This window comes from Arachis hypogaea, chromosome 7 (assembly GCF_003086295.3).
Source record: "Arachis hypogaea cultivar Tifrunner chromosome 7, arahy.Tifrunner.gnm2.J5K5, whole genome shotgun sequence".
Classification (NCBI taxonomy): domain Eukaryota; kingdom Viridiplantae; phylum Streptophyta; class Magnoliopsida; order Fabales; family Fabaceae; genus Arachis; species Arachis hypogaea.
This window is the reverse complement of record NC_092042.1, coordinates 5002304-5074392: the sequence shown is the minus strand read 5'-3', so window position 1 is coordinate 5074392 and position 72089 is coordinate 5002304. Positions and strand designations below refer to the sequence as shown.

General features: G+C 34.9%; 7 protein-coding genes and 1 pseudogene across 8 annotated transcripts in view; 4 read left to right on the top strand and 4 right to left on the bottom strand.

Annotated features, from left to right (window-relative positions):
- LOC112702143 (probable complex I intermediate-associated protein 30) overlaps window positions 1–589 on the top strand; it is a 2883-nt gene extending 2294 nt beyond the window's left edge. Inside the window, exon 6 of the mRNA XM_025753059.3 lies at window positions 262–589. Coding sequence (XP_025608844.1) covers window positions 262–456 — 195 coding nt within the window. The 3' untranslated portion in view covers window positions 457–589. The remainder of the gene's footprint in view (window positions 1–261) is intronic.
- A 653-nt stretch (window positions 590–1242) lies between these two features.
- Window positions 1243–4466, bottom strand: LOC114924204 (uncharacterized). The gene is made up of 5 exons (XM_072199926.1): window positions 4278–4466; window positions 3920–4062; window positions 2744–2841; window positions 2023–2216; window positions 1243–1758 (listed from the first exon to the last, which is right to left on the bottom strand). The coding sequence occupies exons 1-5, from the start codon at window positions 4420–4422 to the stop codon at window positions 1469–1471; spliced, it is 870 nt and encodes a 289-aa protein (XP_072056027.1). The 5' UTR covers window positions 4423–4466; the 3' UTR covers window positions 1243–1468.
- A 12477-nt stretch (window positions 4467–16943) lies between these two features.
- LOC112702142 (elongation factor 1-beta) lies at window positions 16944–18987 on the top strand. Its single transcript, XM_025753058.2, has 6 exons — window positions 16944–17231; window positions 17334–17450; window positions 17580–17652; window positions 18121–18238; window positions 18442–18555; window positions 18654–18987. The coding sequence occupies exons 1-6, from the start codon at window positions 17146–17148 to the stop codon at window positions 18815–18817; spliced, it is 672 nt and encodes a 223-aa protein (XP_025608843.1). The 5' UTR covers window positions 16944–17145; the 3' UTR covers window positions 18818–18987.
- Window positions 18988–24447: 5460 nt separating this feature from the next.
- Window positions 24448–27143, top strand: LOC112702141 (probable E3 ubiquitin-protein ligase RHC1A). Of its 2 annotated transcripts, none has more exons than XM_025753057.2 (2): window positions 24448–24827; window positions 25971–27143. In XM_025753057.2, exon 2 carries the CDS (start codon window positions 26022–26024, stop codon window positions 26925–26927), a length of 906 nt encoding a protein of 301 aa, XP_025608842.1. In that variant the 5' UTR covers window positions 24448–24827; window positions 25971–26021; the 3' UTR covers window positions 26928–27143. The 2 variants fall into 2 exon arrangements, with proteins under 2 accessions (XP_025608842.1, XP_072056026.1); XM_072199925.1 differs by having other exon boundaries at window positions 24672–24827; window positions 25974–27143.
- A 17999-nt stretch (window positions 27144–45142) lies between these two features.
- On the bottom strand, window positions 45143–50086 carry LOC112702140 (uncharacterized; annotated as a pseudogene).
- Window positions 50087–50900: 814 nt separating this feature from the next.
- On the bottom strand, window positions 50901–53817 carry LOC112702139 (uncharacterized). Its single transcript, XM_025753056.3, has 2 exons — window positions 53559–53817; window positions 50901–52980 (listed from the first exon to the last, which is right to left on the bottom strand). Exon 2 carries the CDS (start codon window positions 52957–52959, stop codon window positions 51016–51018), a length of 1944 nt encoding a protein of 647 aa, XP_025608841.1. The 5' UTR covers window positions 52960–52980; window positions 53559–53817; the 3' UTR covers window positions 50901–51015.
- Window positions 53818–56120: 2303 nt separating this feature from the next.
- Window positions 56121–59580, bottom strand: LOC112702138 (uncharacterized). Its single transcript, XM_025753055.3, has 2 exons — window positions 59369–59580; window positions 56121–58201 (listed from the first exon to the last, which is right to left on the bottom strand). Exon 2 carries the CDS (start codon window positions 58178–58180, stop codon window positions 56228–56230), a length of 1953 nt encoding a protein of 650 aa, XP_025608840.1. The 5' UTR covers window positions 58181–58201; window positions 59369–59580; the 3' UTR covers window positions 56121–56227.
- A 4599-nt stretch (window positions 59581–64179) lies between these two features.
- On the top strand, window positions 64180–66966 carry LOC112702137 (uncharacterized). The gene is made up of 6 exons (XM_025753054.2): window positions 64180–64449; window positions 64743–64815; window positions 64908–65001; window positions 65572–65688; window positions 65775–65832; window positions 65952–66966. Exons 1-6 carry the CDS (start codon window positions 64417–64419, stop codon window positions 66495–66497), a joined length of 921 nt encoding a protein of 306 aa, XP_025608839.1. The 5' UTR covers window positions 64180–64416; the 3' UTR covers window positions 66498–66966.
- Window positions 66967–72089: the final 5123 nt, after the last annotated feature.

Below are 72089 nucleotides of genomic sequence, written 5' to 3'. Positions count from 1 at the left end.
GCCAGCTCGTGAGCTCGAGCCAACTCATGAGCTTTCGTTGAACCGAGTTTGAACTTACGAAATAGGCTCAATTGTTAATGAGTCGAGTCATGAGCCAAGCTTAATTTTCATGAGCCAAGCTTGAGCTTGGTCTAGTTTGGCTCACTTCCAGCCCTAGTGACTTGTAACAATATAAATACTTGCACATTTGGTTGTATTTGTTTTCTATTGTGAATTTCAACACCTCAGGTATATGCTTAGGAATTTCATTTGATTGCACAGATTCCTCTAGCTCGGTATTTACCGACTTGGAGAGGCAATGTTATAGATGCGGAAATTGAGATGAATCCGTCTCGTGTTCTTGGCATGTCTTTGTCTGTCAATGCTGAGGGTGGTGCTGGTATAGAAGGCACTATATCTGGACCAGGTGATTTCAGAGTTGAACTTGAATGGATTAAGGCCTTGAGAACACAATGAGGTATATGGGTTATTGTCTTCCAGATAAAGATAGAAAAATTCTGATCTATTAGGATGATGAATTCTGACCTTGTTTCATAATACCAGTGTATCTTTTATGTTTGATAAAGGAAAAAGTTTATTCCGCTGTCAATGCTCTTCTAATATTACAGTTTGTCCAATAATGGTTTCATATTCACTTGAAAGCATCTTTAGGGAACAGAATTTGTTGTTTTTATCATATTCATCATATTCTCATTATTTTACCTTGTTAAATATTATTTCATTATTCTGCCAAACCTGAGATTCTTGGTTCAGTTTCTAGTTGAGTTGCAGCTCAATATATCCCTTGCAAAAATCCTCCATATAAACAAACTAGTTAATTTAGAAAGTCAAACTAAAGATAGGGGAAAAAAGGGGAAGGTTTCATTATGTGGATTTCATGAAAATAATAAAATAATGCAATACTTCTTATTCTTAGTGCACGAAGGATACCGTATGGAAGAGGGTTGATATGTAAAAGAGAAAAATGGTGTAAGAGAGTGGTTATTAAGGAGGCATATGGTGAGAATATTTTAACGGGTACTTAGAAGATTGAAATTTTCAAAACCAAAGAGATTTTCTGTTGTCAATTGATTAGAAGGCTAGTTTTGGTGATTGTTTGAAAATTGAAATATAGAAATACTGAGAAACATAAATTTATTTGGAAATTAAGAGTATGCACAATGTATGTTTAGGGACAAAAATATATCCAATTTTTTGTTCACCCAAAAACTAAGAACAATGTAGGCAGAAATGTAAGCATAATTTTTCTGTCTAATCTCTCTATAAAAATACAAATATTTAGTAAACAATCTAATTTTATGTTTACTGATTGAAGCAGCATTTCTACAACTGCATATCCTTTTTATGTTGAAATGAAACAATGGCCAGATTTAAATTACATCTTTTCATATCATTTGATATATAGTTTTGCTCCAAATCCACATGATACCGAGGATAGATTGTGACAATACCTGTGCTAAAGTGCTAATTACAAAAAATGGAAAACTTGTTCACATACTTGATATTCTTCAGCCCTTCCATGATAAAAGCTCTTAGCTCCACAATATGATAGGAACTCTGAACTCTCCTGATCCTCCATAGTACTTTTGCTACCACCAAGAGTGGATATCATTTTTAGGTCACCGTCTCTTCTCAATTTGCCTTTCAATGGCTTCTTGGTGATTATGCTAGCAAAGTCCAGTGGAGCACAACTTGTCTCTTCACTATCTTCACCTCGGTTTGAGCACTCTGCTTCGTCAGGATTGATCTTTGGACGATCTTTTATATGAACCACAAATTAGATTGATACTAGTTGCAGGAATTCATATGCTCAGGAAGGTGAAAATGCAATAAAACAAAATCTTGGAAGAAAGTAGCAAGTGTGATGTTAACTATAGTTAAACAACTCAAATAGGGTTGACTCACTGTTAGGATTTTTTATTTACAAGACTTGAATCAAAACTTCACTTAAAAAGCGAACTCAGTGTTATTAAGAACTAGTATCACGATTCACGAAAGATATAGAACTATCCTAGTACTTACAAAATGGTTCATCTGGTGTACTTTCTGGTACACTGTCTGGCATGCTGACTGGTATGCTATCATGGGTGTGATCTTGATTATTTTGATGGAGAGCAGGTCGTCCTCTTAAATGCATAATCCTATTGTGACGCCTTATTCTTGATATACCACAAGAAAGTTTATTGAGGAAATAATCTCCATCATTTTTCATCTTCCTGTGATCCATGTGCATGTGGTAAATTAAGAGCTTGTAATTAGATAGTGGTAAGTTACACTAACCTCTACTATGGTTAGGCTATATTATGCATGAACTCCTCTATTTGTAAGAGCACTTCACTAATCTTCTCTAACAATTAAGTTAAATAATACCTGGTACCTAATATTTTATAAAATTTGACATTAACCTCCATTATAAACATGACACCAACCTTTCTAGAGGTAAGATTAGTGTAGGCATCACCTAATCTGATTACACTTGCATGATTTCATCTGACCTATATTCTAAAGTCATTTTATGCTGCTACAGCATAAGAATGCAGCCAATTGTAAGAGTACAATTTAGTAGAAAGATATGCTTGAACATAAGGGCACCTGAGTTAGAGGTTTCTAATATTTATTTAGAGATGTTGCAACAATATTCAGATGAAATGATTCAGAAGAAATATATCATTGTTGCACATGAATGTCTTGCCAGGAGAAGGAAGAGAATTCTGATTACAAATCAAATTTAATTTCATCTAACCTGTCTAATATCAACCATGTTGCGTTCATCTTCTTGGAAATTTTCAGAGCAACATCCCTAGGTGAAGTTCCTATAGCTACTTCTATGTTAAACTCAACCTGAAACATTATAACGTGATGTGTAATAAGCAGTAGAAATTGTATTAAAAAAATGTGACATTACAGATTTATATTTTTCTTATCTACTTCTCTGATGAGATTATCTGTTGCTTTCTGCAATCACTAAATGATTTTCATCCTTCGTTGCTAGTCATGAAATGGTAATTATTGTGGTTGATGTATAATGTTGACGACTTTATTATGCCTTAAATAGAAGCAACAGAGTGACCTAAATCCTCTGCTTCTTACTATTAAAGATTGTACCTTCTTTTGATTCGATCTGTAAGATTTTGCATGAGCACTCTATTTTTCTGCCGGCAAGCAGTACAAGTGTGCTGTCTAATTTCTATTAGTGCCCAGAACCACAAGTCATAACCATTAAATTGTGAACACTAATGAGTTTGTGCTAATGTCAGAGGTAGAGGAAATCTTTATTACTCCAATCTGTTTCGAAATAACTGTCAATTTGGACAAAAGTGGTACATTAGAAAACGAATGCATTTAGACAACAAAAGATTGTCTAGATACATCAATTGTTGGAATAGTAACATAAATTAGATGCATAGTGCTAATATTATTTGCCATCTTCTGCTTTGAATTTGAATATTGTTCACTACACATGTTAGGAGGATGAACTTTACTACTGCAAAGAAATTTCTCTATCTCTTGGTTGCACACACTAAGGAATTGAGCTTGCTAGAAATTGCAACTTCTGTTTTGTAAAGTCATGCCATAGAAAAACCAGAGGAACATGAAAATTTTGAGGCTAAAGTTCTCAAAAATCACTTTCATTGATCATCTCTTTTAGACACTGTACGATATTAGTGGGTAATAATACCATTTGTCATACAAACACTTTGTTGATTCAAACAATGTTACTTATTTAGTTTAAGTAAGGTCTCAAGTTCATATTATGAGGATGACAAATAAACTAGTGTTAGGAGAGTTCTAATGATTCCACCTGACTTGAGTCAAATTAGTTGCAATCTAGTTACTCCAAAATATAGGTGTTGGTGGTTTATACCAAAAGGGAAACCAATATATTTGGGTGGGGACTTTTGATAAGTATTGAAGTTACCTTTTTTGATTGATAAAGGTTGAAAATCTTAATAAGTCCCTCATCTTTTAAATACTTTTTCTTCTTGTTATTAACTTCTTCTTCAATCACCCTTTGATTTGCTCCAATCATATTATTACTGTCCACCCTGCTTTTGTAACCCACTGCCAAAATAACAAGAAAAAGTATGAAAATTCTAACACAATTAACATAACTGATTGATGAAATTAATATGCCGTAAACAAGGTTTACAGTGGTTATTATATACATTTGTTTTCTTTATCTGTTTGAATACATTGATCTAAAGATGTGTAAAGCAGGTGAAATTGATAAAAGTGAATTTCTAAGAAGTTTCTACAATTCATGGAAGATCACTTACTTGGAGTGATAACTTCATGCAAGACTATAGCTAAGGTGAGCTTATCTCTTGCCCTGAGTAAGAAACTATTTAGAGCCCATTCAAAAATTCTCAAATTCACTTCTCTAGTTGAATCTTGGATAACTACTATACTCTGAGGTTCCATGGCAGAAAAAAACTTAGTATACTAAGGAGCACAAACATGAAAAAAAAAAGAACCCTACTAAGAATATATATGTCAATAATATGGCAATTATGTGAATCAAGTTTTTGTTTTCTAACATGTTCCAAAAAAGGACATTGACCCTAACGGGTATCCTATGTAGGGAACTTGGTATATCTTCTTCACGTTGCCACTTAATATTTATGATGGGTTTTTCAAGTGTCTTTGTTAAAAAACTCTTGTGTTGACAAATTCTAAGCACCTTTCCCTCTATATCATAGTCATGGTCCCTATTGATTGTCATACAAATTAGACAAGAAATTTTGGTTGAGCCATCGATGCAAACGAATCATTTCTTGGTTAACTAACAAAACTACTAAGCTTTCTTAGTATTTGATGTGTTGCTAAAAAGTTCAGCATCCAATAACGTTTGATTTGGTCCTAAGAAGTAAGACAGAAAGGACAAAGACACTGAAATAGTAAAAATGTCTCTCTAGCAATTTTATTAACTTCAACTCGTAGTAATTATTCTTATTTATTATTGTTATCCAACAGAAAAAGTGGTGGTTATAAGATTCTTATTAGCTCAATGAATGTTTGGAGTTGAAAACGCATAATGAATGTATGATTACGATAGGAAGCAGCTAAAGGAAGAATTTTCCTAAGCCTTGTTGAGTGTTATCTAGAAACTAAAATGAAAGAAGAGACACTTGGTATATCATTAAAAATTTTTTGAAAGAGAAATCTGGCTACAGTGGAGACATATGTTTGAATGAAATTAATAAATTATACTATAATTAATTAAATAATTGTTTATAAAAGTATCGCTGCCTAAGGCTGAAATACAATTAGAAAAGAACAACTCGAAGTGATGTTTATCTTCTCTAAGAATTTCGCAGGAAATTGAAATGAGATGTAAACAAGTAGGGCTGGCAAAAGGAGGATAACTAGTCACAAAATTATTTTTATTAGTTCTGAATTTAAAATTATGAACAATTTTATTTTTGCTTTTAATTACACTTTGTGATTCAATTTTTTTTAAATGTCCAATATGAACTAGACGGGAACCGAGATATGTAATTTCGAAAACTAATGGAAATGTTTTTAAAAGTTTAAAACAAATTTGAATTATAATTATAATTTTAATGTCGAAATTAAACTTTTTGTTTTTAGGTGAACCGAAATTAAAGCCTTTTTTTGGGTATTAAACCAAAATTAAAGCTTTACTAGATCAGTATTCAATATATTTATTTTCTTTTCTTTATCAACAAAGTCCATTTTTTATTCCACAAGAAAGCATGCGGGTACTGTGTACCATCTTTGGTTACAAACTTACAATAATGGCCCATTGTATAAGCTAGCATATCAAAGTCAAAGGTGATCCAAATTAAATTGGGTTGGTCTAGTAGTTAGCTTATTAGTCCATATAAGTAAGTGTCGGGGTATTCTGTCGTGTACATGCACTAATTCATTGGCCAACGACAAATTCTTAAATGGAGTTCAGTACTCCAGTGGATTAGTCTTTGACTTGCCGGATCGAGGGATATCGTAGAAACAAAAAAAATATCAAAGGTGATCCAAGCTGGAAAACTGAGTTTAAGACTCATATGGAGCCCATCACTCTCCATTCCCGGTCTATTAAGTAATGACCTAAGTAAAATATTGATATTGGGCCATTATACTCTCTCACTGGCCCAAAAGGCATTGACCTTTAGGGATGGTACTGGAAAATTATAAGAATGGGTCGCTCTAAGAAAGTAAGAATATTCCCTTATCAAAACGGGTCTACAAAATAGAAGTATCACACCGTTTTACTTAGGCCCAACATTTTTGTTGACACATCGATCCAGATACAAAATTATCAAAAGTGTCGGGGGTTCGAATCCCGCCTTGTGCATGCAGCAACCCATTGGCCAGCGGCAAACCCTTAAATGGAGCTCAGTACCGCGGCGGATTAGTCCTTGACCTGTCGGGTTGGAGGATACCGTGGGAAACCAAAAAAAAAATCTAAAAAATTTCATATTCACACATCAAAATACATCTATAAAAAAAAATATCCATATTCTTGTAAAACATGTTTTATTTCCTCTTTTTTTTTTGGTTCCCACGGTATCCCCCAACCCGACAAGTCAAGGACTAATCCGTCGCGGTACTGAGCTCTATTTAAGGGTTTGCCGCTGGCCAATGGGTTGCTGCATGCACAAGGCGGGATTCGAACTCCCGACACTTGCTTAAGCGGACTAGTGAGCTAACCACTAGACCAACCCAACTTGGTTTTTATTTCCTCTTTTTATTTGATGTAAAAGTAAGAATATTCCCTTCTCAAAATCCGCGTCCACAAAATAGAAGTATCTACATCGTCTTAGTTAGGCCCAACATTTTTGTTGGCACATCCATCTAGATACATGTTCATACCCTGACCCAACGATAAGGCCCAGGTCCCAACAAAAGGCCCAACCCAAAAAGGTTGAGCTTCGCCTTGTACCGACCTCTTCCCTATGAAGTCGGTCCCTATTACGACTAACCCTAAAGAAGTCGGGGACGAAGATTAGCTGGCAGATAATCACTCATTCAAATGAGTAACTGTCCCTAAAATCTCTCTACCCACTTCTAGGAGCCATATCTCAACCTCCCTAAGATAAAGGAACAGTTATCCACCTTAAAAGGCGGAACTACTTCAGCGGTGGTTATTGGTTCACCATTATAAATACACTGACATTCCTCAGGTATCACTAAGTCCCAATACTCTCTAAAACTGCTTAACCCCATGCTAACTTAGGCATCGGAGTGTCTTTACAGGTACCACCCCCCATTCTCTCTCACACACAAGTCGGAAGGAGGCTCCCAGACGTAAACCAAGTCGGAGACCACCCTCCTCTAGCGCTTGGGCCTCACAAACAAGCCCAACCACCGTCCGGTTCTAGGTAAGCCCCAGAACATTGGCGCCGTTGCCGGGGAACCGAGAGGTCAACCAGTGATGGCGGACAGATCCCCCGAAGAGGGTCATGTGGAATCAGATTCTGAACAAGAGAATCTGGACACCGGAAACAATGACACAGACTTGACCCTTCACCAGGAAACCAACGATCAGCACAGAGAAGGTACCTCCGGAGTCAAAAATCCAAAGGCGAATTCTTCAGAAGGGCGCGACTCGGAGAAAGATGGACCATCCCACGCAACTGAACTCATGGGATTAGTCCACGTCCACCAAAGTCGCTTGGAACAGTTAGAACAGGAACGGGAGCGACAAAGGAAAACTGAGAAGAACCTAAAAGAGGAGATGGAACGATGAAAAGAGTCAGAAAGAAAACTCTTGAAGTTGGAATCCTCCCTCAAAGGCCGGAACTCCCGCGACGAACGAGAAGAGCCGCCCATAGGAGGGGAGGACCCTTTCAGCGAGGACATCATGAGGGCAAAAGTTCCAAGGAACTTCAAAAGCCCCGATATGGACCTCTATGACGGAACCACGGATCCAAAGCATCACGTAAGCAATTTCAAAAGTCGGATGTACCTGACTGATGCTTCCGACGCTACGCGATGCAAAGCTTTCCCGACTACCCTATCGAAAGCAGCGATGAAGTGGTTCGACAGCCTCCCTCCGAGGTCGGTCACCAGTTTTGAAGACCTCTCAAGGAAGTTTTTGATGAGGTTCTCTATCCAGAAAGACAAAGTGAAACATGCGCCAAGCCTCCTGGGAATAAAACAGGAGGTCAGAGAATCCTTACGAGCCTATATGGAAAGGTTCAACAAAGCATGTTTAGAGATCCAAGACCTGCCCACCGAGGCAGTCATAATGGGGTTAGTCAATGGGGTTAGAGAAGGTCCCTTCTCACAGTCCATATCCAAAAGACACCCCATCTCTTTAAGTGATGTACAGGAAAGAGCTGAAAGGTACATCAACATGGAGGAGAATGCTAAGCTGAGAGATCCGAGTTGGCGACCCGGACACCTTCCCTCAACAAAAGAGAGGGAGGGGGAGCCCAGGAAAAAGGAAGAACTCGGCCTCGATAGACCAAGGAAATATCACTCTTATACTCCTCTAAAGGTTTCTATAGTGGATGTATATAGAGAAATTTGCAATACCGAAAGGCTGCCACCTCCCAGACCCATTAAAAATAAAAAAGGGGGGAGTCACAGCGACTACTACGAGTACCATAAAATATATGGTCACTCCACAAATGACTGTTACGACCTTAAAAATGTGATAGAAAAACTGGCTAGAGAAGGTCGGCTTGACAGATATCTCATAGAAAGGTCGGACAGTCATGGGAAGAGAAAGCGAGACGATATGGATAGAAGAGACCCACCACCACAGACTCCGGAGAGACATATCCATATGATCTTAGGAGGGTTTGCGGGAGGGGGACTCACCAAATCCTCTCGTAAAAGGCATCTCAAGAGAGTCTACCAGGTCGGAGGAGAATCATCCGACCTCCCTACCATTTCATTCACAAAAGAAGATGGGTAAGGAATAATTCCTGGACACGATGATCCAGTGGTAATAACTATGATCCTAGCAAATGCCCATCTCCACAGAACCCTAGTAGACCAAGGAAGCTCAGCGGACATCCTTTTTAAGCCCGCTTTTGACAAACTAGGGTTGGAGGAGAAAGAATTAAGAGCTTACCCCGACACCTTATACGGATTAGGCGACACGCCAATAAAGCCACTGGGATTTTTGCCCCTCCACACCACTTTTGGAGAAGGGGAAAAATCAAAAACTCTGAGTATAGACTTCATAGTCATCGATGTAGGGTCAGCATATAATGCTTTAATCGGCAGAGCTACCCTTAATCGACTCGGAGCGATGGTATCCACTCCCCACCTTTGTATGAAATTCCCGACCCCAGCGGGGATAGCAACGGTAAGGGGAGATCATAAATTGGCAAGGAAATGCTACAATGAAAGCCTAAACCTGAGAGAAAAAGGCAGAGAGATTCACACAATAGAACTCAGTGGCGCAAGGGCTAGAGAAGAGCTGCGACCACAGCCGGGAGGAAAAACCGAGGAGATACAGGTAGGCGAAGAGGAAGGAAAAAATACTCACATAGGAGCCAACCTAGGAGAAACCCTAAAACAAGGGTTGACTAAGCTTCTAAGAGATAACTCCGATCTCTTTGCTTGGAAGGCCTTCGACATGCCCAGGATAGACCCCAAGCTCATGTCCCACAAACTCTTGGTCTACCCGGTGTCCCGACCCATGCAACAAAGAAGGCGCAAGCTCGGCCCAGAACGAGCCTTAGTAGTAGAAGAGCAAGTACAGACGCTCCTAGAAGCCGGCCTCATCAGAGAAGTCAAGTACCCAACATGGTTAGCCAATGTGGTGCTAGTCAAAAAACAAAATGACAAATGGAGAATGTGTGTCGACTATACCGACTTAAATAAGGCCTGTCCTAAGGACCCTTATCCACTACCAAGTACTGATACCCTAGTAGACTCCAGCTCGGGGTATCAATACTTGTCATTCATGGACGCTTACTCGGGGTATAACCAAATCCCGATGTATGAGCCAGACCAGGAAAAGACATCCTTCATCACGCCCAGAGCAAATTTTTGCTATGTGGTCATGCCATTTGGATTAAAAAATACAGGGGCCACATACCAAAGGCTGATGAACAAAGTGTTTGCTCCCCACCTTGGGAGCCTAATGGAAGTATACGTCGACGACATGCTGGTGAAAACCAAGAAAGAAGTCGACCTCTTATTAGACCTCTCGCGAGTCTTTGACACCATAAGGTTACGGGATGAGACTGAATCCCGCAAAGTATGCCTTCGCGGTAGAGGCGGGAAAATTTCTAGGGTTCATGCTGACACAAAAAGGGATTGAAGCCAATCCCAATAAATGTAGAGCTATCCTGGAAATGAAAAGCCCGACCTGTTTAAGAGAGGTCCAGCAGCTAAATGGCTGACTCGCAGTCCTCTCTAGATTCTTGGCAGGATCAGCACTAAAATCCCTTCCATTATTCTCCTTATTGAGAAAGGAATGTCAATTTGAATGGACTCCTGAATGCGAGGAGGCATTTCAAGAGTTCAAAAGATTCTTGAGCCAACCTCCGATTCTGACCCGACCTATAGCTGGAGAAGACCTCGTCCTATATTTATCTGTAGCAGACAAGGCTGTCGCGTCAGCCCTGATAAGAGAAGACGAGGTCGGCCAGCATCCAGTGTATTTCATCAGCAAAGTTCTACAAGGACCCGAGCTAAGATACCACAAACTAGAGAAGTTTGCCTACTCCTTAGTAGTAGCCTCACGAAGGCTACGACCTTACTTTCAAGCTCATACAGTAAGAGTCCGCACGAACCAACCCATGAAGCAAATCCTCTAAAAAACGGATGTCGCAGGGAGAATGGTTCAATGGGCAATAGAGCTCTCCGAGTTCGACTTGAGGTATGAAACTCGGACGGCGATTAAAGCCCAGTGCCTCACCGACTTCATCGCAGAATACACAGGAGATCAAGAGGAAAAGCCAACTACATTGGAACTCTATGTAGATGGATCCTCAAATAAAACAGGAAGCGGTGCAGGCATAATATTGCTGGATGAAAGAGGAACCCAAATAGAGGTTTCCCTCAAATTTGAATTCCCAGCTTCAAATAATCAGGCCGAGTATGAAGCCCTGATTGCTGGATTGAAGCTGGCAGAGAAAGTCGGTGCTGTAAAGGTGATGATATACAACGACTCACAAGTGGTGACCTCCCAGATAAGTGGAGAGTATCAGGCAAAGGACCCGAATATGAAGAGGTACTTGGAAAAAACTCTGGAACACCTTGGACGCTTTGCGGAAACCGAGGTCAAACACATAACTCGGGATCTGAATAGCAGAGCAGACGCCCTATCCAAGCTAGCAAGTACCAAGCCAGGAGAGAATAATAGAAACCTGGTCCAGGAAACCCACCAGGAACCCTCCGTGGTAAAAGAAGACAAACAAGAGGTCCTTGAGGTAGCCGGTTCAAACCTCGGATGGATGAACCCCTTGGTCGAATACATGAAATTCGACATCCTTCCCAAAGAGGAAAAAGAGGCCAACAAAATCCGGAGGGAAGCACAACATTACACTTTGGTGAGAAATATTCTCTACAGAAGGGGGATATCAACACCATTGTTAAAGTGCGTACCGACCTCAAGAACTACCGAGGTGTTAGAGGAAGTTCACAGTGGGATTTGCGGAAATCATCTCGGAGCAAGATCACTAGCCAGGAAAGTGATCCGAGCTGGATTCTACTAGCCGACCTTGCAGAAAGATGCCACAGAATTTGTGAAAAAGTGTCAACCATGTCAGATGCATGCAAATTTCCATGTGGCTCCCCCGGAAGAGCTCATCAGTATCACTTCTCCATGGCCCTTTGCAAAATGGGGAATGGATTTGTTAGGTCCTTTTCCATAAGCGCCAGGACAAGTCAAATACCTGATCGTGGGAATAGATTACTTCACAATGTGGATAGAAGCAGAACCATTAGCCACCATCACTGCTCAAAGAAGTCGGAGGTTCCTCTACAAAAATATCATCACAAGATATGGGATACCTTATTCCACTACTATAGATAATGGAACCCAGTTCACCGACTCTACCTTTAGAAGCCTAGTAGCCAGTATGAAAATCAAACACCAGTTCACCTCGGTAGAACATCCGCAAGCCAATGGACAAGCCGAGGCAGCCAACAAAATCATATTGGCAGGACTGAAGAAAAGATTACAAGATGCAAAAGGAGCCTGGGCTGAAGAGCTCCCGCAAGTGCTATGGGCTTACAGGACAACCCCCCAATCCGCCACGGGAGAAACGCCCTTCCGACTAGTCTATGGCGTAGAAGCCATGATACCAATAGAAATCAATAAACAAAGTCCAAGGGTGACTCTCCATGACGAGATCGGGAACATACAGGGGCACAAAGAGGAGCTCGACCTGCTCCCCGAAGTTCGAGAGCAAGCCCAGATAAGAGAAGCAGCGTTGAAGCAAAGGATGACTAGAAGATACAACAAAAAAGTCATTCGAAGAACATTCACCCCAAATGACTTAATATTGATTAGAAACGACATTGGAATCAACAAATCGGGGGAAGGAAAGCTCGCTGCTGATTAGAAGGGACCATACAAAGTCAATGAGGCCTTAGGAAAAGATTATTATAAAGTGACCGACTTGAACGACACCGAGTTACCGAGGTCGTAGCATGCTTGTAATATGAAAAGGTATTACAGTTAAAAGTGAACTCTACTCCCTGGTGTACTCTTTTCCCAACTTCATGATTTTTTTCCAAAATCAAAGGGTTTTTTCTGAAGAAAGGTTTTTAACGAGGCATCATAGTAGGGGCTAAGGGAAATAGGTTGGCAAAAACCCTTAGTAGCAATAAAGTACCTCCCCAATAAATAAAGATCTTTTCATTTTACAAATATCTCTAATAAATTCCTTTCTCTTTTCTCTTTCTTTTCTACGAAACGCGCCGACTTAAGCTCGACAAAACGTGAAAATCCCATGAACCGACCTAGATGGTCGTCAGGATAAAACGACGAGGTACAAGTCGATGTAAAGAGGTTATATAAGTTGATCGTAAGAAACTTGGAAACACTCCGACTCATAAGTCGAAATGAAAATCCGAGTAGAGAAGCTCGGAAACACTTCGACCCGTAAATCGAAATGAAAAACCGAGTAGAAGAAAAACGCATCACAAAAATAACCTAAGACATAAAAGCTCAATAAACCACAAAGTTGAGTATAAAGGAATAGTGAGATCGAAAAAACCTAAGGCCAAAAGACTGTCAAGCTCATAAAGACAGACAAGCCAAAGAAAATGTTTTTCAAGAAAAAGGTCGGAGAAATTTTCTAAAGTATCAAACAAAAACAGAAAAGCATGCACACAAAAGGTAACTTAAACCCTTATCCAAAAAAGGGTATTTTTTTGCTAAACATAAAACCCTTATCCAAAAAATGGTATTTATAAATATTTTGTTTACGGCCTTAAAAGGCCAGAGAAAAAGTCAAGTCACCACCACCATAAACAACAAAGAGTTTAAAAAAAGGGGGACCCACAGGCCGGGCCCCCATATAGCCAACAAACTTTTAACTATCACCATCGGGAGTAATAGGATCACCACCAGAATCAGGAAGAGGAGTCGGAGCGCCATCAGGACCAGGGAGAGAGGCACCTACAGGAGTTGGAAGAGAAGTCTCGGGAGTCTCGAAAGAACTCGGAGCATTGTCTGGACGGGGAGGAGACTCTATGATTCTCTGACCCCGAGTCTTCAACTCAGACTCAGATACAGGTCGGGGAGGAGACACAATGGCCCCATTAATGACAATTTTGTCAGGGTCCAAAGGAGAGAGATCCAAGTCGGGAGCAAGGACGCCGACCTGCTCGTTAAAAATCCTCCAAGCCTCCTCGGCTCCCTCAGCAATAGAGTCCTCCAACTCGGCGTAAGCAGTCCGAGAATTCAACAAGTCCTTCCTCACCTCCACGAGATCCTTGAACAAGCTTGAATAACTCTCCTGCACCTTCTTCCTCAAGCCCTCCTCCATATTGCATTGGGCTTGTAATTTGTTCCCCTTCTCCCGAAGATCATCCCTCTCCTCCCTCAATTTAGCGACCTCCTCCTTCAACTCCTTCTCATGTTTCTGATATATGAGAAGCCTTTCCTCCAACTCTTCAACCCTCGAAGTTGAACCCAGAGAGCTAAGAGGAGTATTCTCAAAAACATCAAGAAACTTGGTGCACACCGCCGCCGCCCTGACACTCTTCTGAGCCAAAATAGTGAGGTGGTTCCGGACAGAAACATCATCCATACCTATACGGGTATGGGGATAGATGTGTTTCCGGACAAATGCAGGAGCGTCCACCTTAGCCTCACCTTCAAAAGAAGAGGAAGACTCTAAAGTCTTACGCTTCTTCTTCTCGGGTTCAGGAGAAGGTCGGGGGGGAGGGGGCGGCTAAGAAGAAGCCAAGAAGGAAATAACAATAGGCCGAGAAGGGGTCCCCAAAGTTTGAGGAGGAGGAGGAAGAGAGGAGCTAGCTACCCTGGCACCGCCAGCCCTGGCGCGAGATCTTGCCCTGGCCTCCTGGATTCTCTGGTAAGATTCGCTGGAATTCTTCTTCGCCATCTTTGTAAAAGCAATTATTAGCCAAAAAATTCAGACAAGTCGGAAAAACAAGATACAAGTCGGAAACAAAGTATAAAAGACAAAGGCTACCTAATTGTGCCTGGACAAAGGACGGCGACCCCTGGAGAAATTTTTTGGTATCCAGATATGGGGCCCTCCCCCACACTTCTCGGAGGAACCCCACAATGGCTGCCTCCACCTCATCCATGTCATCCAAACCATATTTCTCGCAGGGGGAGGCCTCCAACCAATACAGAGGAAATCGAGGAACAGAATTTTCATCCAGAAAAAAGGGGTGGTGACCCTCTACACCTTGAACTTTGAAAAAATAATTTTTAAAGTCATAGAAGGATTCATCAAAAAGGGTGAAAACTCTCCGACCTTGTATGGCTCGAAAAGACACCCATTGCTGCTTGTTATTTAGCCCACTGAAGGGCTTGGTCATATGGAAAAGATAGAAGAAAACCCTCAAAGAGGTCGAAAAATCTAAGGCGTGGCTGATAAACTGGTAAATTTTCAGAAAACCCCAAGAATTGGGGTGAAGTTGGGTAGGAGCAACTTGGCAGTGACGCAAAACAGCTATTTCAAAATCAGAAAATGGAAGAAAAACACCCAAACGGGTAATCATGCTTTCATACATGTAGAAAAAATGAGGGACCTCCTCAGTATCCCTCTCAAAACAAACCCGGTCTTCCAGACCCGGGACCACCAATTCATACTTCGACTCATCCTCCTCAGAAGTACAAATATGGTGGTGAGTGCCAATGTTGGTGATGAACTCGGCATCGACCAAGGGTTCCTCCCCCAAGACCGTAACATCAACCCACTGAGCAAGAACTTCTACAGATGACATTTTACCCTTGGGTATGATGAAAACCTACAAAGGGAAAAGAAAAAAGAATCAAAACGAGAGTTCCTAAGGGGCATGAAATCTAACAACCTACGACGTCACCTTCTCCCTCTCCAAAGAAAATAAAAGGCATGCAGAAGCACTTAATAAAAGGGAAGAAAGAACCAACCTTTGCCTGAAAAGGAGTAGAGGAAAGATGAAAGCCTTCAACGAAAGTATCCCACGAACAGATACGAAAGTGTTCCACGAACAGATGAAAGGAAAAAAATTTTGAAAAATCAAAGAAACGAAACAACGAAGGAAGAGGGAAGCATTTATAAGCACGTTAAGGGCATAATGGTAAAAATGGAAGCGGTCATTAATGAATGCACCGTTACCAAGGTAATTAATACCTACGCACACCCCTAACGGACGCGACGTTTGATTAGATGTAACTGTGAAAATCAAAAGTCACGAAAATTCACGTCGGTTGCAAACGAATCACGTCGGTTCCCTCACAAGTCGGTTACGACCCCGAGTAGAATACTCGAACCCAAATCTTAAAGGAAATTGGGCTCGAGTAGGGGCACTGTTCATACCCTGACCCAACGATAAGGCACAGGTCCCAACAAAAGGCCCAACCCAAAAAGGTTGAGCTTCGCCTTGTACCGACCTCCTCCCTATGAAGTCGGTCCCTATTACGACTAACCCTAAAGAAGTCGGGGACGAAGATTAGTTGGCAGATAATCACTCATTCAAATGAGTATCTGCCCCTAAAATCTCTCTACCCACTTCTAGGAGCCATATCTCAACCTCCCTAAGATAAAGGAACAGTTATCCACCTTAAAAGGCAGAACTACTTCAGCGGTGATTATTGGTTCACCATTATAAATACACTGACATTCCTCAGGTATCACTAAGTCCCAATACTTTCTAAAACTGCTTAACCCCATGCTAACTTAGGCATCAGAGTGTCTTTGCAGGTACCACCCCCCATTCTCTCTCTCACACAAGTCGGAAGGAGGCTCCCAGACGTAAACCAAGTCGGAGACCACCCTCCTCTAGCGCTTGGGCCTCACAAACAAGCCCAACCACCGTCCGGTTCTAGGTAAGCCCCAGAACAATACCAAATCTCAAAAATTTCATATCACTAGTCAAATGCGTCCACACAGGTGAGTGTGTAGTATGGGTGTGTTGTGATATCTAAAATTAGGGATTGTCCAATCCACTTTACCAAAAAAAAAATGCATCCACACACAAAAAATATCTATATTCTTGTAAAACATGTTTAATTTCCTTCTTTAATTGATGTGAAACTTCATATGTCCTTAATTGAACTTATTCAAATATTGTTCATAACATTATATATTAAAATTAGATGCATGTGTTATAGGATTATATCTATTGTTGTATTTATTATGAAGTATTATTATTTTACATTCTAAAATAAATATAAAATTAAGCAATTAATTAGTGGTTAAAGTAAAATTCTTTGAAAATTTTTCCTTTAGTAATATTAATTATAAATTATAAATGTAAATAGATTTTGAAATTAAAAATTTTTATTTTTATTTTTTATTTTTATTTCCTTTGAAGTGAGCACTAGTATGTAATTTTGAGAGCATAATAGCATATTGAAAGCATATATTTTGAGAAATTGAGCTCACAAGTGGGGACTGATTTAGGGTTTTCTGCGTTCATAATATAAATATCAGCCATTGAATTGATCTACGCCTCTTTTACTCTCACACACCAAGTGATACTCTTTCACTCTTTGCACTTCAATTCGAAGCCTCCCAAATCTTACCAATGGCTGTTACCTTCTCAGATCTGCACACAGAGTCTGGTCTCAAAACCCTAGAGGAGTTCCTCTCTGGGAAGACCTATGTTTCTGGGTACCAATTAATACTTCCTTCAATTACTTAAAAGAGTAATCTTTTTCATCGATTTTGAAAATTGGGTGATTCAATTTTATTTGGGCCTTTCTCTATTTGCAGGGATCAATTGACAAAAGATGATATCAAAGTGTATGGTTTTGTTTCGGAGAAGCCAGGTAGCTCTTTTCCCAGTGCTGCCAAGTGGTACGATATTGTCTCTTCCCATCTTGCCGCAAGGTTTGTTCCCTGTTCCCAATTTATTTATTTTTTTGTTGCTGCAAATTTGGATTTGTTTATTGTTGTTTATGCTAATTTAGAATTTATAGATAAGTAATATGAAAAGTTGATTCCCTTTTTAATGAACAGTTTTCCTGGCAAAGCTCAAGGTGTGAAATTTGCTGGCCAAGGTGCTCCAGCTGAAGCTGCACCTGCCAAAGCGGTATGCATGATGCATCTACCTTAATCCCTGTTTTTTTAATTGTTCTATGTATGCAATTTTACATTATACTTACTTGGTTGATGCCTTTTACTTGTTTGAATGTTTGATGCATTTTTCTTGTTGTATAATGTAGTGTTTTAGTGATTACTTCTGAGTTTGAAATCAAATGATTTGTTTTATGTTTATGCCCATTTGAGTAAGTTTGGAAATTTTAGAAAGAATGAAGCCTAATTTTGTAGCTATATTTGTATCTTTAGTTCTTTACTTACCTAGTTTCCCTGAGTGGGATTGTTAGTTGAGCTATTCGAGTTATGCTTCCTGCAAATCTGCAATGAGTTGTTGGTTTGTACTTTGTATAGATGCTCAACCTTATGTGAACTGTAAACTACAGTTACCATAATTCTACAGAAGCCAATAGGTGAACTAATTAAGCTGATTGGGTCTTTGTGGTTCATTTGGTTTTTGTAGGCGGCGGCTGCTGCTGCTGATGACGACGATCTTGATCTCTTCGGTGATGAGACAGAGGAGGATAAGAAGGCAGCTGAGGAAAGGGAGGCTGCAAAGAAGACCACAAAGAAGAAAGAAAGTAAGCTTTTTTCTACTATTGATCGAATTGTGCATTTAAATCATTGTGTTAATCGTTCATATAAATCTAAGATCAATGAATATACTTATTCAATACACTTCCCTTTCTAGTTGTTGTAATTAGGAATGTGTTTGTTTATATGGTAGAATTATAGGTTGAAAAAATTTCTTGATGGTCTTTTCGTCAATTTGACATTTTTGTAGGTGGAAAGTCATCCGTTTTGCTTGATGTTAAGCCTTGGGATGACGAAACAGACATGAAGAAGCTGGAAGAGGCTGTTCGAAGCATTCAGATGGAGGGTCTACTCTGGGGAGCATGTATGTGAATATTTTCATAAACTCATTCTTGTTCACAATTGCTGAATTTATAGTCTATATATTGTTATATTGACAAAATTTTGTTGATATTATTGCAGCCAAACTGGTTCCCGTTGGATACGGCATCAAGAAGCTACAGATCATGATGACGATTGTTGATGACCTTGTGTCTGTCGACTCCCTCATCGAGGAGCATCTCACTGTCGAGCCATGCAACGAGTATATCCAGAGCTGCGACATTGTTGCATTCAACAAAATTTAAGTCATCTTGCCATTTTCAAGCGGCCGATTAGTTTGTTTTTCGTTGATACCCCTTCCCCCCTCACTTTTTCATCTTTTAGTATGTTTGATCTATTTCAGTGATGGTTTTGTTACTAGAATTGTTGGAATTGAAAGAGAGATATATATTTAAGTATCTGCTATTTGGTGCAACTTCTAATTATTAGCTTTCAAAATTTGTGGGAATGAGCATTGAAAAAATTGGTGACAATCATCATGAAAGGAACTCTGGTCCAAGTTTTTGTCTGTTCATGAATAATTGAATAGAGTGCTTTCTTTCTAAGAGTTCTATATATGTTTGGATTTTCATTTGCAAAATACTAAATTATGGTTTGAATTAAAGTTAGCCTGTAATTTTTGTTTAAACCATGATTTCAGAGTTGAATGAAAATTCATACAATGCATTTTGGAAAGTAAAGGAAATAGTTTTGTATTTTTTAATTAATTTATTTTTTAAATGATCTACTATGTTTGGGTATATAATAAAAAAGATTATAGTGGAGAATTAATAATTTTAAGTTGAAAATAACTTGGTGGATATTGTATTATTGTCAAACATACCATTAAAATTAGAAAAATATTATATCTTTAAAGTTACTAGTGTATGTATCCATGTATAATGTACAGGAAATGTTTATTTTTCCGTAATTATGTCTAAAATATGTTTTTAAAATAAGTTATCCATAATATGATTACTTTATATTAAATAACTTCATATATTTTTTTTGTTATTTATACTAATACCAAACAATCTATAAAATAAAGAAATTCACAAAGTATTTATATTTAATAAAGAAAAGGTGTAGCATGCAATAAACAAATAACTCAATGTTTATAAGAAAAAATGAACTAAAATATTTTAAAGCAGATTCATATGTATTTATTAAATGTTATCAAATTAATAATAATAATAATAATAATAACTTGAGTAGTAGAAAATATTAATTTAAATAGTCGAAAATAATAATATATCAATAAAAAATATTAACAATTAGTTCCTAAATATTTAGATAAATTTAATAGACAGAAATAAAAAATATACTATATATTCAAAACATTGTAAAGAAAAAAAATTAAAAGTGATTTAAAAGATATATATAATATTTATAGAGATATAAAAAAAAAGATAATTATTAAAAAGATATGATATAGAATAATATAATTATTGACAAATTTTATTGTAATTAATCAATAAATATTAACAAATTTAATTATCTAATACATAATATTTTTTAAAAATAGAATCAACATGTAGACCAGCACTAAAACGTACTATGTTCAGCATATTTGGCTCTAAAACTTAAGTTCATAAATGATAAAATAAAATAGTATAATAACATTTACAAAATATAAGAGAATCGTGATAAACTTTAGAAGAATATAAGATAAAAATAAAATAAAATTATTGATCCACGAAAATATAAAAAAGAATAATGATAATTATTAAAAAGATATGAAATAGAATATTAAAATTATTAACGAATCTCAACATGATTAAATATTAAATATTAATTTGTGTACTATTAATTACATAATACGTTCTTAAAAAATGATTGAGAAAAAAAATATATACAAATTGTCACAATAATGTATTATGTCAGTATGTTTGGCACTGTAATACAATTTATTATAGAATAATATAATGATAATTGACAAATTTTACCATAATTTGTTGTAGAATAATATAATATAATAATAATTGATAAATCTCACCATAATTAATCTTTTTTGGTGTCTCTCATTATCATTAATCATTAATCATTAATAAATTTAATTATTTAATACATAATATTTTTTAAAAATAGCATCAATACGTAGATTGGGACTAGAGTACACCACATGAGCATACTTGACTCTAAAATTTATGTTCATGAATCATAAAACGAAATACTATATAACACCTACAAAAATATAAAAAATAATCGTGATAATTTTTAATAGGATATAGAATAATTTTAGAATTATTAATTCACAAAAATATAAAAAAAATCATAATAATTATTAAAAAATTATGAAATAAAATATTATAAATACTAACAAATATCAACCTAATTAATTATTAAATATTAATATTGTATGACTGATTACATAATAATTGACCAATGAATTTGGATTTAACAGTTTCTATAAATTGGGGTTGGGTCAGGAGAATCACCAAAATTTGCTTTCAATTGTTCGTGCTCTAAATATACAAAAAATAAATAAATTGTTTATGCTCTTCACACCAACAAATAAAATAGTTCATGCTCTCAATTATTGCATCATTGCATGCCAAGTATCAAAGTTGATCATTTAATTCCTTTAATCAAGCTTGATTTCATCGCTAATTTTGTTGGCCTTTTTTAACCTTTATATCCCCTTCAGAAAAATAAAATAAAAAATTTCGAAATATAAATTTTAATAATAATTTTCCCTAACTTTCGTATTTCTCATGTAAAGTCCATCTTTTCGTTTGAAACTTTATTATTTTAAAATATTTTGTTGAAATTTTGATATTTGAAAGGGTCAAGGGTGAGAGAAATGATGCTGACTCTAAAACTCTACTATTTAACAAAAATCAAGAGCTTCACTTTTATAAAATTACTCATTTTTTAAAACTAAACCATTACTCTGATTCGTTTAGTAAAAGAAGCAAAACCTAAATTATTGACCCACCAAAAAAAAAAAAAAAAGAAAGTGATGTTTCTTTCATGCAAAACACTTTTTGATAGATCCAAAACCAATAATTACATAAACATATATACATACATCATAAATTCTAGCATAATTATCTTACGATAATTATAAAAATTATATAAATGCTATTAAAATTAAAATGATCTTTTTTATATTTTAATAATATTTTTTAAATAATATTCTTTTAAAAATATTATTTTAATTTTAATAATATATTTTAAAATATCATAATCATCATAATTATTATAGTATGGTCAAACTAAAATGACTCGCATACAGATATAATATAATTACATATATATAGCTAGTTTAAACACATTGACACATATATAATTTATTTAACTCTTAAATCTTGAATAAGTCCGTTTCATATCTTAATATATAATGCAAACCTAGTAGCACAGGTTACATGTTAGTGTATAATTTTAATTTAAAAAAGAGAATAGGTGGCATAATAATAAAATATAATAATGTTACTTACAACTTAGGAGGCATAAACTCATTTGTGAATTGTGAAAGATAGGACAAACAATTCAATTACAGGACATCATCATTCATCAAACTTGTCGTTGCTTTTTAGGGTTTTCCCTTTTCAATTTCGGTACAAGTTGGCTTCATACCTCAATGTTCCACCCCCCCCCCCCCCTATGGTGGGGTAGATTCATTCATACAATTTCTGATAAATTTACAATTTCTGATAAATTCATGAATTAAAAGGATCACAATTTTTGTAAACTAAATAATTATTGTTAAATATTTCTTTTTAATTCAATGTCAGTTTTCTTTTTAAAATTAACTAATTATTGTTAAATATAATATTTATCAATACATACAAATTTAAAAATATTTACGCTTGAGAAATATTAAATTTATTTTATTTATTTAAAAAATCTAAATTTTTGTTATGAATGTTTAGGATAAAATATACCGTTTATTTCTGAAGTTTAGAAAAAAATTTAAAAATACCATTAAATTTTAATTTATTTTAATTTTATTTCAGAAGTTTTTAATTTATATCAAATATACTCTTTTAATTTCTTAAAAAATTTAGAACCAATTCAACAATAATTTTATAAGAATAACTTTTAACAGAAACAAATCAAACATAATTATTATATATTATTGTTAAATTGATCTTAAATTTTTTAAAAATGAATCTTTTAAAAATATATTTAATACAAATAAAATTTTTTTAGAACATAACTAAAACAAAATAAAATTTAAAATTATTTTTAAAATTTTTACCAAATTTCAATAACAAAATATACTTTCCCTTATTTTTTATTCTTGTTACCAGTTTTTAGTTAACTAGGATGCTACTTTATTGTCTTACATAAAATGTTGGGTAAAAAACCCAAATAAACCAAGTTGAGAAGTTTATTATCCAAATCAGCCAAAACAAAAATTATTTCAGTAATCCACCGATGGCTATTTATATATAATTCGAATCAATATGATTCGAACTACAAATGCATGTAATTCGAAACAACTTGCTTCGAATTACGTTTGAATGGATATGCATGTAATTCGAATTGACTCGATTCGAATTAGTAGGCTCACATGACTCTATAGAGTTCGAATCATATTGATTCGAATTATTCAATGTTGGTGACACTCGAATTAAGTTGATTCGAATTACTAGTGAGTTGCCTATATAATGCTACGTTAGTTAGATATATATCAAATTTTTTTTTTCACATTCTTACTTAGATAGTTGGATATATATCTTATAATTGATACAAAAGATATTTACTGTATAATTTTATTTTTCTAAAAATATTATATATATATATATATATATATTATGATTACACAATTTTAGAAATATTTAAAAAGTATTATTAAAATTAAAATTATATTTTTTATTATTTGACAATAAAATTAACAATTAAAAATTAGAGATTAATATTGCTAGGTAGCCAGTAGTTGTGGTGGCAAATTTGTACCCTAACAAAAATATTAGGGATTAACATTGTTAGGTAGACAAAAAAACAGTCAGAACTTGCCTTATTTAGCATTAATTATATAAATTTGGTTGCAGAATATTTTATTAACAAAATTTATATAATTAATTGTTAATTTATATAAATTAACTATTTAATTTTGTTAATGAAATATTCTTAAACCAAATTTATATAATTAATATTAAATAAGACAAGTTCTAGTTTTTTTTTTCTACCTAACAATATTAATCCCTAATATTTTTGTTAGGGTACAAATTTGCCACCATAACTACTGGCTACCTAGTAATATTAATCCCTAATTTTTAATTTTTAATTTTATTGTCAAATAATAAAAAATATAATTTTAATTTTAATAATATTTTTTAAATATTTATAAAATTGTGTAATCATCAAAATATATATATATATATATATTATTTTTAGAAAAATAAAATTATACAGTAAATGGTATCAACTATAAGATATATATCCAACTATCCAAGTAAGAATGTGAAAAATAAAAGTTGATATATATCCAACTAACGTAGCATTATATAGGCAACTCACTAGTAATTCGAATCAACTTAATTCGAATTACCCAGTGTCACCAACATTGAATAATTCGAATCAATATGATTCGAACTCTATAGAGTCATGTGAGCCTACTAATTCGAATTGAGTCAATTCGAATTACATGCATATCCATTCAAACGTAATTCGAAGCAAGTTGTTTCGAATTACATGCATTTGTAATTCGAATCATATTGATTCGAATTATATATAAATGGCCATTGGTGAATTACTGAAATAATTTTTGTTTTGGTTGATTTGGATAATAAATTTCTCAACTTGGTTTATTTGGGTTTTTTACCCTAAAATGTTCGTACAATATTTAAGATTAAAAAGTCGTTAGATGTTTTTTTCCACCTTAATGTAATAATCACAACAAAATTTACATTAAATTTATTAGAAAATTCATTTTCGTTTTCATTTCATTGCAAGCAGCCATATGTAATAGAAAAAGTTAGGAAGATTATAATTTCTATTGCATTTGGGAAGTAGTTACTAGGAAAATCCCATCATCAATTTATTTTTTATTTGTTCTTATTTATTATGTACTTAAATAGTATTTTATTGTACGAAAGAATCAAAGTTCTTCTTCAAGCGGTGAAAAAAAAAGTTCAGATTACTAATAAATAAATAAATAAATGAATGAATAAATAAATAAAAGTAAAAAATGAAGACTTTTCCCCTCTCAGTGGATGACCCCAGAAACCATAAAAAAGGGTCTTCTTCTTCGTCTTCTTATTTTCTCTCTCTACTTTCTCTCTCCGAAGCTCAGAAATTTGGCCTTCTAAGCTTCAATTTCCTTTGGTAAGTTATCTCTGACGAATCCTGAAGCTTTGATTCTGCCTTATCTTCCAAAAGTTTCCTACTTTTTGCTTTTTGGGAACCCTTTTTTTTCCCCTTCAGTCAGTGATTTGGTTCCGTGGAATTGAAGTGTATTGATTGCTTGGAAACCCAATTGAATTGAAAATTAGTGCTTTGATTATAACAACAGTTTGATTTGAGCTGGGATTTTCTGCTTACTCTTCAATTTTCAGTTTTGGATTTTGGGTCTCTGTATGTGTGTGATGCTTTCTCTCTACTGTGACTGAATTTGATGTTATTATTGAATCGTAATTGCTGTTTATGTGAGAGTAAACTGTGATTTGTGAAAGAATTTTGTTACTCCCTTGTTTGTCTTTGGTGATGGATTAAAAAAAAAATAATTTTATTAGAAATGACCTATTTTTCAATATGCAGATATTTTACTTTTTTTTTTGCCCCTTTTGTGTGACTTGTGTACCTGATTCCCGAAGTGAATTTTGTTGTGATGATGGATTGAAGCAAGTTTTTGTCTTACTGCACATGAAATTTTTTATTGGAATTGTTGAATTGGACAATTGTTAGAGGAATACATTCAATATTACAGAGTGGTTTGCATTTAGTTACTTGCATTTTTTTTTTCAACTTGTTTTTGTGCCTCAGAAATCATGATATGATCCAAAAGAGATACTCAAGTGATTTCTGCACTAGCAGCTCTCTGTTCTTAGTCCTGAGTTACCCTTTACTGGGAATTAGTGTTCTTATGTGCTTTTATATGCTGAATAAAGCCTTAATTGTCTTCTAGAACAACAAAAACAACAACAACAAACTGTATTTGATTTGTATTTTCATTTCCAATCCTAGGTTATTTTTGCAACAGAATTATGCTGCTGTCATCTGCGTGCAAGTCAATCATGCATTTTTTAGAATTATTTTTTAAAGGAAAAATGTTACATTTTCATTCATTTCTTGCATAGTTTTCTGTTTTCTTTTCAATCCCATTGCTGTCTGAAGAAAGCTTCCATTGATGAGGATGTACATATCAACACTATAATAAGCCAATTGAATCCTCAAGGTTGTATTGCTTATTGATTCATTTCGATTTTATAATTAGTTTTGATCTATTAGTTGTTTCTGTATTTTGTACAGAAGGGAAGTGAAATCCGGTGCAGAATTGGAGGCTTTAGTCAAAGAGAAAGAATGTCAAGTGGAGCAACGCACTGGTGTTACGAATGCAGGCAGCCAATCGTGCTCGGAGGGAGGGATGTTGTTTGTCCCTACTGTGATGGAGGGTTCGTTCAAGAACTTAATGAATTGCAAGGATTTGCGCCTCAACATGCCTTTCCATCATCACAGATGGGGGAGTTTCATCAGATGCCTGATTTTTTCGATGCTTTGCATGCTTTTATGGGGCGGAGGGGTCCTGATCCAAGGTTTGGTTTTATAGATGCTGTGGATAATTTCATGAGGCAGAGAATGGCTGGAAGGCACCCCAATTTTGATGTTAGAGGGAGGTCTGGTCCTGCCCCGGGTCCTGAACAGAGTTGGGGTGTTGTTAGTTCTGGTCCTTATTTGATCTTTCACGGTCAAGTTCCTGGATTCACCTTGGCTAATGGTGGCAGTCCAAGAGGTGGTCCGAGGGGTGTTGATTTCGGTGATTACTTTATGGGCCCTGGACTTGAAGAACTTATTGAGCAACTCACCATGAATGAACGGCGTGGTCCACCCCCAGCTGCACGTTCTTCAATTGACGCAATGCCTACTATTAAGATCACGAGTGCGCATCTTCGCCAAGATTCACACTGTCCCGTGTGTAAAGAGAAATTTGAACTGGGATCTGAAGCCAGAGAGATGCCATGTAACCATATTTACCACACTGATTGTATTGTTCCTTGGTTGGTTCAGCATAACTCGTGTCCTGTTTGCCGTGTTGAACTTCCACCTCAAGGACATGTTAGTTCTCGTGGTAGTCGAAGTGGGGGTGGAAGGAACGCCAATAGTAGTGGTGACAGCGACAGCAGCTCCAGGAGCAGGGAGAGCAGCCATCAGAGCCAAGGAAGGAGACATCCTCTATCATTTCTGTGGCCGTTCCGTTCTTCCAGTTAAAACAATAATCATGGAAGCTTCTTCTAGTTCAAATGATAATCATGGATAATAGACTGTCCAATAATGCTTGTATCTTAAACTTCGGAGGAGAAAGAGCTTTTTTAAAAATGTTGCATTTTAAACTTTATCTCATGTATGGAAGATGGTAGATAGAAGTTTGTTACAATCTTTGTACATGCAATTTGCTTGCTTAGTTGAATCTCTTTGAAACTTTTACCTGTCATTGTACAATTTTTATTTCTTCCTGCTGCTTAGTTCCTGAGATAGCTGCATTATCAGAGTATTTGGTTTATTGTGCTGGTTCATTGAAAATATGAAAGCTTCTTGATTATACTTTCTGTATATTTGAACCTAGTTTTATTCCATGTTTTGTAGCATAAACCTTTAAAGGGTGAAAAAAAAAAGATACTAAAGATAGTGCTGAAAATTTATCACTCATCTTGTCCATATAATTGTGATAAGGTTTCATGTGTCTAATTTGATAAGTATGTGTCTTGTCTTGTATCTTGTTTTGGTTAAGTGTATAATTAGAGAAGTAAAATATAATCCTTTTTCTAGACTCATCTTCTAAATATTGTGGTAAGAACCTGACTTACATAGTTTCATCTAAAATAAAATGGTAATTATTATCTATAGCAGGAAGATTGAGTCAAAGTAGCTTAGTTCTCTGTACAGTACTTTATGCCTGTTTTTGCATGAATAATCTTAGGATAAGTGCCAATGAAAAAGACAAATCATAATAAAGAAATGGGAAAGTGTCATGTAGTGGGGGCCAACTTTTGATGATAGACAAGCCTTTGTAATTTTGTCATGTCCAAAAAGCAAGAAGAGATGGACCCTTTTGCATTAATTATCATGACAATGTGTCACTCACAAGCAGCATCATTCTCTAGCACTTGTGGTTGTATCACTTGAATGAGATGTGCTATATGCATGTATATGCTTTCAAACATGTTTTAGTACTTTTCTTATTAAAGATTTAAAGTAAGGTTAACATCTTATTTTCATATCTCATTCAATAATAAATAGATTGCAAGTTAACATGAGTGAGTATTGCTAAATCCTACTGCATTTATTGTGTAGACATTGAATTGTGTTAGAATGTTCAAAGGAATATCCTAATCAAGATGAGATTCAGCCACTTAAAAAAACTTTGCTATCAAAGGCAATAAAAAAGCAGCTTAAATATAACTATCTATAATTCTTTCTAACAAGTCATTATTTACAAATATAACTCTATCTCTATACCTTCTTCATTTGGTTAGGTGGCTGGCCATTTATATATAGCTACCTGCCATATTTAAATAACAATGAGATTCAATAATATGTCTATTACTCAATTAGATTCTTATATTAAATGTTCAACTAACCCGGTTGTTTGCATACTAAAATTAAGTTTATAATAAGGTACCTACCACTCATGGGAAATGGTGTCCAAAAAAAAAATTGCAATAGTGATGGTGACAGTAATGGCGATGGTATATTGAAACCTGTATGTTGGGACTGTCTGAAAATCCACACTATTTGCGACATAACATTCATAATTCAGTTAATAATTTAACATAATAAAAAGATTAATGTTTATAATAAGGCACTTACCAATCATGATCGGGAATGGTGTCCAAGAAAAAATATAAATATTGATGGATTGTAATGATTTTATGAATTTCTTGCGAAGTTAATGCACTTTTCTTGTTGCTTGGATTAAGATGATTGGTCCATCTTATGCGACAACTCTTGTCATTGCGATTAAGTTCTGAAATCTTCGGAATCCTATTTTAATTTTTGCCTCCATGATTCTTTATGGATTCTGTAATAATCTCGTCTTTTTCTGTTGTCTTTTATCGTGTTTGAAAGAGGGATAGAAATTAAAAGATGTAAAAATTAAAATAAATTCTAATAGAAAAAGTATGAGTAGTCAATGTAATTAATATACAATGAAAATATTTTTTAAATTAACATTAAATAATAATTAAATTAATTAATTATAAAATTGTTTTTAATTTTAAATACAAAATAAATAAAGATTTCAAATAGTTACGAACACCGGTCTCCTTCATTCTCTTTCTCTCTCTCTATTCTCTCTCATTGTCAAACCGATGCACGGTCGCTACTCAACATCCACCGCCGTGGCGCCGCGTGACCTGAAACCTTCATCAACGCCGATTAGAACTGCAGCACCGAACCTTCTTCGCTGGCTTGTCTCTGCACAGTAATCTGCACGTTGTGCGCATCTGCCTGGCTCTGCCTCCTTCATCAGCCAATTGAAGACGGAATCATTGGACGGCCCCTCACATCTACCGTGTCGTCTTCTCCTCATCTGTTGAAGCTTTTTTTTCTTTTTTTATTTTTTTATTTTATAGTTACATCAAATTATAAGATTCACGTGATAAATTATACATTTTTTTCTTATTTTTTAATAAAAATTAAATTGTTGGATGATCATAGTTACTTCTTCTATTTATTCATCTTCTTTTTCTTCTATTTTAATGGTCAATTTAGGATGGTCATTTTAGTAGGTATGCGGATGATTATTTTAATTTTTACGCAGATTATTGTTTTGACTGGATTGAGTTTAATTATATATAATTAAAATATGTTGGATGTTCAATTCATTAGGTAAATAGATGATTATTTTTATTCTTATGTGGATGATTATTTTTACTAAGGGCGAGTGGCGCACTGGCGTGTGACAAGTCAAGTAGCGAAGGTGAAGTGAGATGATTATTGATGAAGGTGGGGTGGCCGTCGGTTGAAAAAGAAGAGGATATTGGAGTGAAATGGTTTGGTAAATTAGAATTTTGAATGGTTATTTTTTTGAAATAATTAATTAGATTTTTTTGAAAATTTGAAATTTAAAATTGGGGAATTTGAAATTTGAAATTTGATGTGAAATAATTGAATAAAAATTTTTGAATTTAGGATATTCTGTGAAGAAATTTTTATTATTTATTCCTATTGAGTTAAATAATTAGCCTATTGTATACATTGTTAAAATTTCTCATTGTCTCCCTACCGAGATTCTAATACATAATGTTTATAGATAAATTTCATGTATTATATAAAAGAAGAAAAAAATATTACATAATCAATAAAATTTTATTTTTGTTTCACATTTCAATCAACTCTTTTTTTCGTTTACATAAAAAAATGTTAGTTCTTTAGCATATTTTATGAGTGTGCAAGTGGTTGAAGTCGGTATTATAACACCTTTATTATCATAATATCATGCTTAAGTTATAATATTGCTAATAACAAAAGTACTACGTGTATTCATTATTGTTCATACCCTGATCCAATAATAAAGGCCCAGGTCCAAACAAAAGGCTTAAACCGAAGAATTAAGCCTAGCTAAGCACCGACCTTCACGTAAGAAGTCGGTGTTGACTACACTTACTCTAAAGAAGTCGGACATGAGATTAGCTGGCAGATAAACACTCATTCAAATGAGTAACCGCCCCTAAAATCTCTCTAACCGCTTCATCAAGCCATATCTTAACCTCCCTAAGATAATGGGACGGTTAACACCCAAAAGATACGGCACTACTCCAACGGTGGTTATTAGCTCACCACTATAAATACACTGACACCCCTCAGGTATCTCTAAGCCCAATACTCTCTAGACCTGTTCACACCCTTGCTAACTTAGGCATCGGAGTGTCTTTGCAGGTACCACCCCCATCTCTTCTCACAAACAAGTCGGACGGAGCCTCCCGAGTTGCAGATCCGTTCGGAGCCCTCCTCCTTCATACGTTTGGGCCAACCAATTCCATCCATCCCATCAATCTCAGGTTACCCACCATAACATTGGCGCCGTTGCTGGGGAACCGAGAGATCATCCATAGATGGCGGACAGATCCCACGAAGAAGGCCATGTGGAGACAGATTCTGAACAAGAGAATCTGGATACAGGCAATAACGATGTGGATTTCACCCTCTACCAGGAAATCGAGAATCAACACAGGGAAGGCACCTCCGGAGTAAAAAACCCAAAGGTAAACTCCTCAGAAGGGCGCGAGTCAGAAAAAGAAGGACCACCCCATGTAACTGAGTTCATGGGATTAGTCCACAGCCGCCTGGAGCAGTTAGAGCAGGAGCGAGAGCGGCAAAAGGAAACTGAAAAGCGCCTAAAAGAGGAGATGGAACGACGAAAAGAGTTAGAAAGAAAACTCTTAAAATTGGAATCCTCCCTCAAAAGTCGCAACTCCCGTGACGAATAAGAAGAGCCACCCTTAGGAGGGGAGGATCCCTTTAGTGAGGACATAATGAGGGCTAAAGTTCCGAGGAGCTTCAAAAGCCCTGATATGGACCTCTACGATGGAACCACGGATCCAAAGCATCACCTGAGCAACTTCAAAAGTCGGATGTACATAGCTGATGCCTCCGACGCTACGCGATGCAAAGCCTTCCCGACCACTCTATCGAAAGCAGCGATGAAGTGGTTCGATAGCCTCCCCCCAAGGTCGGTTACCAGTTTTGAAGACCTCTCAAGGAAGTTTTTGATGAGGTTCTCAATCCAGAAAGATAAGGTGAAACATGCACCGAGCCTCCTGGGAATAAAACAGGAGGTCGGAGAATCTTTACGAGCCTATATGGAAAGGTTCAACAAAGCATGGTTGGAGATCCAAGACCTGCCCACAGAGGCAGTCATAATGGGATTAGTTAATGGACTTAGAGAAAGTCCCTTCTCGCAGTCCATATCTAAAAGACATCCCGTTTCTCTAAGTGATGTACAGGAAAGAGCCGAAAAGTACATCAACATGGAAGAAAACGCCAAATTAAGAGACCTGAGTTGGCGACCTGGGCCCCTCCCTCAACAAAAGAGAGGGAAAGGGAAACCAAGAAAAAGGAAGAACTCGGTCTCGAAAGGCCAAGAAAATATCACTCTTATACTCCTCTGAAAGTTTCTATAGTGGATGTATATAGAGAGATTTGCAATACTGAGAGACTGCCACCCCCTAGACCCATTAAAAATAAAAAAGGGGGGAGCCGCAGCGATTACTGCGAGTACCATAAAATATATGGTCACTCCACAAACGACTGCTACGACCTTAAAAATGTGATAGAAAAGCTGGCTAGAGAAGGTCGGCTTGATAGATATCTCATAGAAAGGTCGGACAGTCATGGAAAGAGAAAACGAGATGATATGGATAGAAGAGACCCACCACCGCAGACCCCAGAGAGACATATCCATATGATCTCAGGAGGGTTTGCGGGAGGGGGACTTACCAAATCCTCTCGCAAAAGACATCTCAAAAGAGTTTACCAGGTCGGGGAGGAGTCACCCGACCTTCCTACCATTTCATTTACAAAAGAAGATGGGCAAGGAATAATCCCTGGACACGATGATCCAGTAGTAATAACTATGATCCTGGCAAATGCCCATCTCCACAGAACCCTAGTAGACCAAGGAAGCTCGGCAGACATTCTCTTCAAGCCTGCTTTCGACAAGCTAGGGTTAGATGAGAAAGAGTTAAGGGCCTATCCCGACACCCTATACGGATTAGGGGACACGCCAATAAAACCACTAAGATTTTTACCCCTTCATACCACTTTTGGAAAAGGGGAAAAATCAAAGACTCTGAGCATAGACTTCATAGTCGTTGACGTGGGGTCAGCATATAATGCTTTAATCGGCAGAGCTACCCTTGATCGGCTCGGAGCTGTGGTATCCACTCCCCACCTCTGCATGAAATTCCCGACCTCAGCGGGGATAGCAACGGTACGGGGAGACCAAAAATTGGCAAGGAAATGCTACAATGAAAGCCTAAATCTGAGAGGAAAGAACAGAGAAGTTCACACAATAGAGCACGGCGGTACAAGAGCCAGAGAAGAACTGCGACCACAACCGGGAGGAAAAACCGAGGAGATACAGGTCGGTAAAGAGGAAGGGAAAAACACTTATATAGGAGCCAACCTAGGGGAAACTCTAAAACAAGAGTTGGCTAAGCTCCTAAGAGATAATTCCGACCTCTTTGCCTGGAAGGCCTCTGACATGCCTGGGATTGACCCCGAGCTCATGTCCCATAAGCTCTCGGTTTATCTAGGATCCCGACCCGTACAACAAAGAAGACGCAAGCTCGGCCCAGAACGAGCCCTAATAGTAGAAGAGCAAGTACAGGCACTCCTGGAAGCCGGCTTTATTAGAGAGGTTAAGTACCCAACATGGCTAGCCAATGTAGTGCTAGTCAAAAAATAGAATGGAAAATGGAGAATGTGTATCGACTATACCGACCTAAATAAGGCATGTCCCAAGGACCCTTATCCCCTACCAAGTATTGATACCCTAGTGGATTCCAGCTCGGGGTACCAATACTTATCATTCATGGACGCCTACTCGGGATACAATCAAATCCCGATGTATGAGCCAGACCAGGAGAAAACATCATTCATCACACCCAGAGCTAACTTTTGCTACGTGGTCATGCCATTCGGATTGAAGAATGCAGGAGCCACATATCAAAGGCTGATGAATAAAGTGTTTTCCCCTCACCTGGGGAGCCTAATGGAAGTATACGTCGACGACATGCTAGTAAAAACCAAGAAGGAAGTCGACCTCTTGTCCGACCTCTCACAAGTCTTTGACACCATAAGGCTGCATGGGATGTGACTAAATCCCGCAAAGTGCGCCTTCGCGGTGGAGGCAGGAAAATTTCTAGGGTTTATACTAACACAAAGAGGGATTGAAGCCAATCACGATAAGTGTAGAGCCATCCTAGAAATGAAAAGTCCGACTTGTTTGAGAGAAGTCCAGCAGCTCAATGGCCGACTTGCAGCCCTCTCTAGATTTCTGGCGGGATCGGCGCTAAAATCCCTTCCACTATTTTCCTTATTAAGAAAGGGATGCCAGTTCAAATGGACTCCTGAATGTGAGGAGGCGTTCCAGGAGTTCAAAAAGTTTTTAAGCCAACCTCCTATCCTAACCCGACCAGTACCAGGGAAAGACCTCGTCCTGTACTTATCCGTAGCAAACAGGGCTGTCTCGTCAGCCCTGATAAAAGAAGACGAGGTCGGACAACATCCAGTCTACTTTATCAGTAAAGTTCTACAAGGCCCTGAACCAAGGTACCACAAACTAGAAAAGTTTGCCTACTCCTTAGTAATAGCCTCACGAAGGCTACGACCTTACTTTCAAGCTCACACAATAAGAGTCCGTACGAACCAGCCCATGAAGCAAATCCTCCAAAAGACGGATGTTGCAGGGAGAATGGTTCAGTGGGCAATAGAGCTCTCCGAGTTCGATTTGAGATATGAAACTTGGACAGCAATTAAAGCCCAGTGCCTCGCCGACTTCGTGGCGGAATACGCAGGGGATCAAGAGGAAAAACCGACTACATGGGAACTCTATGTAGACGGATCCTCCAACAAAACGGGAAGCGGCGCAGGCATAATATTGGCAGATGAAAGAGGAACCCAGATAGAGGTTTCCTTAAAATTTGGATTTCCGGCTTCAAATAATCAGGCAGAATATGAAGCCTTGATCGCCGGACTAAAGTTGGCAGAAGAAGTCGGTGCTACAAAGGTGATGATATACAGCGACTCACAGGTGGTGACCTCCCAGATAAGTGGAGAATATCAGGCAAAGGACCCAAACATGAAGAGGTACTTGGACAAAACTCTGGAACACCTCGGGCATTTTGCAGAAACCGAGGTTAAACACATAACTCGGGACTTAAACAGCAGAGCAGATGCCCTATCCAAGTTAGCAAGTACCAAACTAGGAGGGAACAACAGAAGCCTGATTCAAGAAACCCTCTAGGAACCCTCAGTAGCAAAAATAGAAGACAAACAAGAGGTACTTGAGGTAGTCGGTCTAGACCTCGGATGGATGAACCCCCTAGTCGAATACATGAAATTCGACGTCCTTCCTAAAGAGGAAAAAGAAGCTAAAAAGATCCGAAGGGAAGCACAACACTACACCTTGGTGAAGAATATCCTCTACAGAAGGGGGATATCGACACCGTTGTTAAAATGCGTACCGACCTCAAGAACCGCCGAGGTATTGGAGGAAGTACATAGTGGGATCTGCAGAAACCATCTCGGAGCAAGGTCACTAGCCAGGAAAGTAATCCGAGCTGGATTCTACTGGCCGACCTTGCAGAAAGATGCCACAGAATTTGTGAAAAAGTGTCAACCATGTCAGATGCATGCGAATTTCCACGTAGCTCCACCAGAAGAGCTCATCAGTATCACGTCTCCATGGCCTTTTGCAAAATGGGGAATGGATTTGTTAGGTCTTTTTCCCCAAGCGCCAGGACAAGTCAAATACCTGATCGTGGGGATAGATTACTTCACAAAGTGGATAGAAGCAGAACCATTGGCCACCATTACCGCTCAAAGAAGTCGCAGGTTCCTCTACAAAAATATCATCACAAGATATGGGATACCTTATTCCATTACTACAGATAATGGAACCCAATTCACCGACGCTACCTTCAGAAGCTTAGTAGCTAGTATGAAAATCAATCATCAGTTCACCTCGGTGGAGCACCCACAAGCCAATGGGCAAGCCGAGGCAGCCAACAAAGTCATACTGGCAGGGCTAAAAAAGAGATTGCAGGAAGCAAAAGGAGCTTGGGCTGAAGAGCTCCCTCAGGTGCTATGGGCTTATAGGAGAACCCCCCAGTCCGCCACAGGAGAAACACCTTTTCGACTAGTTTATGGCGTAGAAGCCATGATACCAATAGAAATCAATGAGCAATGCCCAAGGGTAATTCTCCATGATGAGGTCGGAAACATACGGGGACACAAAGAGGAGCTCGACTTGCTCCCCGAAGTCCGAGAAGATGCCCGAATAAGAGAAGCAGCATTAAAACAAAGGATGGCTACAAGGTACAACAAAAAAGTCATTCGAAGAACATTTGCCCCGGATGACTTGGTCTTAATCAGAAACGACATTGGAGTCAACAAATCAGGAGAAGGAAAGCTCGCCGCAAAATGGAAGGGACCATACAAAGTCAATGAAGTTTTAGGAAAAGGTTATTATAAAGTAACCGACCTGAACGGCACTGAATTACCGAGGTCGTGGCATGCTTGTAATATGAAAAGGTACTACAGTTAAAAGCGAACTCTACTCCCTGATGTACTCTTTTCCCAACTTCATGATTTTTTCCCAAAATTAAAGGGTTTTTTCTGGAGAAGGGTTTTTAACGAGGCATCATAGTAGAGGCTAAGGGAAAATAGGTTGATAAAACCCTTAGTAGCAAGAAGGTACCTCCCCAATTAATAAAGATCTTTTTTATCTATAATATCTCTTACAAATTCCTTTCTATTTTCTAAGTCTTTCTACGAAACGCGCCGACTTAAGCTCGACAAAACGTGAAAATCCCATGAACCGACCTAAACGGTCGCCAGGATAAAACGACGAGGTACAAGTCGGCGTAAAGAGGTTATATAAGCCGATCGTAAATCAAAACTCGGGAACAATCCGACTCATAAGTCGAAATGAGAACCCAAGTAGAAAAACTCGGAAGTACTTCAACCCGTAAATCGGAATGAAGGACCGAGTAAAAGAAAAACGCATCGCAAAAATAACCTAAGTCACAGGAACTCACTAAAACAAAGTCGAATATAGGAGATAACAAAAAGAGATTGGAAAACCTAGGAAAAAGTTTAAAGGCTGTCCCAAAAGTCCTTAAACAAAAAGCTCAGAAAAACAAACAAGCCGAAAGGAAAGGTTTTCAAGAAAAGATCAAGGAGACATCAAAAAACCAAAAAGCATACACGCATAAGGTAATCTAAACCCTTATCCAAAAAAGGTATCCATTTTGTTAACTTAAAAAACCCTTATCAAAAAGGGTATCTTTTAAATATTTTGTTTACGGCCTGGGAAGGCCAGAAGAAATTGTTCAACCAACACCACCAAAAATAAATAAATAAATAAAGAGTTTAAAAACGGGGGACCCGAAGGCCGGACCCCCAAATAGCCACAGATCATTTTTTAGGAAGAAGAGTAGACGGATCACCACCACCGGAGTCAGGAGGAGCGCCATCAGAAGCATCCATGGGAGATGAAGAGATCGGAGGAACTACTGAAGAACTCGGAGCGTCTTTAGAACGAGGAGGAGACTCAATAATCCTCTGCCCCCGAGTCTTCAACTCTGACTTAGAAACGATTACGGGGGCAGGAGGATCTACAATGGCACCATCAATAACAACTTTGTCAGGATGTAAAGGAGAAAGATCCAAGTCGGGAGCAATAACTCTGACCTGCTCCAGAAAGATCCTCCAAGACTCCTCGGCGCCATCAGCAATAGAGTCCTCCAACTCATCATATGCTTTCCGAGAATTCAAAAGCTCAGTCTTCACAGACACAAGATCTTTGAATAAGCTTTGATAGCTGGCCTGTGCTGTTTTCCTCAGATCCATCTCCATGTTGCATTGGGCCTGCAAAACCTTCCCTTTCTCTCGAAGGGTATCTCTTTCCTCCCTCAGCTTGGCAATTTCCTTCCTCAACTCTCCCTCATGCTCTTGATATGCACGAAGCCTTCCTTCCAACTCCTCGACCCTCGAGGTCATCCCTAAAGAGCTGAGAGGAGCCTTCTCAAAAATATCCAAGAGCTTGCCGCAGACCCCCGCCGCTTTGAGACTCTCCTCGATCATAGTGGTAAGGTGGCTCCGAACAGACATATCATCCATGCCTATACGAGCATGAGGATAGATATTCTTTCGGACGAACGCAAGAGCATCCGCCTTAACCTCACCAGAAAAACCAGACTCTAAGGTCTTGCGCTTCTTGGGATCAGGGGAAGGTCGGACGACGGGGGGCGGCTGAGAGGGAGCTGAAGAAGAAATCATCATGGGATTAGAAAGAGTTCCAACGTTCCGAGGAGGAGGAGGAGGAGAGATAACCTTGGCACCACCAGCCCGAGCGTGAGACTTAGCTTTAGCCTCCTGGACCCTCTGGAAAGATTCTTGAGCATTTGTCTTTGCCATTTCTGAAAAAGAAAACAATAGCTAAAGAATCAAACAAGTCGGAATGATCAGGGAATCTAACAGACAAGAGAAAACTACCTAGCTGTGATTGGATAAAGGCCGGAGACCCTTGGAGAAACTTTTTAGTATCCAAATATGGGGCCCTCCCCCACACTTCTCGGAGGAACCCCACAACGGCAGCCTCCACTTCATCCAGGTCATCCAGACCATATTTCTCACAAGGGGAGGCCTCCAGCCAGTATAAGGGAAAGCGAGGAGAAGAATTATCATCCAGAAAAAAGGGGTGATGGCCCTCTACAGCTTGCACTTTGAAAAAGAAATTTTTAAAGTCATGAAAAGATTCATCAAAAAGGGTAAAAATCCTCCGACCTTGTATGGCTCGGAAGGAAACCCATTGCTGTTTATTGTTCAGCCCACTAAAAGGCTTGGTCATATGAAAAAGATGGAAAAAGATTTTCAGAGAGGTCGGAAAATCCAGAGCATGGCTAATAAATTGATAAATTTTCAAGAAACCCCAGGAGTTGGGGTGAAGTTGGGTAGGGGCAACCCGACAATACTGCAAAACAGACACCTCAAAATCTGAAAAGGGTAGAAAGACGCCCAGACGGGTGATCATGCACTCATACATAAAGAAGAAATGGGGAGCCGTTCCGTTGACCCTCCCATGACAAACTCGGTCCTCTGAACCAGGGACAAGCAATTCATACTTAGGCTCATCCTCATCCGAAGTACAGAGCCGGTGGTGGGTGCGAAGATGAGTAATAAACTCCGCATCAACCAATGGCTCCTCCCCTAGAACAGTAACATCAACCCAATCTACGGAGGCCATTTTCTTTCTCTAAGGAAAAATGAGGAAACCTACAAAGGGAAAAAGAAAAGAAAAAATAAAAAACAAAGGTCTCTAGAGAGGAGAAAAGGAACCAAGCAAAAGTCCACAAACCTATTTTTCTACAAAGTGAAGTCATACGAAAAGTGCGAAAAAGAAAAAAGAAACTAACCTCTTTCTGAAAATGAAGGTTGGAAGAAGCAGAAGTCTCCGGAGCACGAGAACGCAGTACGAATGAATGAAGAATAAAGAAAGAAGAAATTTGAAAGATTGCAGAAACGGAAAAATGAAAGAGATGGAAAGTATTTATAAACATGCTAAGGGGCATAATGGTAAAAACGGAGCAGTCATTAATGAGAGTGCACCGTTATCAAAGCCATCAATCCCTAAATGCATCCCTAACGGACACGACGCTTGAATAGACGTAACTGTCAGAAACAAAAGGTCGCGAAAATCACGTCGGTTTAAAAACCCGTGTTTCCTCCAAGAAAGTCGGCTACGAACCCGAGTTAAATACTCGAACCCAAGCCCTAAAGAGATCTTGGGCTCAAGTAGGGGCACTGTTCATACCCTGGCCCAATAATAAAGGCCCAGGTCCAAATAAAAGGCCTAAACCGAAGAATTAAGCCTAGCTAAGCACCGACCTTCACGTAAGAAGTCGGTGTTGACTACACTTACTCTAAAGAAGTCGGACATGAGATTAGCTGGCAGATAAACACTCATTCAAATGAGTAACCGCCCCTAAAATCTCTCTAACCGCTTCATCAAGCCATATCTTAACCTCCCTAAGATAATGGGACGGTTAACACCCAAAAGATACGGCACTACTCCAACGGTGGTTATTGGCTCACCACTATAAATACACTGACACCCCTCAGGTATCTCTAAGCCCAATACTCTCTAGATCTGTTCACACCCTTGCTAACTTAGGCATCGGAGTGTCTTTGCAGGTACCACCCCTATCTCTTCTCACAAACAAGTCGGATGGAGCCTCCCGAGTTGCAGATCCGTTTAGAGCCCTCCTCCTTCATACGTTTGGGCCAACCAATTCCATCCAGCCCATCAATCTCAGGTTACCCACCGTAACAACTATATTACTTATTTACATATTATAAGAGCCTTTATAAATGGGAATGAATCATCTTAATTTTTTTTTCAATTGAAAAAGTAAAATATAATCTCTTACTCTTTAATATTTTTTTCTTACGTTTTCTCTTAGTCTCACATATAAAATATATAATAAGAGATCATATTTTATCCTCTCAAATAATAAAAAATTGAGAAGATCCAATCTCTTTAAAAACAAAGCTTAAAATGAAAGGCTATATATATATTCTAATTATAACAAGATAATCAACAATTATTACAACTCAAACAGTTACATTCATTTACTGTCATGAATTTAAATATATCTCATATACTTTTATATACTTATTCATATACATACAGTATAAAATACATTTTTTTGCCACTTTTAAAAGAATGAATTCTAAAATAATAGCGAGAGAAAAAATAATTAAATTCAAATTGACTCTTAAAAATAAAATAATACACGTTCAATGCAATGCTCAGTAAATTCTTTAAGGATTTTTTATTTGTTTTCTAAAAAATATTAAAATATGGAGAATGAAAACCAAACCACACGATCTCAACAGAAAATTTTAAAATTGTCATAAAAAAATATAAAATAAAAATTGTCTTACAGTAATTAATTAATGCTTGTCTTATGAATTTTTATCTTCCAAACTTTTAGAATTTAACTATTATTCTCTCGACTCATATCCCTCAATACTCTTTTCTTATCTAAATTATCCCTTTTTCATAATTAACTAATTTAATTTTACTATTGTTTATTTTTTTATGTCCAATAATAGAAAATATTACTCACTTTTTATCTCTTTTTAAATTTACCGTATAATCAATCCCTTTTTTTAAAACCTACTATCATTTTATTAGGATTTCAAACTAACAATCTCAATCACAAACAAGTAAACAATTACATATATTTCAGTTACATAAGTATAAACAAATAAATAATTTCAAGCAATATACAAACAAATGCAGTATAATGCATGTATGTTCTACTAGTTGTGAGTTCAAGTGTCGGTTACACTGCCAGATTCGATATATCCGATAGCTAACTCGGATGTAATCTTTCTGTCGTACATCTCCAAAAGAAACATCTCGTACATATCATAAATTGGTCTCGTAGGGAGAGTGTTCTGTCACCTTCTCCTGGAGGCTAGTTAATCCGAAAATTGCGTGTCCGGCCACTCTTACAATCAGAAAGAATGTGGACAATACAAAATCACCATCCGCACATCTCCACCGCAACACTGAGTAAGCAGGACAAAACTATCATTTTTGTCAGATGCAGGTGTCTCATTAGTGACGCAAGCGAGACAAAACCCATGTCCTTACCAATCAATAGTCATATCTCAATCATAATTACACAAGCGAAACAAAGCCTCTATCTTTGCCAATTCAATTATTATATCACAATCATAATTTTAATCAAACATAACCATAGTTATAACCAATATTATAATTTCATATAATCACATTTATCACAAAAATAATTATCATTTTCAAGCTGTAAGCGGAACAAAATTACCGTTTTCACTGTGCACAAAACGAAAACCATCATCTTTATCAAGTGTAAGTGTTTCATCAAAATTAAATAGCATCACATCACGATTTATATCACATACTTTTTATAATCACATATTTTAAGACCATACTTTAACCTATTTACGTTCAATAATAATATACTTGATACACATCATGTCAAAAATCACATGCATTTCTTATTTATTTATTCTTAAAATTCACCATCGGATTCGCAAACTTTTAAAAAACTCAACGAGACATCATATATTATTGTCAGATGGTAAAATATATCATTTTCTTTTAAACTTTCTCAAACTAACCCAAATAATACTTAAATTCATCCTACAGTTTGGATTCTTATACATTTTTAAGTCTTAACTAAAGTCTCATTCTTTTAAATTGCTCTAAACATTTCAATAATAATATATTCAATCTGCAAACTTTCTTTCATTCACTACGGGTCTGAAGTCACACCCCAAACTTTTAATACATTTCTAATTTTTAGTTCAAGTCTCTTAACTTCAAATCAATAAAATATTTCAAACCTTAACTCAAGTCTAAGCATTACTTTAAAGTTTAGGTTTATACATAATCATCCACTCACGATGTACAAATTCTATGTCAATATAGTTGATGATTCAAACTCTAATTCTTTTATCCTCTTTTATACAAACTATCACACTAATGTCCCTTAACCAAGGTGCACAAACCTTTAATCCCTTTTTGTCTAACAATTTGTTTGATCACATTAATATAATTAATCAATTATATTAATAATTTGATTTTATTGGAATAAATGAATTGATTTTGTTTTAATTTGCGTTAAATTTTTATCTTATATATTTTGATTAAGGATTTGTAAGGACGACATAATTAATCACTTATACAATTTGATTAAGATAAATATCAAATTATTAAAAAATTTATTTGACTGTATTAACTATAACTAATCAATTACATTAATTATTTAATTTGACTGAAATAAATAAATTGATTTTATTTTAATTTGTATTAATTTTTTCGTCGTATGTATTTTGATTAATAATTTTTAAAAGTGTTATAATTTTTATATGATATATTTAAAAGATATTTTTTATTTATTTAACTTACTTTATTAATCCAAACAATTATAATTGGTTTGTTATATCAATTATTTAATTTAATTAATTCAAATATATGTTATTTGATTCAATTATTATCGTATTAATGCTTGAGTTGTCATTTACTAAATGTTCTTTTTTATTTTCTTCCTTAATCTTAAATATTTTGATTTTAAAAATTGTTTTTTAAATAAAAGTACTATAATTTTTTAAAAATTATATTTCAAAAAATCAATTTTAATAAATTATTTTTAAAAAATAAAAATTTTATTAAATTGAATCTAAAATACAATTATCTCTATAAAATATATATTAAAATAAAAAATATATATTTAAAATAAATTAAATAATATATATACATATACAAATATATTAGCAAATTCTATATATGCACGTAGTATTTTTTTTTAAACATTTGATTGTATGTGTTTGAATGACTTAAATGCAGGTAAAGCAAAATTAATGTTCTCTCCAAAAATTCTAGTAATTAATTTTGGCAATATCATTTTGACCGCATCTTATACATACATATTGGTCAAGATGTACCTGTGCGATATCCATCCTCTAATATGGGAAAATAGTTTTTTTTTTTTTTTTTTTTTTTTTACGGTATTCTTTAATCTTACGTCAAGAACTAATTCACTATTATATTGAGTTTATAATTATTTAAGAATTTATTTCTGATCAATAGATTATTATATGTAGGAACGAAGTTTAGTATATATGAAGGGGCAATGGCTCCTCCCAAATAAATAAATTTTATTTATAAAGTTTTCTAATTTTATAATTTGACCCTCCCTAATTTTATTTTTTTGCTTTTTATTTAGTTGTATTTTCCATATTAGCTCCCTCTTAAAAAGGGTTCGAGCTTCGTCCTGATTATATACATAAGATAAAATTCAAACCTTTAACATTTATTTAAGTAGACTAATAAGCTAATCACTAGACTAATTTAATTTGATTTAATATGAAAAAATCGTTATACATTTACCGAAGAGAAATTATACAAATTTTTATTATAACATATTTTCTTTTTCTTAATAATTTTTTTTCTAAAATTTTTTATTATTCACTCCACATACATAATAAAAACTTTTCTTTTTTTTTTGAAGTAAAAACTCAACCCAATAAGATAGAGCAAAGAAAATAACAAAGAGTAGCTACTCAAAACACAAATTAATCCCAGTTATTTTCGGTATAGCTATCAACAACCAAAGAAATCACCGCTACTCCAGTCGTCAAAAAACAAAAAGGACCTATTTATAATTTTTACCACACTTTGAGTCTTGATTATTGAAGATTCTAACATTCCGTTAAATCACATTTTTAGTCTTATCTTTTTTTTTTTTCTTTTGAATATCTTATCTAATATTCTATTAACTAAATCTTAGGCTTAATAGTTACCACCATAGTATAAATACACCACCTAAGTTTAAAAATATTCTTAATTAAACTCATTGTTACGAAAGCTTGATACAGTTACTGTCTAATAAAACTCTTTGTAATAAAGCTCAACATAAGTCCAGAAGCTTGATTTTTTCAATGCTTTGCATGCTTTTATGGTTTTGTAGATGCTATGGATAATTTCATGAGGCAGAGAATGGCCGGAAGCCACCCCAATTTTGATGTTCCTGAACAGAGTTGGGGTGTTGTTAGTTCTGGTCCTTATTTGATATTTACCATTCTAATTGTATCACACTATTATTCCTTTGTTGACTCAGCATAATTCATGTCCTCTTTGCTGTGTTGAAGTGGAAGTTTAACACGACAAATAAGACACGAGCTATGCTGAACCAACTAAGAAATAATACAATTGGAATGATACATGTAGTTATATGACATCTCTCTGGACAATATTTATCGGTCGTTGCTATTGAAGTCTTTAAAAACTATGGAGATTATGTTTGTAACGATAATTGTGAACAACAATGCTAGGGAATCAACTCTATATAAGCCAAGAATCAGCCAACTGGTAAATCAGAGGCACCGGTGACTTTAACCAGATGTTGCTACTGATAGGCACACGGATGTTTCTTTTTGTTATAAATTGGATGGTTTTCGATATGATTTCTATGTTTCATGTGTTACGCATAACATAATTAATTATATGGAACCAACTAATGAATGATCAAAGCAAAGCATCTGTTCCGATCACTAGCGTATCTTCCCTCATGTTTTAAACGTGGTCAACAATAATTTAAAAAACAAATTAAATTATAAATTAATAAAACTAATTATAATTAATTATGTTGTTCCATTCTTGACTGATTATTAGTTGGTTCATATACTTTTCCTAATTATGAATTGTCAAACCCTTCGCTTATTTCTCAACTGGCATCAACCACAAATATCAAAGTCCTACAAAAGCTAGAGGAAGAAACTAGGCTTATGCATTTAAATTCTTGAAGGAAATTGAAATACTTGCAGACATCATTTGAAAATAAATTACATATCATCCAAGAAATAAAACTCGATTTCTCAACCAAAATTGAGGTCCCAAAAGCGTGATCTTGAGGTCACACGAAAATAACTCAATCATTGCTCCAATGTTCTTCCGTTTTTTTTAAAAATAAAACAAATATAAGAAAATCATAACAAGGTTTTATTATTTCCACTTTTCACCCTAAGCTATCAAATTATAAAAGCTAAAGTAACCATGTCAAATTAGTGTCTTCACTTCCATTAATTCATGAGCAAAATCATTAAAAAGAAAAATGATGTTAATGGCTTAAGTGCATACATGCTTTACAATAAACAATATATTATGATATTGGTATGATCCATAATTTATTTATTATGTTTCTTTATTCTTTTCTTGATCTCCAATCAATTTATACAGCTAGCAGGTTCTCCAAAGTGGAATAATTTATACAATAACATATATTGTAGTAATAATAGAAAACTTATATAAGAGAGGGGGAAGAACATAGTAGCTACATGACTTTCTTCAAAGGTGCTGAAAGTTCTGAATCAATTCAGAAAGAACCACATATCCTGATCCTCCAAGCACCAGTAGTAGTGTTATCTTCCCTCCAGGAACTAGTTCAGGTATTTTCACAGATGCAGATGATGAATTTGAGTACCTATCAGACCATGACATTGCAGCTGGAATAACTCCAAAAAGCACCAACACTGATAGTGACAATGGAAACAAAAAAAAAAAAAAAGAAATACTTGCTGTGTTAGAATCTGATTTAAATCCAACAAAATACATACTAACATGTTTGTGAAATTAAGAAGCATCACCTAAACAAACTCTCACTTGTAAACTCACAAGAGTTCACGAGTTAAGAGTTTAATTTACATTGATGATCATATATCAACAAATGTGGATGACATTATTTCTATACCTCCATATGTTCCTGCAAAGTCCAAGGCTTTGAAAAATATTTCTGGGTCCAACAATGCTAGTATTAATGGTGGAATTAAAGTCAGTATGTATGGCAGAGGCTTGTTCTGGCCACTTGGGAGTTGCAGCACTGAAAAAATCATCATAATGATGCAATACAAGATTCATTCAGATATATATTTCCAAGAGGTATAAGTCATTCTTGAAAGATTAGTCTTTTGACAAAATGGTCCCTTAACAATTGATGATGATCCTATGTACCTTAAAGTTGGGTTTCGCTTGACAAGTCCACCGAAAATGGTTACTGTTATGTTTGTAAACAATGGTCTACTCAAGACTAAAATGAAAATTATATTCATTTGGATACCATGATATAATTATGAATCTTTGAGGAGCCATTTTGTCAGCAAACAAATCTTGAGGATTAAAATGGTGGTTTGCTCAAATTAACTATTAGCTTTTAGTTGAAAGATGAGAAAGAAAATGAATATTTCTCCACTTACAGTCTGCAATAAAGTCTGATAAACCCAAAACAAATCCAATGTAAGATGTGGTGATTGCAAGAAATGAGAAGGCTGCAACAATAGGCTGCAGAATTTGGTTAGAGAAGAAAAAAATCAGTAAGAAAAAGAAAAATGTTTCCATCAAATTACTCCAGCATATGCATATCAAAATGCAGTTGAGGCTGTCATATACTTACTCCAACTGCTCCGCTCGTCGACTGCAATTGTTGTAATGGATCGACGCCCATTGAATTGTCAGTAATAGTTCCCAGGATAACAGCATTCCATATGAGAAAAAGAGCAAGAACTATCCCAGTTCCAAGGATTATTGCAGTCCTGCAAGGAAAAAAAAAATTGATATTATTAAAGGATAGAAAAACTATTTGCACTGAATCTCTATATTGCATAAAACAAAGTTTTACAGCATTCAATCATGTATTTCTATTTTGTTACTTCAACATCAGCAAAAGTAGGCGAAAAAGCTCGATTATCATGTTATTGGAATAAATATTGGAGCAAAGAAAGATGATGAGATTTGTCACCTTACTTTTGTCATGTCTCCTTCAAGATTTGTACAAACAACAGGCACCACATTTTGAACAAGCATATGCCAAAAGTGTTACACTTTGTCCATTGTTGAACAGCAGCAAGTTGGTGATGTTACCTGGTAAACAAATGATAGTGCAATAATTGGTATACTCGCAGGAGCAGCTTGGAAGTTGGCTTTCAGAAGAGCATCCAAGTGTACATCTCCACTTGCAACTGCCTAAGATAGGAAAATTAATCTCTATTTTCTGATAGGAAACCAAGGCTAATAAATCATGTAACTGTTTGTTATGACATGAATATCATGTACTAGTTTTGTTACTAATGAACTTTTGAATTGAAAAAACAGAAAACAATTCATCTTGATAAAACATTTTAATGGCAATAAGGCTGAAAGGATACAGAATTTAGAGGAATAAGAAAAATAAATAAGAACTTGTTTTTGACATGAGAAACCTTACCACAAGAGCAGCAAAGGAGCCAATGAGACCAATTACTAGAACACCATTAATCGCACCAATAAATCGCTGGCTACATATTAGTTATTACAATTAAGCCTTGTCAATTTTCTGACCTTACAAAATGAAAAACTAGAGCTAGAAGCTCAATAACTCATTCTAACTATCTTAGTTACAATAAGCATAGCATGATACAAATTTGTCATGAGGTTGTACAGTGAAAAATAATTGTAAATTTAATGTGGGGAACATCAAGCAAGTAAAATCTACATGAAGATGAGGGAAGAAGGCCAAGCTAACCTTCCAAAGAAGCATAAGCCTCCAAATATCAATGAAAACAAGGTTGCACTTTCCCATCTGTGGCCAAAATGCTGGAATCAGCACATAACAAGATTTCAAGGTTTGAATGCAGAGGAATGAAGATGGAGTAGGAAAAATGTTACAACACAACTGCTAGAACCTAGAATCTAGACACAATTTAAGGCAGAGGTAGTGACTTTTACATTGGAATGCCGAGATAATTTGTTAAGATATCTGAAGATCGCGCTATATAGGCAACAAGAAGTGCATAATGGATGAAGATATATGACCAACTGCAAGAAAATGAGGATTCTTGTTAGCTATTTTTTAAAAAAATATTTGAATGAAATTACTTGAGACCATAAAGATTTGATCTTAGAGAAGTAGATGAAAGAAATATATATATACATATACAAAAGTCAAAAGAAGTAAAGTTTCAGAAATAACAAGCAAGAAAGGTTTCATGATAATGTAGTCACTTGAGTATGAATTAGTGCATAACTCTTCTCCATTGAATTAATGCCTCTTTAAGTCAATTATATCATATTGATGCAATTGAGAATCTGAGATATATTATGAATGTTGGTTTCCCATAGTTGATGTGAATGAAATTTTACAAAGATGACTTATGAACTTACCTTGAAATTTGAACTCCGGCTGTTCCTAAAGTTCTTTTGGCCATGGATACCTGAACTTTATTAAGATCAAGTTACCAATAATCCAAATAGGCAGAATTTAAAGCTAAAATTTGTTGGAGGATGAAAAACTCCAACACTATAACACAAATCACTGTTAAGTTTCAAGCTTTCTAAGATCACCTATCATATCTACATATCCATCTTATATAGAACTTTAGTATGCATAACCAAAATCCTGATAAAAGATATGCAGCATTAATTTTGTTTAAGGATTACAAAACCATTTTATTTTTAGGTAAATAAAATCAAAGAAAATATCAAGCAAGGGGAAGCAGTAGAGAAAGTTACCAGTGAAACACCACCAGAACCAAGTTCACACATGGTTTTCACATTTACTTCAGCAATAAGCAACCCTGTTGAAACCTACAAAAGTTTTCACATATTGAGTATGTGCAAAAACTTTCCATGCAAAAATTGAGGTTATGAACAGTTGTGCATTTAAGAAAAAATTACAAGCCTCTGAAAAATAACTAAGCTGGAATAGACTACTACAATGAAAAATCTTGCTAGAACATGTGATTCGTGTCTCAATATCACAATATACTATTTGGAAATGATACATAACACAGATGGTGAAAGTTACCATGAATATCCAACAAACAATGCAAGTAACTGCAGATGCTAAAAATCCTGATTCTTGTGTCACTGCAGGTATTGCAAGGATCCCTGCACCAACCTGTGACATTTCTTTGCTTCAACAAACACAATCAGGCAAAAGCGTATAAAGATATCGAAAATTGTGCTACGGCGAATATTTAGCTAACTCAAACTTGTAAGAATTCATGAGTTTGTGTTCTCAAATCAAGTTTATTACTTGAACTTTACAATTCAAAACTCTTGAGTTTGATAACCTTGATTGAGAGAATAGTAATTCAAATATTCACATATAATCATATTCAATCATCTTTAATTATGTTCAAAAGAAAGGATATATCTTCATACTTTAGATCACAATATTGTAAGGAAAAAGGTGAAAAAAAAAAGAGGCTCACAGTGGTGCCTGCAACAAGCAAAATTGCACTGGATAAGCTTCCTGCCAAAATTAACACAAGGGGGAAATTTTTGAATATATTAAAGTTTCAATATCTTAGAAGAAATATAACAAATGATAAAACTTAAGGATTTTTCGGCTCAGTAATATTCTCAAGACAAAAATATAAAGACATTGAGAAACACAAATCGGTTTGGAGAAGGAGACAGATATGGAAACTAACATAATTTCTTTATCCGGAACAAAATTTACTAATATTTTCTAGTCTGTCCAAAAACTAGAAACAGGGTGTAAGACACAACATCTCTATCTAGATTGTTTTGCCCTTTATGTTTTTCGTCAGAACACTTAGCACAGATTCTTTTAAGGACACAGAACTTCTTAACAATGGCAAATCTAGACAGAAGAGAAAATAGGAGGGTATGCAGAGTACCAACCAGGTTCCCTTTTCAAAGTCGCTTGGTTAAGGTTTGAGAACAGCCTCTCAAACTCAAATTGTTGCTGTTCTTCCTCTTGTGTGGATTGAGACTGCTTCTGTAAGAAGCACTTGTGGAGGTTTCTCTTCAAAGGACAAGGAAGATGAACAGAACTGAATAAGCTTTGTTGAAGATTGGTTTGTTGAATTGGATGATAAGACTTCCATAGTAGCTGTTGATGCTGCTGCTTTCTTGGTTTGTTGAATGGAGTTGGAACTTGGAATGAAGAAGCATGAGAAGAAGAAAACATCATATGTAATATTATATTTAGTAACCCTTTTTTATCTAACTCAATTCAACCATCTTTGTTATTTTGAGTGCTAAGTTTGAACTAAAAAAACAGGTTTCATGTTAGTTATGCTTGTGCAACTGAAAGCAATGAAAGGCTATCAATCTCTACTTTTGCACTTTCCTGCAGATAATGTGGGCCATGCTTTCTTTCCATAATTATAATATTCATTTTCAACACACACACAACACACATATATAGTTTATCTTATATATTTTCACCATATTTTTATTCAGCAACCAAACATACCCTTAATGTTATTCAACTTCTATAAATTAGCCATATGATCAAATTAAACCCTCCAAAAAGGCATTTTAATAGTAGCCATCAAACAGGTTTACTAATCCATCTATATATTAAAACAAAAAATCATTGTTGTGTATGGTTATTGGTTGCTAATTGCTTGTAGTTGGAAATTGGGTATCCATTCCGCACTCCATTGTTAATATCTTTTATAAGCGGATTGTAAAGTAACATTTTGTTTTTTGGGACTTTGGAGTACATAATTAGTTGACTAACTGTAAAGTACGCCTAATTCCACCTAAGATTAAATATAGATAAAGAATTAAACCAATTATACGAGGGTGGTTCGGTAATGCAGTTAGCCCACATTTTTAAGTTCATGCAAAAAGGAATACTGCTGCAACCACAAAACTAGGCACAAAATATAAATTAAACAATCCAGAGCCAAAGGTTTTGCACCATAACAGATACCACCACTAGCCCTCTAGAGTTTAATTTGTCATGTTAGTTTTGTGGCCGAAACAAATACTCTAAAATGTCCAAGCTTGTTTAGACATCAGAATATTTAGATCAGTAAAGGGGGAACTGGGAAGTGTGAATGTAAAGTGCATGTGTGACTCTGTATGCTAAAGAAAATGCTCTTGGAATGTTCTTCCCACTGCAACCATTAACTGTATAATCATTAAAACCAACATCAAATCCACACACATTTTCTGGGTCTTTCTTTCATTATTATTCTCATTCAGTTTCTCTCTTCTCTCACTCTACAGAGTAGGGGAAGAAACAAACTGTCTGGGTAAACTAAAAAGATCTTTCCCTTCAAAAGGAGAACTCCACTCCCGAGAACCAGCAGCAGATGATTCACCCGAAGCTACTCCACCTTCTTGAAAACCAGGAATGGGAACAATGCTCCCATTAGAAGGCATCGATCTCATTCCCTGCTGAGCAACAACTCCTGAAGCATTTGAGTCATACCTATGACTAGCACTACTCTTTGAAAAAGGTGAAAGCCCTAGCCATAAAGATTGCGACCTTGGTGAAGTTAAGCCTTTATCCAACGACCAGTCTATGCTTGTATAATCGAACTGCATTGACCCGCCAGTGCTCCAGTCTACCGGAGAAGATGCCCCTGATGTGGCTGCCGATCCTAGTCCAGAAAAGAGACCCAGTGAAGAAGCAACAGGGAGTGATGATGATGGAGCAGTTCTACTCCACATGTTATTCCCTCGATTTATTGCCTGGGGATCTATTGAATTGCTACTGCCTGCAACAAACTGTTGTGGAGGTTGATACTGAAGTTGGTGGTACATTTGATTAGAATTGAGGAAGTTTGGACTAAGGCTTCTACTGGTAGGAGGGTGAGATATAAAGCCATTAGACCTCAAAGCTTCTACACCGTTGGTTGGATACCAACTGGCAGCCATACCAGGGGGAGAGGAACTCATGCTGGTGGCTGGGACCTGCTTTGCATTTACAGTTTGGGATCGCTGCATCACAATAACAGGTTCCCTAGCCGAACCGGTTTGAAGGTTCTTAATATCACCTCCAACAGCCATATAACGAGCTTCAGTCATGGAAGGTATGGGAGAAGCTTGCAAAGGCGGTGCCAGCGAATAAGAAACAGATGGGTTAGATCCTGCACCTGGCCACCTTTTGTCAGCTAGTATGGTAGCTTGTTGGGACTTTGCCCATTCAGACTTGGCTTGTATTCTCTTTAAAGGCTGAATATTTTTATTACCGGATTCTGATTGTACTCCTATTGTAGCTGCTGCCTTTGTATAGTTAAAATCCTTTTCATTTTTTTTAGGTTGATTTGGCAAGGGAACAGGTTTTGTTTGTAGCACAACTCCCAACTGCTTACCATTGCTAGTAATAGGGGGATCACCAGGTTCTTCTAGCTTTGGTGGAGCAGATGAATGATTTTGCTTCAGCTCTCTTAAGGACTCTGCAGCCTTATCAAGATCACCCTCACAGTTAACAACCACTCTTTCAACCTCCTGTTTTGAACAATCATATCTTGTTTCCAGGTCGGCAAGCCGCGCAAGCTCTTCTGATATGTCAATTTTCAAATTGCCTGTACCTACATTTTTATCCTTCTGACTTTCTGTTTCTTCACCACCTTCAAACAGCCATGCTACTGATTCCTCCACCCTTCCCTCATTCAGTATCAACGCCATTGTTGCTCGCTCGTGAGAAAATCCCATTGCCACAAGCTGTTGAGCAAGCGATTCTAGCTTCCTGGACATAAGATAACCACTACATCGCTCATGCAACTCTTGCGCTCGCCTTTCCTTTTGGCGTTGATGTTTTCTCTCATTCTTCTGGCAGATTTTCTCTCGCTTATCATTATCAGCTCCCGGTACCGTTTCTGGTCGAACAGGAGGATTAGAACCTTTTTCTTTATGGTCTTCAGACTCACCGGACCAACTACCATTATTTGAAACAGAATCATACTCAACTCCCGGAACCATTGAGCCACCAGGATGTTCATCTGTCTCATCTATGTTCCGGAATCGACCATTAGAATGTATTGGTGAGGTAGCTGTTGGTGACGTTTCAAGAGTATGGAACGTTCCTAGTAAGGGATTGTATGCACTTGCTGGAATACCAGCTACTCCATTACCAGACCCCGACGGCTTTGCAGAAGGCTTCTGAGATTCCTTGGTTGCCTTTTTGTCTTTAGACTTAGATCGGGATGCAGGAGACATTTTCCTCAGAAAGCAACAACCCTAAAATATTTAATGAAACTAAATTAAACCACACATTCTTGCCTCTAATTTGCCACTACATATTAACCAAATAACATTATATTCACATTTACATGTAAGCCTCCTAAAAAAAAAAATGTTCACATCAACATCATACCTAATTGCAAGCGAACAAGTACTTGCAAGGTTAAATCAACTGCTAATTGATAAAGCGAATTACAACGAAAACTAATTCCGAATCCTTAGTTTAGATAATATCAAATTACCAGGGAGAAAAAAAAAAGAGGATCAGACTAAAAAAAATAGACCACGCAAATTCAAAAGGATTCACTATTTAGTATTTACAACACAATCTGATAACTTTTCACGAGTGCAAAACTTCACTGAAGCATACAACACTATTGAGATCTAAAAAGAAGAACAGAGAAATGAAAATTTCAATAATTGCCAGTATTTTCAGAAATGGATCTAAAGTAGCAATTAAACTAATTGCTAACACAATCAACGTGGCAACGATAGATCACATACGATCAATATAGCGAAAATCACACACACACACACACACACACACAGAGGAAGCGGGAGAAGAAGGTAGGTACCTGGATGATTCAGAGAACGAAGCGTTGAGGAAGATTGAGAGATCGATATTGAATTGCAAAATCGTTGAGAGAGAGAGAGAGAGAGAGAGAGAAAGAGAGAGATAGGTTTTCCGAGGCTGAAACTGAATTTGGTAGAATTAGGGTTTCGACGAAAACAGAGATCTGAAAAGAAATGAGAAAAATACCAAACAGAATATGTCCGAAAATATTTTTGTGGCTTTTAATTTTATCTTTTTTTTTTCCTTCCTGTAATAATGAGAAATATATATATATATATATATATATATGGTTTTTACTGTAAGAATATCGTTGGTTATTTTGTCTTATTAAGTAGCATAAATATAGATACCCTGTCAAGACCAAGATGACCTTATAATAATAATAATAAAAATAATAATAATATCTTTAAAGATGTCAATAAATTATAACTCAAATAACATAATTTTTTAATTATTATTTAAAAATTTTGAATTTAAATCTTACTTGTAATCAAATTAAAAATAAAAATTAAAAATTAATTATATAATAAAATAATCATTTGAATAAGTGAATTTATTAACTATATAAAACATTTTATCTTATCAATAAATCATAAAAGTGCCCATAAAAATAAAATAATAAAGGATTATTGGTACACTACTGTGGGGGGAAAACTCAAGTGGTAGCATTGGTGGTGGTGGTCTTAATAAAATTATGGAATTACTGTATATTTCTATATAAAAATTGTTTACGTGATACAATTTGAAAAAAATAATAGGAATTACTTAGTAAACTAAATCGAAATAACTACTAAAAATCATGTTTAATCAAAATGTTCAATGTGAATTATATAATAATCAAGAAAGAATACTTCATCCAAGGCTCACATATTGGTCAACAAAATTTGATTCCCCAATTCCTCTCCATTTTAAAATGAGAGTCAAACCTTAACTAACAACATGCCTAACAAATTAATTCTCTACCATTTTTTACTTTTATTATAATAACTTTACAAATATTTAAATTATAAAAATATTATAAGTCAACCGTTTTTATTTTTCTTCCTTATTTATGACTGGAAAAAACTTTAACACAAATATTAGAGAATCAATATTTTTCTGTTGTATTTACCTTGCATTTGACTCAACATTAAATAACTCTCAGTTTCTTCTACTAAAAAATAAAAATATTATCCTCAAATTTATTTGTTCCCCAAAATACGCTAAATTTTAACAACCGAAATAAAGCTATTATTATTATTATTATTATTATTATTATTATTATTATTATTATTATTATTATTATTATTATTATACACTACTACACTAGTGTTTGACTAGATAAAAAATTTTAAAAAAATAACAATAATACCAATTTTAAGAAGCGTATCTCCAATGTACTACATAGAGTCAGAGGCCAAAATTAGCTGGTTGATTTTCCAGAACCCTCCAAGAAAAGATTGTACAGCGCACATTGCTAACCATTGTTAGCTCCGTTTGAAACATTTTAGAAGTAATTTTTTTTAATTTGACTTATAAAAAATAGTAATATTAATATTTGGTACAATTTTTAAAATTAAATTGTAATTTTTTAAGAAGTTATTTAAAAATTTATAGAGAAATTAAAAAAAATTACTTATTTCATAATACTTCTACTTTTTATTATATTTCTATAAAATAAGTACTTTTAGAGTTAAAAATCTAAACACAAAATAACTTATTTATAAATTACTTTTAACAGAGTTATTTATTATTTAAATTATTTTATCAAAAAGAACTTAATTAAGTTGGTTACCCAAACTGAGCTTATTTGCATTGAAGTTTATGACCTTTATGTACCAAAATCTGTTGTATAGGCCACCAGATAGGCATTTAATACAAGGCATCAAATTCAATCAGGGTTTATTTTATTTATTATTAACCCATCTAAATCCCAATGAAACCACTTAAGCAGTTGAACCCTTTTTTTCTTATGGTTAATATATTTAATTTTTCTTTGATTTAAATTGGTTTAGGAGTTAACTCCCTAGTTCAGTTAAACTCTTAATAAAATTTCGATCCGGAATAGATTAATCTTTGTCATGTCAGACCAAAGAATACCACAAGAAACCAATAGTTGAATACTTATTTTAAATGCAACCACCAATAAAGTGACTGGATTTTTATTGGTTAGCCAAAAAATGCATGCAGTTGGACATTCATTCCTTACTCAGTTCTTTACAATTTTTTAACAGCACATTGTTGACCAACTTTGAAGTTCTCAATATCCTCCTTTATTATATTATATTAGGTTAATCCAGTTATACGAGAGTGGTTCAATAATGCTATTAGACCTATATTCTAAAATTAATGAAAAAACGGGAATACTGCTGGAACCACAAAACTAGGCACAAAAAATACCATATAAACAAGTTCAGAGCCAACAGATTTTGCAACATATCAGTTATCCATTTTCCCTGCACAGTTTAATTTGTCTCATTAGTTTTGTGGCTGCAACAGTACACAGCAATATTAAAATGAGTGTGAAGTGTGAACGCAAAGAAAGTGCATGTGTGTGCTAAAGTAAGTACTCTGCAACAGAAAGTTTACCACCAACAATCATCAACTGTATGATCATTAAGAACCAACATCAAATCCATGCACATTTTCAGTCTTTCATTATTATTCTCATTTGATTTTTCTCTCCTAACACTACAGAGAAGGGGAAGAAACAAACTGTCTGGGTAAACTAAAAAGATCTTTCCCTTCAAAAGGAGAACTCCATTCTCGGCCAGCAGACGATGATTCACCAGAAGCTACTCCGCCTTCATGAAAACCCGGCATAGGAACAATGCTTCCTTTTGATTGCACTGATCTCATTGCCTGTTGAGCAACCACTCCAGAAGCATTAGAGTCGTACCTATGACTAGCACTACTCTTTGAAAAAGGTGAGAGCCCTAGCCACAAAGAATGCGACCTTGGTGAAGTTAAATTTCTATCCAACGACCAGTCTATGCACGTATAATCAAACTGCATTGATCCGCCAGTGCTCCAGTCTACCGGAGAAGACGCCCCTGATGTGGCTGCTGATCCTAGTCCGGAAAAGAGGCCTAGCGAAGAAGCAACAGCTAGCGATGATGATGGACCTGCTCTATTCCACATGTTATTCCCTCGATTGGTTGCCTGGGCATCTACTGAATTGCTGCTGGCTGCAACAAACTGTTGTGGAGGATGATACTGAAGTTGGTGATACATTTGATTAGAATTGAGGAAGTTTGGACTAAGGCTTCTACTGGTAGGAGGGTGAGATATAAAGCCATTAGACCGCATAGCTTCTACACCATTGCTTGGATACCAACTAGCAGACATACCAGGGGGAGAGGAACTCATGCTTGTGGCTGGAACCTGCTTTGCATTTACAGTTTGGGACCGCTGCATCACAATTACTGGTTCCCTAGCTGCACTGGACTGAAGGTTCTTAAAATCACCTCCAACAGCCATATAACGAGCTTCAGTCTTGGAAAGTGGGGGAGAAGTTTGCAAAGGCGGTTCCGATGAATAAGAAACAGATGGATTAGATCCTGCACCTGGCCACCTTTTATCAGCAGCTGGTGTGGTAGCTTGTTGGGGCTTTGCCCATTCAGACTTGGGTTGTATTCTCTTAAGAGGCTGTATATTTCTGTTATTGGATTCTGACGGTACTCCTAATGTAGCAGCTCCCTTTGTATAGTTAAAATCCTTTTCATCTTTTTTAGGTTGATTCGGCGGGGGAACAGGTTTCGTTTGTAGCCTTGGACTCACAACTCCTGACTGCTTACCATTGCTAGTAATAAGGGGATCACCAGGTTCTTCTAACTTTGGTGGAGCAGATGGATGATTTTGCTTCATCTCTCTTAAGGACTCTGCAGCCTTATCAAGATCACCCTCACAGTTAACAACCACTCTTTCAACCTCCTGTTTTGAACAATCATATCTTGTTTCCAGGTCTGCAAGCCGGGCAAGCTCTTCTGAGATGTCAATTTTCAAATTGCCCGTACCTACATTTTTATCCTTCTGACTTTCTGTTTCTTCACCACCTTCAAACAGCCATGCTACTGATTCCTCCACCCTTCCCTCATTCAGTATCAATGCCATTGTTGCCCGTTCGTGAGAAAATCCCATTGCCACAAGCTGTTGAGCAAGCGACTCTAGCTTCCTGGACATAAGATAACCACTACATCGCTCATGCAACTCTTGCGCTCGCCTTTCCTTCTGGCGCTGATGTTTTCTCTCATTCTTCTGGCGGATTTTCTCTCGCTTATCATTATCAGCTCCCGGTACTGTTTCTGGTCGAACAGGGGGATTAGAACCTTTTTCTTTATGGTCTTCAGACTCACCGGACCAACTACCATTGTTGGAAACAGAATCATACTCAACACCCGAAACAACAGACCCAATGGGATGTCCCTCTGTCTCATCTATGTTCCGGAATCGACCATTTGAATGTATTGGGGAGGTAGATGCTGCTGAGGTTTCAAGAGTATGAAACGTTCCTAGTAATGGGTTGTATGCACTTGCTGGAATGCCAGCTACTCCATTACCAGACCCTGATGGCTTTGCAGAAGCCTTCTGAGCTTCCTTGGTTGGCTTTTTGTCTTTAGACTTGGATCGGGATGAAGGAGACATTTCCTTAGAAAAGCAACTGGCCTACAATATTTAATGAAACCACATTGTTCTCTTTAATCGGATGCTAAATGGGTAGAGTACTATATATTTACCAAATAATATTCTATTCACAAAGGAGAGAAAAAGAAAACAACAATTACATCAACACAACACCTGTTGGCAAATGACTAAGCACTAGTAAAATGAAATCAACAGATTATTGATAAAACTAATGAGAATGAAAAACTTGTTTTAAAACTTCAATTTGTAGTATATCAAATTATGGGGGAGAAAAAAATATCAAGGCAAAAAGAAGAGCAACTGAAATTCAGAAGGATGGACTTAATTATAATTCTTTATTTACAACACAGGCCAATAACTTTTCACAAGTATTAAGCTTTACTAAAGCATACATCACTTTACGGATCAAAAGAATATGACAAAAGACAATAGAAATGAGGGAGAAAACCTATTTTTTTTCTTATTCAGTGTTTATTCTTCCTGTATCCTAAAAAAAAAAAAAACATATTACATCCTCTTCATTCGAGTCATATTGACTGATAAATTTAATGCAAGTAAGAGATTAGACTAATTACAATCATTTTCAGATCCAAAACATAGCAAACAATAAAAAAGATGATGATGATCTTCTGCTAACGGCTCCAATGAACCTTGTCCCTAAAATTCTCAGATGTATCAATCCTCCCTAATCAAAATTCAAAATTTGCGAAGCTACATCGTATAATACCGAGATTCTCCAAAACTTTCGATATGTAAATACGAAAACTACGAAAAGATTCACACTTTCTGGCAGAATCAAACATATTGCCAATGAGGAACCCAATACATACATGCATACATCAAATTCAGTATTCAAAAGCATTGATATTGAACAACAATAACCAACGAGTCATGACCAAAAAAAAAAAAAACCAACGAGCCTCACACAATTCACGCAATCAAGGATCGAAACGGAGACCCGATATTGAACCAATTCAATCCAAACCAAAATTCAAAAAAGGCAAATGCGGAATTCTAATAACATAATTCAATTATTCCACGAAACCCTAAATCTAAACACGAGATTCCTCACTCTCCAATCCAATCAACGTGGCAACGTAAGATCATAGAAAATTAAAAGAGGGGAAATCAAAACATGAGAAAGATAGAGAGAGGGAGGTGGATGAAGAAGAAGGATTAGGTAGGCACCTGGGTGTTTCGGAGAAGGAAACGTTAAAGAAGAAGAAGATGAAGATGATGATGATGACCACGATGACGATGGAGAGATTGCTATTGAATTGCAAAATCGTTTAGAGAGAGAAATGGAAGAGAGAGAAAGATATGTTTTTCGAGGCTGAAACTCAATTTGGCAGAATTAGGGTTTTGAAGAAAAAATCAGATCTGAAAAAAAAAAGAAAATACCAATCGGATTATGTCAGAAAATTAATTTTCTTCCTCATTCTCTCTGTTATTTTTTAAAATAAAAATATAAATTTACGCGTTTAAATATTTCTTTAATTAATCACTTTAATAATATAAAAATATATTATTAGATCTTTGATAAAATTATTTGATGGTATGAATATATAGAAATTAAATTCTTTTATTATGTATCAAAAAATATCTATTTTTATATTTTTAAATTAAATATTAATTTTTATTATTTTTTAATAAATTAGATAAATATATATAGAAACCATAGTATGATGAGAATAAAAATGACCTCTTAAAATTAATATAATAAAGATATCATAATTTGGATATAATAGAAATGTAAAAGAATTTTGTATTGCCATTAATATACGATAAAAATTTATATCATTTGTAATCATTAATCTTAACTATCGTTTAAATAATTATACAAATAGAGTAAGATTTAATTTGGTAAAATTTTTTGAAAAGTGTTTATATTTTATAAAAATTTAAATTTTTTATTTTATGTTTGATAAATAAAAAATACTATGTGTTTGCGTTTGTAGTTTTTAAAATATCAAAATACTTTTAAAAGTACTTAATAATTAAGATAGAGCTTTTCAAAATTAATTTATACTTTTTAAAATTTAAAAAATCTAATATAATTTGATATGTTAACTAATTTTTAAATTTTAATGTTTGTATTTATGTTTATTATAATATTTTTAAATTTTAAAAGCTATTTTAAATCTGATTTACCAAATATAAATACTATAACTTTTAAAATACCATTTTTTAAAAATTAACTTTTATAAACTACTTAAAAAATACTTTATCAAACTAAGCCTAATTTTGGTTGAATAAAAATATCAAAATTATTTTACATAATAAACTAAAAAAAAGTATATGAACTAAAAGGTTACTAACCAAAAACTAAACAAAATCACATTAATTTATATTAATAATTAATTTTAAATTTTTTAAATTCAAAATTTAAAATTGATTAAGTAAACCTAATTAAAACCTATAAAAACTTCCTCTTCTCTCTCGTATTAATCTACCTACCTCCAACAATCATACATATAGGCCTCTCTCATCGTCAGGCTCTCTCCGCCTTCCTACCGCGACCCACTCCTCCCATCGCTTTTGCTTCCAGTCAGAACTGTCTTTACCAGATCGGGAGCTCGTGATGATATCTCAGTAATGTCTGCACCACTAAATCCATGTGTATAACGAGCAAGAGCTGAAAGATGGACGTGTTTCGAGATTGGTGGCACGCTTTGAAGATCTGGAGACGTGATGCCTCATCCGGTAAAAAAATGTATATCAATTGATCAAGACGTTCTGGGCCGAAGCAATGCAAGGTCTATAATGTTAGGTCTGTTTGTTGCTCCAATGATGAACATTGTTTCCTTAATAGACATTCCATCCATCTTTGTTAGTAGTTGGTTCAACATTCTATCAACACTGCCAGAATCCCCTCTTGAACTTTCTCGCTGCAGATCCAAATGTCAGAGCCTTAGAAAATAATTAGTGGCAATTTGTGTGAAATATAAAAAAATCATTCATTTAATATAAAAAAACATCATAATACTTAACAAAAGAAATATCCAGTTATATTTTAGAAAAAATAATTAAATATCTATAAAATTAAAAAAATAAAATTCTTAAAGAAATAGAAGCATTCACATTTGTAATACAAAAAAATTCGAAAAATATATAAAAGAACATTCATTTAGTATGGAAAAGAAACATTCATTTACTTAACAGAAAAAACATCTATATATATTAACTCGTAGAGATTTTAGATTCACCCAAAGATATTTTGACTAATTTTTTGCTAATACCTTTTAGTTCCTAGCATTACTCATAAACTAATCATAATTGCATACATAAAAAATCAATAAAGTAATACAATTTTACTTTCATCATCAATGATGATAATTTTATATTACTATATTCAAGAATTAAATTATAAAAGTATAATAGTATATTATATCTTTCTTTTTTTAATTTTGATTCCGTGAATGTGAATATATTTAAGTGGTTTAAACATATCATTATTTTTTTCATTATTCCTTGTTAATATATTTTTTATTATTTTTCCCCACAGTTTTTAAACAAGATTTGAAAGATATATATATATATATATATATATATATTACGGGTGTTTGCATGCGGTTTGGATCGATTTTGAATAAAAAACTTATTCGATTCGAATACTAATTTTATTTGTAGTACGGTTTGAATTGGATGATAAAAAAATCCGATTCGATCCGATTAGATGCAATTTCAAGTGATTTAGATTGGATTATATTTACGGTTTTATAAATTAAAAAATTAAATATATATAACAAGTCTCAACATCAAATTTTAAATAACCAATAATGACATAACAAGTCTCTACAATATCTTAAAAACTAACGATAACATAACAATAGAAATAAAATTATAGGTTAGTTAAAATAAATAAATAAATTACATTTTGAATATAAAATATTTATTAAATAATAATAATAATATATAAATAATATAAAAATATATAATAAATTGATCATATTATAAGTATAATTATAAATATAATAATAAAATAATAACATTATAGCATATTGTGCGGTTTGAATTGAATTTGATCGATTATAAAAAATAGATTCAAAAAATCGATCCGATCTAATCAGCAGTTTGCAAAAAATAGAATCTAATCAAATCTAAATTAATACGATTTTAATCGATTTTCGATTTGAATTGAATTAGATAAACGGTTTAATCTGGATCGATTTAAATTTAAACACCCTAATTATATAACATATACCACCTTAAATGAAATTCAAAGTAGACACCTTCCCTAAAATTTATAAATAGGATATCATTTGAAACTTGAAAGATAATATAAGTTACGGAAGTGGATCCTTTTGAGTAAAAAAAAAAAAAAATTGGATAGTGTTCAGTGTGTGATCTCATTATTTATTGTTCTCTCTCTTATTAATTTTTAGTCGCATTTATAGAATTAAAGATGAGAGATCACATTTGATTCTCTCCAATGAAAAAATAGAGAGGATTTATTTTCCATAAATTACCTTGTAAGTTATAAATATAGACAAATTCTTTGATGCCTATAAGTGTGGTGCCGAATTTGTCGAAGTTATCTTTTAAGGTAAGTTTTAAATATTTAAAAATTATTTATTTTTATATTTTTTAAATTAAATATTAATATTTATTTTTTTTTTAGTAAATTAGGCAACTTTTTGTAAGCACCCAAGCAAACACCATAAATATATCTTATCATTGTCAGCAATGGGATGCAACCAAATTAAAAAAAAACACACATGACAGCAATCCAAATACTTTAATTCAATATTATTAATTTTTTTTACGGAAATTCAATATTACTAATGATTTAGATAGATTGTTTATATCAAACACACTTATACTTTAATAGGGGAAATTGTATTAAAAAAATAACTATAAATATACAAATAATATATAATATAAGATAACTTATTTTTGGCATGTATAAAGTATATTTTATCCAAAGTATATCCACAATGATGTCAATATATTCATTATTATTATTTTTATGGCAGGCAATATATTACATATTCAAGACATAATTGCACACTCAACGATAAAATACTAAACATAGATCAAATAGAAGGGCACCAAAAAAATAGGTTGGATACTTATCTCGATTAAGATTCAGTGTCAAATTTGTTACATGATTTTTGGTAATATTTTACCAAGACTATATTTCAAATTTGATACTTATCTCATTGATCATGTTTTTTTTTAAAAGCTTATCATCAGATCTTAACCATTGATTATATAAGAGATATAAATGATTTTCCGAATCAAAGGATTTAACTGAATTAACTGAAAACCATTTACCAACAAATTAGTTAAAATCCAGTAAATTAATAGAGATTTTTTAGTAAAAAGTTAGTTCAAAAAAATTATTTTTAAAAATATATTTTATATGTAAATAAATTATTTTATTATATCTAGTTCAATTTGTCTAAATTTGAATTGAATATATAAATTTTAATTTTTAATTTTATTATTCTTGTTCAATTTGTCTAAATTTAAATTTAATATATAAATTTTGATTTTTTAATTTTTTTAATATATTTTATTTAATAGGCCATAAACTAATTTATTGTTACTTGTTAGTCAATAAATTAATCACTTAAAATTTTAAATTTTAAACTTTATCGATCCAACAATAAATATTTTGAAAATACAGAAATAACAATACCATAACATATCAGATTTTTTTAAAAATAAATAAAAAAATCTTTTATTTTTATCGTAATATTGTATATATTTTATTTACATTGTAAACAAGATAAGATAGATAAGATAGAATGCAAATCGATAAAAATATTATAAATTATATATTTTTATAAATAATTTTTTTTATTTATTTAACAAAAAATCCTAACAAATCTCAAACAATATATATAAATTTTAAAAATATTTATTTTACCAATTTTTTTATTTATCTTCCGAATATCTTTTTTCGCCCTCATATTCATATATATTGACCTTTATTTTCTTTTTATTTTATCTTAATTAGTTAGGAGCTTGAAAACTGAAAAGAAAGGAGTGGTCAACGTGATAAGTTTCAAAAATCAAAAGACAAAAAAGGTTTACACCGTAGGAGTCTCCTAGAATACCGCTTTGTGGAACCTCCATTCTCAAAATCCATAACAAACAAAACTTTTCCCCTTTTCACTTCTTCTTCTTCTTCTTCGTTTGATACTCTTATCTCTTCCTTCTTCTTCTTCATATAAACCACTCGAGAAGGGTTTTTCTTTTCTTCACAAGAAAAACTGCAAAAGAGAAACATGAGGAAGAAACTGGATACACGTTTCCCTGCGGTAAGTTCTGGCCTTTTCCTCGTTTTCTTATACCCTTTTGCTGAAAGTTTGTAACTTAATCTTTTGCATTTGTAATCATTGTGATTCTTTTATGGGGGTTTTGTTTCCATTGTATTGGTTCATGTTTGGTTTTGGAATTTCCTTTATTCATGTTTTAATGTGTAAACTTGTTTTCTATTTATTGTTATTGTTATATATTATGATATATTCTCAAATGGGTATAAATTAAGTGTGGGAATTGTTGACCTTTGTTAATGAATTGGTTGTTGTGCTATTTTGTTCATTATTGACAGGCTAGGATTAAGAAAATCATGCAAGCTGATGAGGATGTAGGGAAGATTGCTATGGCTGTGCCTCTTCTAGTTTGTAAGTAGTCTCTTATTGGTGTATTTATTTTTTCTTGTTATATGTTTTGAGGAATTTGTATCAATTTATCTCTTGTTTGTGTATAATGGCAGCTAAAGCATTAGAGCTATTCCTGCAAGATTTGTGTAATAGGACATATGATATAACTCTTAGGAGAGGGGCAAAGACCATGACTGCTTTGCATTTGTAAGTGATATTCTTTTGGCTTCAATTTTTGATTTTGTGTTAAGGATATATTGACATGTAGGTTCCTTTTTTTGTTTGGTTGGTGATAGCAATGATGTTCATAAGAATAGGAGATCTTCGAGGTTGGTTTGGTAAGTGTCTCAGGACAAAAATACTGATAAGACAGAAAAGTTGTGTCTTTGTCTCTGTCCCCATCGTTTGTAGCTTTTTCTTTGTGGACAGAAATTTCGGAAAATTTTCCTTGTGTATGTATGCATCTGTCTTCAAAACATGTTTTTGTATTTTTGTCCTGAGATAGTTACCGAACGAGGCCTAATTCTATTGATAGTTTGCTTATTCACATTATCCTTTCATGTTCTTCTTTTGGTTTGATATCCAAAGATGTTTAAGATTAAATTCCCCTTTATAATCTTCCATTTATCGAATACATACATATAAATAGACCAATGGAAAAGGTCGAAGGCATATAAAATTTTGGGATGGCGTTGCTTTCTGAATGTTTTACTCAAGTGTTATGCTCCTCTTTCTAGTATCTAATAGCTTCAATTACTTGAATCCTTGCCTTTGCAGAAAGCATTGTGTCCAGACATTTAATGTGTTTGATTTTCTGAAAGATATTCTCAACAAGGTTCCTGATTTAGGTGGTTCTGGTGCGACGGGTGATGATCGTTCTATCCCTAAGAGGAGGTTTGTGCTTTGCTTGATTCTGTTGTTTGTTATTTTGAAAATGTTCTATTCTCGCTGAATTTTGTTTATCTTGTATCTTACATCAGGAAAGTTGCGGAAGGTGATGATAATGACAGTGATGAGGAGCAAAAGAGAAATAAGATGGTAATGTATCAAATGTTTTAAATTACTTCAAATTAGAAGTTATATGACTTCTCCTTTTTCTTGTATGAATCCGCAGTAATATATCAGTTTTTTTTTATGTTATTTTATAATTTGCGCAGCTAGAGGCCAGAAATACTAGTGGCAGAGGAAGGGGTAGGGGGAGAGGTAGAGGTCGTGGCCGAGGACAGAGAACAGCAGATCATGATCATGAAATGATTTCACATGTCAAGTTTGAAGATGAATCTGATGTATTGAAGCAAAATGGCAAGCACACACATAGCAGTGAAAGCCCGGAAAATGTGTTGGAACATGAAGAAGTTAAGCCGAGTTTGTCAGTTAGCAGGCCAGCCGAAGCGTGTGTAAGGAATATCGACTTAAATATGGCTCCAGTTGATGAGGATATGGATTCATTCGACACACAAGCTCCAGTCCCAGTAATGGCTTCATCGGACACACAAGCTCCAGTCCCAGTAATGGATTCATCAGACGCACCAACTCCTGTTCCGGTTACCTCTTCTGCAAAACAAACAGTAGAAGAGAAGCACGAGGAATACCCTGGATGGTCCTTTTCGGACATGGAAAAAATGAGCATCGACACCATTCAGTTGGCGAACATAAATGGAAGGATAGATGAAGACGACGAAGATTATGACGAAGAAACATAGGTGAGTCACTCAGCATTAGTTTAACTATGAAATAGTGTGATTTGTAAGTTCTGATTGGAGAACTAGAGTTAGATCTTTTAGGACTAGAGAGTTAAGACAGATCCTTAGTGTTTAGGAAGGTTAGGATGGAGATTGCATTTGATGATTACTCTCCTTACCACCTTAGTTTAGAGTTAAAAAAAAATGTAGAGATGGTTTCTTCTTAGAAATGTTTCACCTTAATGTAATTTGATAAGTTATTAGTTTATCATCTGATGGAGGGATTGCTTATGGTAGGCATTGTATTAGATTTTATGGTTCAAAATCTAATGAAGGGTGCCTCCCTTAAGCAATCCCTTTCCAATTCACTATATTTGTATGCTTGCGACCCCAACATTCCCTACTTGTTTGATTGTTGCTGAGCAGTTTTTGGATATCAAACTCCTCCCCAGAACGTAATTTTAATGTGGCCGATTTCCCTTTTTTGCAATCAGTTTTGTTGTAGCACCTGACGCCCTAGCTAATCGTCCTCCATTTCCGAGTATGATTTTTATGTTATGTATGATGGTGCCTAAGGATATATCAGTTAAAGTGGATTCTTCTTTTTGATCAATCAAAATCCTTTTTCAAACTCTACAAGTTTCTTCTGAAACATAGGACTCAACATTATTCAACTTTCTTTATAATATCACTTGCTATGTATTAAAAAAGATGAGTGATTTCTTTTATGATTGTCCACTTAATTCTCCAAGCTCTTGCAAGATAGTTAAACTACTTATTCTCACTTGGGTTTAGGACTATGAACCATAAAATAACTGTTTGATAATAATAGTATGGTGAATGCTACCCTACCATCTCTAAAGTAACATGTAAATTACCCTCTTTGATATATTATATTTTAATTGAGTTTTTATTTTAACTTGAGTTACTTTAATTTCACGAGAGTTAATAATATCTTGGAAGACGGTGAGGACCTGACAGAAGAAGAAAATAAAACACCCAATAAAACAGTGATATTTAGAAGACACAACGAGGACGACAAAGAAATGGGAAAGAGTAAACGCAATTAGAGAGAGTTGGAATACCTATTCTGAAAGAATAATTTGATACGGTGGAGTAAACGCAATTAGAGAGTTGGAGTACCTTTTTTGGAAGAATGATTTGGGAAAATAAAATAAGATACACAACGAGACCGTTGGGAAGATAAAATAAGATACACAACGAGACCGTGATGCTTAGGAGGCGTAATGAGGACGACCAAGGAGTGGGGAGGAGTAAACGCAATTAGAGAGAGTAGAGTGGAGAAAGTAACTCATGTTAAAATAAACACCCAATTAAAATGTGACACATCAGAGAGGGTAACTTACATGTTACTTTAGAGAGGGTAGGATAGCATTCACCTAATAGTATATTATAAAATAAAAATTTACATGTGATTGTCTGTTAATAGAATTTTATCTTGCTATGAAGATTTCACAATGGAAATCCAATATAGTTTGGCATATTCTCTTTGGAATGATTCATGGATAAACATAAACGGTGAAAGGCAAGTGAGACCCGTCATTGTGCAGATTTAGACATAATCATCATCCTAGAAAAAGTTGGCAGATCCTCATAAAATAAGAATAAGGTATAAAATAAGTAATATACGTGATACTCTAGCTAGAGTATAATAGATAAAGCAATTTTATCTATTTGAATGTTATCTCATGATTTTTCTTCTTGAAAAAGAAACTATTGAATAATCTCTATCTAGATTAAACCACAAAATTTGATCCCAATTCACACACAGATTAGAGATGCAAAATGGATGTATGCTTGGTTTTAGATATAGTGTAAACTACAAAATGGAGTTTCATAAACATATTTAAAGGGTTTATAAACATGTAAACACATGTTTTAATCCAAAAATTGTTTTCCATATCATTTATAGGATAAAAGTAAATGTATGATTTGAGATCAAATCAATTTGGTTCTTAAATTTTTATTTGCTAATTCATTCAATCCCATTTTACAGTATGTGACACTTCAGGCCATTTAGTATTTTAGGATTTTATTAATTTCGTCAAAGAGATAATCTACATAAGAGACTAAGTTAATTTATCATATTATTAAACTCATGACTAAATTAATTATTGAGTAACAATTAAAATAAAGATTATCGATATATGTTGGTGAAGAAAATTCAAAAGCTATTGGACCATATTAGCACGCGTTGTTATTATCATTTTATTAACAATGTCAAAGTAGATAATTATAAAATTCGACCTAATTAATCAATTTTAAAAATTTTAAGGATTAGATTGATTAAATTTAATTTAATTTTTGTTTGATTCTAAAGTATTTTTTTAAAAAAAATTACAGATGAAAAAAATTATTGAACAGTTGTTAAAAAAAGGTATTCCATCGTTTAATAATTGTGCAAAAGAGAATATATAAATGAAAAAGATTGTTTAATTGTTAAAAAAAATTTAACTATAATATACATCTAAAGTTTTTTTTAAATTAATTAAAAAAGAAAAAATGATGGTTTATGAGCAAGACATACCAGGCTATGTGGGCCGAGGGTGCAGCAACTTATTAACCCTTTTCCCTCTAGCCTACATCCAAGTTCCGAGGCCCAACTCTTAACTTGGAGAGGACAGAAGAACATATTGCAAAACCATTTAACCCACCAAGAATATCCAAGCCCATGTTCCATCACAATAATGCCCCACGAAGGTCACAAGCTCGCGTTATCAAGTTTGGAAAATATTACACCTTCTCATAAGTTTTATAAACCCGTGTGCTCTAATATATATGACCGAGCTGAGACTTGTCAAGTGAAGAACTTAGAATAATGTTATAAATATTTGAATAAAAAATTTGATCTCTAAAATCTATTTTTAAAAAATATATATCTAATTCTTTTCGTCTCATTTTAAAATCTTTTAGAGACTTATTTGTTGTTAATATTTTTTGTGAATTTTTTTGTCAACAATATAAATTTTCGAGTACTATTTTAGTAGTTTACTTTAGACAATTATAAAACTCGACCTAATTAATGAAATTTAAAAGTTATAAGGAGGCTTATTTGTTGTTAATATTTTTTATGAATTTTTTTGTCAACGATATAAATTTTAGGGTACCATTTTACTAGTTTATTCTAGATAGTTATAAAATTCGACTTAATTAATGAATTTTAAAAGTTATAAGGATTAAATTTATTAGCTATAAATTTTATTAGTGCAGAATTTAATTTTTATTTGACTTTAAATATTGTTTTCCAAAAAAATATGAATAGAAAAGATTATTTAATGGTTGTACAAAAGAAAATATATGAACGGAAGATTTTTTAATTGTTATTAAAAAAATTCAATTATAAAAAAAATATATGGAAGTCTCACTAGGTCGTGTGGGCTGGTGCAGTGACCTATTATCCCTCTTTATTGTCATAACAAGTCCCACCAGCTCGGACGGCCTAGTGGTTAGCCTCTTTATTCGCCTTAATTTTGTAACAAAAAATTGAATAAAACAAAAGTTGATGGTTCAATGGTTAGGCACACCCAGCATTGTGGATTAGTGGTGCAGCAGCTTGTGATCCCTCCACTGTTGGGAGCCAGAGGTATTCGCTGCTCTGTTAAACCAGCCTGACGCAGTGCCCTCTAGCCTACGAGCCAGGACACTCGAGCCTTCGCTCGGGAGCCATGGCCCAACTCTCAACTTGGAGTGGGCAAGCCAGCATGGTGCAAGCTTCTAATCCCACCAAGCGTAGCCTAAACCATGTTCCATCACCTTGGTGCCTTCACTTGAGTCACAAGTTGGCGTTACTCAACTCGGCGGACTAAACCAACTCTCTTAGACATTAAAAATATTTATAAAACTTTTTTATTACCTGATGTGGGACAAATTTGGTGTTATCTAAGGATGAAGGTGAGATTTTCTAATTATCGTTAACTCTTGACTTCAAGTACTTTTATGAATGGAATTGTAAATTACAAGTATTAATCCTTTCTATCAAATCATTGTAAGACTATTATTACATGCTTTACAACGTAAACTTTTTTATTTGAGTTTCTTTATGACCTTAAAACATGCTAACTAAAGTATTATAGTGTAAAGAAAATAAAACCTACCAATAGAAGTTGCTATTTTTTGTCAATATTTTTAGTTATTAATCTAATTTTTTTTAGTTTTGTAATCAAATAATATACTTTTAATTTATACTTTTAAACATTATTAGCTAACTGTTGGTCAAAAATAATAAAAAAAAATTATAACTGAAAAGAAAACATAGAAATCACCTAAGTTAGAGAGGATATCTCTTTTTTAATAATCTCTTCAACAACAATATAAAAGAAGAAATTCAATATAAGACTGATTATATTTAGCTGTTGTCTTTGCTAAAAGATTATCGGTTAAATTCGCTGTTCTTTGAATCAAATGAACGTGGACAATTAGTTTTACTACAACATCTCACTAATCTTGCAAAAAATGTCATTGTTATTCCTTCGCATCACAATAGATTCTTTGTTTATAATGAGAGAGAGAGAGAGAGAGAGAGAGAGAGAGAGTCCTAAGATTTGGAATTGAGAAGAGTATCATCGATTGGAATACAAGTCTTTCTCTATTTTTATCAATAATTTGCCAGAAGATATTTTGAAGAAGGAATTATTTCATTTATTCCATTGGACGGGACGAATCAATGATATCTATCTAGCCCGGAAGTTGAAAAATGAAAAGGCTCACCTGTTTACGTTTGTACGATATACGACAAAAGGAGGGGCGATAAAAGCTATAACAGAAATGCATCATATGATCTTAAGGGGGAAGAGAATCTCTGTAGGTGAGGCCAAGTATAGAAGAATTAGGCAGGGGAAGGATGTAGAGATGTGTAAGGGAGACTTGGTAAAGACTGACGTGGAGAACGGACAACATCGACAAGGCAGAGATCCAGCAAGAGGGGGTGTAACAAAAAAGGATACATCTGTCAAAGACCCGCATGGGAATGGTTGGACGAAGAATGTCGAAGTGCCAGTAGTCAAAGGGAATTTTGATTGGCTTTTGAGAAGTTTAGTAGGTGGTACGACATCGGCTATTGATTTCAGATCGTTACAGAGAGTGATCAGTAAAGATTTTCCTCAAATTGTTGAAGTCAGAGAGCTCGGAGCGTACAAATCTATATTAGTTTTTGATACTGTGAAGAATGCGGAGGAAACATTTACTTTTAGAATGAATAGTCTCTTAAAAATTCTTTCATAATGTATGAAGATGGGAGAAATCCGAATGTAGTGAGACTAGAAGAGTATGATTAGAATGCTATGGAGTGCATTTACATGTGTGGTTAGGGGAGACGTTCAACAGGATAGGCGGTCTATGAGGAAAAGTAGTCAAGTGTGATGAAGTGACAAAGTCCGTCTTATCGTTTAGTGCTGGCCGAGTGTTAATTGATACATGTGTTTTTGACGTTATTCATGAATGGGTTTATATCACAGTAGGCACTAGTGGCTTTGATGTTTTTGTAAAAGAGGTGGGACGTGAAGTATATGGAGAGGAATGTTTGTTGGAAGGTATACGTGATAGGTCAGCGTGTGAAAGCTCAGGAGTGGATCCTCTCCAGTAGGAAAAAAACTG

Bases quoted from the DNA above. Each gene is read 5' to 3' on its own strand.
- LOC114924204 (XM_072199926.1), bottom strand. From the start codon at position 4,422: ATGGAACCTCAGAGTATAGTAGTTATCCAAGATTCAACTAGAGAAGTG. The intron at 2,217-2,743 runs GTTAGATGAAAT...CATGGATCACAG, and splicing joins ACATGGTTGATATTAGACAG to GAAGATGAAAAATGATGGAG. The intron at 1,759-2,022 runs GTAAGTACTAGG...TTCATATAAAAG, and splicing joins TACACCAGATGAACCATTTT to ATCGTCCAAAGATCAATCCT.
- LOC112702142 (XM_025753058.2), top strand. From the start codon at position 17,146: ATGGCTGTTACCTTCTCAGATCTGCACACAGAGTCTGGTCTCAAAACC. The intron at 17,653-18,120 runs GTATGCATGATG...TGGTTTTTGTAG, and splicing joins AAGCTGCACCTGCCAAAGCG to GCGGCGGCTGCTGCTGCTGA. The intron at 18,556-18,653 runs GTATGTGAATAT...ATATTATTGCAG, and splicing joins GGGTCTACTCTGGGGAGCAT to CCAAACTGGTTCCCGTTGGA.
- LOC112702141 (XM_025753057.2), top strand. From the start codon at position 26,022: ATGTCAAGTGGAGCAACGCACTGGTGTTACGAATGCAGGCAGCCAATC.
- LOC112702139 (XM_025753056.3), bottom strand. From the start codon at position 52,959: ATGTCTCCTGCATCCCGATCTAAGTCTAAAGACAAAAAGGCAACCAAG.
- LOC112702138 (XM_025753055.3), bottom strand. From the start codon at position 58,180: ATGTCTCCTTCATCCCGATCCAAGTCTAAAGACAAAAAGCCAACCAAG.
- LOC112702137 (XM_025753054.2), top strand. From the start codon at position 64,417: ATGAGGAAGAAACTGGATACACGTTTCCCTGCG. The intron at 65,002-65,571 runs GTAAGTGATATT...TTGCCTTTGCAG, and splicing joins ACCATGACTGCTTTGCATTT to AAAGCATTGTGTCCAGACAT. The intron at 65,689-65,774 runs GTTTGTGCTTTG...ATCTTACATCAG, and splicing joins CGTTCTATCCCTAAGAGGAG to GAAAGTTGCGGAAGGTGATG.